The sequence below is a fragment of the Excalfactoria chinensis genome, chromosome 2 (assembly GCF_039878825.1).
Source record: "Excalfactoria chinensis isolate bCotChi1 chromosome 2, bCotChi1.hap2, whole genome shotgun sequence".
Taxonomy (NCBI): Eukaryota; Metazoa; Chordata; class Aves; order Galliformes; family Phasianidae; genus Excalfactoria; species Excalfactoria chinensis.
In genome coordinates, this window is record NC_092826.1 from 893,981 (window position 1) to 962,732 (window position 68,752).

General features: G+C 51.7%; 2 protein-coding genes and 20 pseudogenes across 2 annotated transcripts; 6 read left to right on the forward strand and 16 right to left on the reverse strand.

Moving 5' to 3' along the window:
- Positions 1-830: 830 nt before the first annotated feature.
- On the reverse strand, positions 831-1,127 carry LOC140248395 (feather keratin 1-like). The gene has a single exon (XM_072329086.1). It carries the CDS (start codon positions 1,125-1,127, stop codon positions 831-833), a length of 297 nt encoding a protein of 98 aa, XP_072185187.1.
- Positions 1,128-3,697: 2,570 nt separating this feature from the next.
- Positions 3,698-4,253, reverse strand: LOC140248309 (feather keratin 1-like; annotated as a pseudogene).
- Positions 4,254-6,665: 2,412 nt separating this feature from the next.
- Positions 6,666-7,221, reverse strand: LOC140248356 (feather keratin 1-like; annotated as a pseudogene).
- Positions 7,222-9,456: 2,235 nt separating this feature from the next.
- On the reverse strand, positions 9,457-10,012 carry LOC140248324 (feather keratin 1-like; annotated as a pseudogene).
- Positions 10,013-12,445: 2,433 nt separating this feature from the next.
- On the reverse strand, positions 12,446-13,001 carry LOC140248975 (feather keratin 1-like; annotated as a pseudogene).
- A 2,498-nt stretch (positions 13,002-15,499) lies between these two features.
- LOC140248316 (feather keratin 1-like) lies at positions 15,500-16,055 on the reverse strand (annotated as a pseudogene).
- A 3,992-nt stretch (positions 16,056-20,047) lies between these two features.
- Positions 20,048-20,603, reverse strand: LOC140248703 (feather keratin 1-like; annotated as a pseudogene).
- Positions 20,604-23,115: 2,512 nt separating this feature from the next.
- On the reverse strand, positions 23,116-23,412 carry LOC140248402 (feather keratin 1-like). Its single transcript, XM_072329100.1, has one exon. It carries the CDS (start codon positions 23,410-23,412, stop codon positions 23,116-23,118), a length of 297 nt encoding a protein of 98 aa, XP_072185201.1.
- Positions 23,413-26,897: 3,485 nt separating this feature from the next.
- LOC140248343 (feather keratin 1-like) lies at positions 26,898-27,454 on the reverse strand (annotated as a pseudogene).
- A 2,308-nt stretch (positions 27,455-29,762) lies between these two features.
- Positions 29,763-30,318, reverse strand: LOC140248350 (feather keratin 1-like; annotated as a pseudogene).
- Positions 30,319-32,734: 2,416 nt separating this feature from the next.
- Positions 32,735-33,281, reverse strand: LOC140248376 (feather keratin 1-like; annotated as a pseudogene).
- Positions 33,282-35,833: 2,552 nt separating this feature from the next.
- LOC140248400 (feather keratin 1-like) lies at positions 35,834-36,389 on the reverse strand (annotated as a pseudogene).
- A 2,683-nt stretch (positions 36,390-39,072) lies between these two features.
- Positions 39,073-39,625, reverse strand: LOC140248364 (feather keratin 1-like; annotated as a pseudogene).
- Positions 39,626-42,133: 2,508 nt separating this feature from the next.
- On the reverse strand, positions 42,134-42,689 carry LOC140248375 (feather keratin 1-like; annotated as a pseudogene).
- Positions 42,690-44,925: 2,236 nt separating this feature from the next.
- Positions 44,926-45,481, reverse strand: LOC140248665 (feather keratin 1-like; annotated as a pseudogene).
- A 2,216-nt stretch (positions 45,482-47,697) lies between these two features.
- Positions 47,698-48,336, reverse strand: LOC140248410 (feather keratin 1-like; annotated as a pseudogene).
- A 1,471-nt stretch (positions 48,337-49,807) lies between these two features.
- LOC140248342 (feather keratin 1-like) lies at positions 49,808-50,363 on the forward strand (annotated as a pseudogene).
- Positions 50,364-53,659: 3,296 nt separating this feature from the next.
- On the forward strand, positions 53,660-54,215 carry LOC140248683 (feather keratin 1-like; annotated as a pseudogene).
- A 2,200-nt stretch (positions 54,216-56,415) lies between these two features.
- On the forward strand, positions 56,416-56,971 carry LOC140248379 (feather keratin 1-like; annotated as a pseudogene).
- Positions 56,972-59,407: 2,436 nt separating this feature from the next.
- Positions 59,408-59,963, forward strand: LOC140248371 (feather keratin 1-like; annotated as a pseudogene).
- Positions 59,964-62,211: 2,248 nt separating this feature from the next.
- LOC140248369 (feather keratin 1-like) lies at positions 62,212-62,767 on the forward strand (annotated as a pseudogene).
- A 3,288-nt stretch (positions 62,768-66,055) lies between these two features.
- On the forward strand, positions 66,056-66,611 carry LOC140248529 (feather keratin 1-like; annotated as a pseudogene).
- The last annotated feature ends 2,141 nt before the right edge of the window (positions 66,612-68,752 follow it).

Sequence of the window (68,752 nt, forward strand, 5' to 3'; positions counted from 1 at the left end):
AAGTTGTAGTGAGCTGGGGGTTTGGCCTCTTCTCTCGTGTAACAGGTGATAGCACTAGAGGGAATGGGTTCAAGCTGCACCAGGGGAGGTTCAGGCTGGACATTAGGAAATACTACTTCTCTGAAAGAGTGGTCAGGCATTGGAATGGGCTGCCCAGGGCAGTAATGGAGTCACCGACCACGGACATGTTTTAGTGAGGACTGTTGGTGTTGGGTTGGACTGGGTGATCCTGTGGGTCTTTTCCAACCTTGGTGCTTCTATGATTCTCTGAATGGATCTGGCTGAGGTCAGCCTGCTATTCCAGACTGAACTTTAGCAATGCAACTGCACTTCCGACTTTATTTGTTCAATTGTAGATAATATGTGTTGAGATGAATGCTGTCCGGTAGCCACCAACACTCCTGTTGGTGACGTGCTTGTGACAGGATCTTTTGGGGCCCTTTTGGACCCAGGGCGTTCATTTCTAGAGCTGTATCTTTGTAGTGGGCGAAGGGAAATGTGCATTAGGCGAAGGAAGGAAGAGGAGGAATCTGAGGCTGGCATGCATGAGAACTTTATTGATGAAAATACATGAAAAGGAAGGATCCACTTTGAGATCACAAGTGGAAAAGGCTCAATCTCAAGTGGAAAGAAAGAAGAAAGTTACTAATCTCATGTTTCAAGACATCATGATCTGATGTTGTTCCATGTTTCCCTGCTTTGTGCCATGAGAAGCGGAGCCCTGGCTGCTGATGCCATGTGCTGCCAGCAGTGACACAGAGGAGCGTGGCGAGTGCTTGAGGAGCCTTGCATGGTGCATGTGGTTGCTGTCATTGTGTGGGCGCAGGCCCTTAGCAGGGGTAGCGGGCTCTCCCGCCGTTGAAGCAGCCCAGGCCTCCGAAGCCGAAGCCGCCGGAGGAGATGGACACTCCCTGGGCGCTGAGGGCGCTGCCCACGGCAGCTGATGAGGAGGATCCGACGGCGGTGTTCTGGGGGAAGGAGCTGAGGATGGGTCCCGGCAGGGTGACCAGCACGGTGGAAGGCTGGATGACGACTTGGGAGTCCTGGCACTGCCTGACACAGGGCTCGTTGCAGCTGTTAGCCAGCGGGGTGGGTCCGCAGGGGCGGCAGAGGTCGTAGCAGGACATGGCTGTGGGGTGGAGGGTCCCTGGAAGAGAAGGAATTGGGTGAGCAGAGGGTGTTGGGGGTGTGAGGTGCTGAGCTGAGCAGGGAAACATGGTTTGGGTTGTGGGGAGTGTCGATGTGGGATGGTAGATCAGCTGCTGAGTCTCAGGGCAGAGGAGGTGTTCACAGGTAGGCTTGGCTGACGGGGAGGAAGAAAGGAAGAGGGGTGCAGGCTCACCTGGAGGAGGACAGAGGAGAAGGTGTCAGGAGAAGGGTGTGAGGGAGCGAGGTGCAGGGCCGGCTTTTATGCTGCTGTGTGAGTGCCCGAGGGCTTGGAGAGAGCCTCTGCGCATGGCAGCATTGTGCAGCGTGCAGCTCTTGCATGCCAAAAGTTGACCAGTCATGAGATGATGTGTTTGTGTTCTCCCACAACACTTCCTTTTCCTTTCCTTCTCTTGTGGTTGTGTTCCTTTGACCCTGTCGGCGCTGTTCAAGTGGGAATGGTATTTCAGTCAGTGCATGCTGAAAGTGTGAGTGGTGTTTATCAGGACTGAGCTCACCGCGTGGCTTTTGTGCGTGGTGGTTTGTGGCTCTGTCAGGTGGGTACCGCATCTCCTGGCGTCCTTAGTAAGCTGCTCCCGGCTTCCCGGCTGTGCCTGTTCTGTTTGATCCACTCGAATCCCATTCCTGCCTTTGCTGCTTTCATCCCACCTCACTAGGCAGCCTTCAGCCTTACTCCCTATCCCTGGATATGCTGTACATGCTACACTTTTTTCTCATGTCTTTGTAAGGCCATTTCAGTTGGTCCTGTAAGGTCATGAGGGATGGGAATGTGGTCTGAGAAATGAAAGAGTCTCATCTCACTCTTGCCTTCAAGAAATGAAGAAGTAAGCCATGAGAAACTTCAAGCTTGTCGTCCTGATGTTAGTCACAAGCAAGGAGGTGTAAGGAAATCCTCCTAGAAAGCTGTGGGTCTACAAAGCCTCCTCAGTTCCTTCTACACTGATCCACATGGTGGATGATGGGAAGCCGTGGCAGTTGAATGTCTTGCCTTTGGTCAAGGCATGAAGGCTTCCTCCCATAACATGATCTCAGATGTGGATGCTGAGGTGGACTTGAAAGTGGTTGAAGGCCAGAGTGGAGTGGAGTGTTATGATTGTGTCAAGACTTGGTAGTGAGACCAACACACTTCTACATCTGCATTAAAATGCCGGGTGATGGTAGTGATCCCAGTGAGTTTGTGAATGCTGGAAGATGGGAAGGCGCAGCTGATGCCCCAGGTGAACAATCCACCTTTGTGAGGGATATGGGGAGGCTGGTTTGTGTGTCAGAGAGGGACATCCTAAAGCAGCAGAAGGGGTAAAGTGGCATCCTGAAGATGGGAAGCTGTAATATGGAGTCATGGAAATGAGAGGCTGGCAGCCAGGTTTCCAGAGGAGGGCCTGGTGTTGCTGTTGATGAGCAAAGTGATGGAGAGGCATCAGTGCAGCCTTGTGGCAAAAGAAGTCCCTGTTTGCCAGAAGGCCACTGGGAAGAGCATCATTAGCACAATGGAGGAAGTACTCTTTGAGTTCTGTTCAGCCCTGATAGATGCTACTTGGTATTTGTGTTTCAGTTCAGCCATCTTGGATAGAAGAGAGTCATGGATACAGTGATGGATTTCCAGTGCATGGCTTCCCCAGTGCTGATTGGCCTGGAGCCCCCTTTGAATGTGGACAAGCAGAGAGAGCAGGCAGTTTAGAACGAGGACTCAAGGATGCTCTCAGTAAATGTTGTCCTTGTGAATAAATGTTAGGGAGGGATTAAATGGGAGCCAGCACCTTACCATCACTGTTGGATGCCAGGTCAAAGCACAGTGGGCAGCACTGAATGTGAACCTTCCTTGGCTGAGAAAGGAAGCTCTTTCGATTGTGAGGAGGACAAGCAGTGGAACAGCTCACCCAGCAGAATCATTTGTGCAGTCCTTGGAGGCACTGAAGGTCTGACTGGAGGTGTTCCTTGTCTGACAGCTGTACCTGAGTGTGCTTGAGCAGGGCAGTCGTTCTGCGTGGTCACTGCAAGTTCCCTAAGAGATAAATGATTCTGTGACTGTGCTTTGTTTGTCATGGAGGGAGAATCCTGATGGGGTGTGCAGCCATGGAGAGGTGGTTTCAGAGGGCATGGGCAGAAGTACCTCGGTGTGCCCAGAAACTGATTGGTCAACCACAGGTGTTGTGTGTTGAGCTGGAAGCCCAGTTGATGCCCCAGCTGTCCTTGCAGGTACCATCCTTGTCAGGGGAGGTTATGGGTCCCATTTGGACCCGCCCTAAATGGCTCTTGAGCCGTGTCTTTGTATTGGGAGAAGTGTGAAGGGCATTTGCTGAGTAAAGAAGGAGGAGAAACCTGAGTCTGGCATGCAAGAGATCTTTATTGAGGAAAATACATGAGAAAGAAGGAGCACCAAGAGAAAAAAACAAGCCATGTCAGCAAGTGTGTGTAGCATGACCATCAGCGTCCTTCCAGAGAAAGAAGAGGATTCAGAGAAGCAACTCCTGAGTGCTTGAGGCGCCTTGCAGGGTGCAGGTGGTTGCTGTCATGGTGTGGGCGCAGGCCCTTAGCAGGGGTAGCGGGCTCTCCCGCCGTTGAAGCAGCCCAGGCCTCCGAAGCCGAAGCCGCCGGAGGAGATGGACACTCCCTGGGCGCTGAGGGCGCTGCCCACGGCAGCTGATGAGGAGGATCCGACGGCGGTGTTCTGGGGGAAGGAGCTGAGGATGGGTCCCGGCAGGGTGACCAGCACGGTGGAAGGCTGGATGACGACTTGGGAGTCCTGGCACTGCCTGACACAGGGCTCGTTGCAGCTGTTAGCCAGCGGGGTGGGTCCGCAGGGGCGGCAGAGGTCGTAGCAGGACATGGCTGTGGGGTGGAGGGTCCCTGGGAGAGAAGGAGTTGGGTGAGCGGAGGGTGATGGGGGAGTCTGGGTGCAGAGGAGGGGTGGAGAGCTGGGTAAGATTGGTCAGTGTAAGAAAGGAGCAGGGTGCAGGCTCACCTGGAGGAGGACACAGGAGAAGGTGTCAGGAGAAGGGTGTGAGGGAGCGAGGTGCAGGGCCGGCTTTTATGCTGCTGTGTGAGTGCCCGAGGGCTTGGAGAGAGCCTCTGCGCATGGCAGCATTGTGCAGCGTGCAGCTCTTGCATCACGTAGTGTTGCCAGTCATGGGTTGTGTGTTCTCCTTCCAGGAACTCTGCCATTCCGCGTCTTTGCTTTGAGGACATTCCCCTTTGACAGCAGCGGCACCTTTCAAGTGAGAATATTGGAGGCCAAAGGAGCGATGTTGCATGTTCGTGTCATGGCACGTGGAAGCAGTGGCCAAACACAGAAGGGAGCAGTGCTGACAGTGAGGTCATTGCTCGGCACACGTGTAATATGGTTTGTGTCTTTGTTGTTGGAGGAGCTGCCAGTTCCAAATATCCATGGAAGCTTGATCTTGGCATTCTAGTTATTCTTCCTTTGAAATGATGGCACCTCCTTTTCTGAGATGAACACCCATGTTGTTCACTACGGGAACCTAATAGGCGTATTTTCTATGATCTTCAGCAAAGTTATTCATAGTCTTCTTTACCATTTCCTTCTGGAGAATTTCTCCACTACATATCTGTACAAAAACATGGTATCTGGAATGAACTGGTGGCTTCCAAGCCCAACTCAAAGACTTTTACTTGTTGTAAGGATGCCACTCATGTGTCAGATTCCTCAGTCTTACATTTTTGGATTTGTCCTCTTCCATGTTGTACTAAATGATCTGGATGCAGGATTCAAATGCATACAAAAGTTTGATATGACACTGACTATTGATGAGCGGTTTACTCTCAGTATTAGGGAAGCACTGGAGAGAGCTCTTGAGAGATCGAAGGACTGGGCCATCTCCAATGTCATGAAGTTGAATAAGAGCAAGAGCTTGATTCAGCTCATAGTGTGCGGATACATAGGAGATATCCAGATGTTTGGAGATGAGAGATTTAAGAGCAGCCCCACTGAAAGAGATCTGAAGGTTCTGGTTGATGTCAAGATGAGTCTGTTTCAGCTTTGTGCCCTTGCAGCCAAAAGGGCTGACCGCACCCTAGGGTGCATTGAGATGAGAACTGCCAGTGGGAGAGAGTTGTGTTGTCCCCCTCTGCTCTGTGCTGGTGTGGACTTGCCTCAAGTACTGTGCTCAGCTTTGGCTTCAGCAGTTCAAGACAAGGGGAAGGATGGCCCTACATTGCAGTCTACGCTGGCTGGGTAGCATTGCTGCATCCAATGGGATGAAGTTCAACAAGGCCAAGTGCCTGGTCCGGCATGTTGGCCCCAACACCTTGAGGCAATGCTACAGGATTGAGGCAGAGTGCTTAGAAGACTGCATAGAGGAAGTGGACATGGGGGTATCGGATGATGGTTGGCTGAACATGAGCCAGCAGCAAGGTTGCATAACAAACAGGGGAGTGATCATCCCTCTGTACTCCACCCTGGCGAGGCCTCACCTCGAGAGCTCCGTCCAGTTTTGTGACCCTCAGTGCAAGAAAGACACTGGGGCCATGGAGTGTATTCAGAGAAGGGCAAAAAAGCTGGTGAGGGGTCTGGAGCAGAGGCCTGATGTGGAGCGTCTGAGGGAGCTGAGATGGTTCAGTCTCGATTAGAGGAGGCTCAGGGGAGACCTTATTGCTCTCTAAAACTACCTGAAGGGAGCTTGTAGTGAGCTGGGGGTCGGCCTCTTCTCTCGTGTAACTGGTGATAGGACTGAGAGAAAAGCTTCCAGCTGTGCCAGGGGAGGTTCAGGCTGGACGTTAGGAAATGCTACTTCTCTGAAACAGTGGTCTGACAGTGGAATGGGCTGCCCAGGGCGGTGGAGGAGTCACGGTCCATGGAGTTGTTCAAGGAATATTTGGACGTTGTGTTGAGGGACATGGTTTAGTGAGATCTGTAGGTGTTGGGTTGGACTGGGTGATGCTGTGGGTCTTTTACAACCATGGTGATTCTATGACCCTATGACTCTATGAATGTATGAGACTGTGGACAGCCTGCTATTCCTGACTGGACTTCAGCAGAGCAATTGTACTATTTGACTTTCTTTGTAAAAGAGTATGTAATATGAGATGAGATGAATGCTGTCTTGTAGCCACCAGCGCTTTTGTTGGTGACATGGTTGTGACTGAAGGTTTTGGGGCCATTTGGACACAAGATGTTTATTTGTAGAGCCATAGCTTTGTAGTGTCTGAAGTGGAATGTGCATTAAGCAAAGGAATGAGGACGAGGAATCTCAAGTATCCATGCATGAGAATTTATTGAGAAAACCAGTATAAAGGAAGGATCTACTTTGAGATCACAAGTGGAAAAGGCTCAATTTCAACTGGAAAGAAAGAAGAAAGGTACTGCACTCATGTTCCCAGACAGCATGGACTGATGCTGTTTCATGCTTTCATGTATTGTGCCCTGAGAAGAGCCATGGCTGCTGATGCCATGTGCTGGGAGTGGCACAGAGGAGCATCCTGAGTGCGTGATGCGCCTTGCAGGGTGCAGGTGGTTGCTGTCATGGTGTGGGCGCAGGCCCTTAGCAGGGGTAGCGGGCTCTCCCGCCGTTGAAGCAGCCCAGGCCTCCGAAGCCGAAGCCGCCGGAGGAGATGGACACTCCCTGGGCGCTGAGGGCGCTGCCCACGGCAGCTGATGAGGAGGATCCGACGGCGGTGTTCTGGGGGAAGGAGCTGAGGATGGGTCCCGGCAGGGTGACCAGCACGGTGGAAGGCTGGATGACGACTTGGGAGTCCTGGCACTGCCTGACACAGGGCTCGTTGCAGCTGTTAGCCAGCGGGGTGGGTCCGCAGGGGCGGCAGAGGTCGTAGCAGGACATGGCTGTGGGGTGGAGGGTCCCTGGAAGAGAACGTGTTGAGGGAGCAGAGGGTGATGGGGGGGTCTGGGTGCAGAGGAGGGGTGGAGAGCTGGGTAAGATTGGTCAGTGGAAGAAAGGAGCAGGGTGCAGGCTCACCTGGAGGAGCACAGAGGAGAAGGTGTCAGGAGAAGGGTGTGAGGGAGTGAGGTGCAGGACCGGCTTTTATGCTGCTGTGTGAGTGCCCGAGGGCTTGGAGAGAGCCTCTGCGCATGGCAGCATTGTGCAGCGTGCAGCTCTTGCATGCCAAAAGTTGACCAGTCATGAGATGATGTGTTTGTGTTCTCCCACAACACTTCCTTTTCCTTTCCTTCTCTTGTGGTTGTGTTCCTTTGACCCTGTCGGCGCTGTTCAAGTGGGAATGGTATTTCAGTCAGTGCATGCTGAAAGTGTGAGTGGTGTTTATCAGGACTGAGGTCACCGCGTGGCTTTTGTGCGTGGTGGTTTGTGGCTCTGTCAGGTGGGTACCGCATCTCTTGGTGTCCTTAGTAAGCTGCTTCAGGCTTCCCAGCTGTGCCTGTTCTGCTTGATCCACTCAAATCCCATTCCCTCCTTCCCTGCTTTCATCCCACATATCTAGGCAGCCTTCAGCCTTACTTCCTATCCCTGGATATGCTGTACATGCTACTCTTTTTTCTCATGTCTTCATAAGGCCCTTTCAGTTGATCCTGTAAGGTCATGAGGGATGGGAATGTGTTTTGAGAAATGGAAGAGTCTCATCCCACTCTTGCCTTCAAGAAATGAAGAAGGAAGCCATGAGAAACTTCAAGCTTGTCGTCCTGATGTTAGTCACAAGCAAGGAGGTGTAAGGAAATCCTCCTAGAAAGCTGTGGGTCTACAAAGCCTCTGCAGTTCCTTCTACATTAATCTACTTAGTGGATGATGGGAAGCCGTGGCAGTTGAATGTCTTGCCTTTGGTCAAGGCATGGAGGCTTCCTCCCGTGACATGATCCCAGATGTGGATACTGAGGTGGACTTGAAAGTGGCTGAATGCCACAGTGGAGTGGGGTGTTGTGATTGTGTCAAGAGTTGGAAGTGAGACCAACACACTTCTACATCTGCATTAAAATGCTGGGTGGTGGTAGTGATCCCAGTGAGTTTGCGAATGCTGGAGATGGGAAGGAGCAGCTGATGCCCCAGGTGAACAGTCCCACCTTTTTGAGGGATGTGGGGAGGCTGGTTGGTGTGTCAGAGAGGGACATCCTAAAGCAGCAGAAGGGGTAAAGTGGCATCCTGAAGATGGGAAGCTGTAATATGGAGTCATGGAAATGAGAGGCTGGCAGCCAGGTTTCCAGAGGAGGGCCTGGTGTTGCTGTTGATGAGCAAAGTGATGGAGAGGCATCAGTGCAGCCTTGTGGCAAAAGAAGTCCCTGTTTGCCAGAAGGCCACTGGGAAGAGCATCATTAGCACAATGGAGGAAGTACTCTGAGTTCTGTTCAGCCCTGATAGATGCTGCTTGGCATTTGTGTTTCAGTTCTGCCATCTTGGATAGAAGAGAGTCATGGATACAGTGGAGCAATTCCAGTGCATGGCTTCCCCAGTGCTGATTGGCCTGGAGCCTCCTTAGGATGTGGAGAAGCTGAGAGAGCACGCAGTTTTGAACCAGGAATCAAGGGTGTTCTCGGCAAATCTTATCATTGTGTATAAATCCTGGATGTTAAGGGGAGGATGAAAAGGGAGCCAGCACCTTTGCATCACTGTCGGCTGGCAGGACAAAGGACAGTGGGCAGCACTGAATGTGGACTTTCCTTGGCTGAGAAAGGGAGCTCTTTCCATTGCGAGGAGGACAAGCAGTGGAACAGCTCACCCAGCAGAATCATTTGTGCAGTCCTTTGAGGCACTGAAGGTCTGACTGGATGTGTTCCTTGTCTGACAGCTCTACCTGAGTGTGCTTGAGCAGGGCAGTTGTTCTGCATGGTCACTGCAAGTTCCCTAAGAGGTAAATGATTCTGTGACTGTGCTTTGTTTGTCATGGAGGGAGAATTCTGCCGGGGTGTGCAGCCATGGAGAGGTGGTTTGAGAGGGCATGGGCAGAAGTACCTCGGTGTGCCCAGAATTGATTGTTCAACCACAGGTGTTGTGTGATGAGCTGGAAGCCCAGTTGATGCCCCAGCTGTCCTTGCCGGTACCATCCTTGTCAGGGGAGGTTATGGGTCCCATTTGGACCCGCCCTAAATGGCTCTTGAGCCGTGTCTTTGTAGTGGGAGAAGTGTGAAGGGCATTTGCTGAGTAAAGAAGGAGGAGAAACATGAGGATGCAATAGAAGAGAACTTTATTGAGGAAAATACATGAGAAGGAAGGAGCACCAAGAGAAAAAAGAAGCCATGTCTGCAAGTGCGTGTAGCATGACCATCAGCGTCCTTCCAGAGAAAGAAGAGGATTCAGAGAAGCAACACCTGAGTGCTTGAGGCGCCTTGCAGGGTGCAGGTGGTTGCTGTCATGCTGTGGGCGCAGGCCCTTAGCAGGGGTAGCGGGCTCTCCCGCCGTTGAAGCAGCCCAGGCCTCCGAAGCCGAAGCCGCCGGAGGAGATGGACACTCCCTGGGCGCTGAGGGCGCTGCCCACGGCAGCTGATGAGGAGGATCCGACGGCGGTGTTCTGGGGGAAGGAGCTGAGGATGGGTCCCGGCAGGGTGACCAGCACGGTGGAAGGCTGGATGACGACTTGGGAGTCCTGGCACTGCCTGACACAGGGCTCGTTGCAGCTGTTAGCCAGCGGGGTGGGTCCGCAGGGGCGGCAGAGGTCGTAGCAGGACATGGCTGTGGGGTGGAGGGTCCCTGGAAGAGAAGGAGTTGGGTGAGCGGGGGGTGTTGGGGGAGTCTGGGTGCAGAGGAGGGGTGGAGAGCTGGGTAAGATTGGTCAGTGGAAGAAAGGAGCAGGGTGCAGGCTCACCTGGAGGAGCACAGAGGAGAAGGTGTCAGGAGAAGGGTGTGAGGGAGCGAGGTGCAGGGCCGGCTTTTATGCTGCTGTGTGAGTGCCCGAGGGCTTGGAGAGAGCCTCTGCGCATGGCAGCATTGTGCAGCGTGCAGCTCTTGCATCACGTAGTGTTGCCAGTCATGGGTTGTGTGTTCTCCTTCCAGGAACTCTGCCTTTTCGTGTCCTTCTCTTGAGGTTGTGTCCTGTTGACAGCAGCGGCACCTTTCAAGTGAGAATATTGGAGGCCAAAGGAGCGATGTTGCATGTTCGTGTCATGGCACGTGGAAGCAGTGGCCAAACACAGAAGGGAGCTGTGTTGACAGTGAGGTCATTGCTTGGCACAAGTGCAATATGCTTTGTGTCTTTGTTGTTGGAGGAGTTGCCAGTTCCAAATATCCATGGAAGCCTGTTCTGGGCATTCTAGTTATTCTTGCTTTGAAATGAAGAAACTTCCTTTTCTGAGATGAACACCCATGTTGTTCACTAAGGGAACCTAATAGGTGTATTTTCTATGATCTTCAGCAAAGTTATTCATAGTCTTTTTTACCATATCCTTGGAGATATTCCCCAGCATATATCTAGGCAAATACATGATATGTGGAGTGAACTGGTGGCTTCCAAGCACAACTCAAAGACTTTTACTTGTTGTAAGGATGCCAGTCTGGTGTCAGATGCCCCAGTCTTCCAGTTTTGGAGCTTTTCTTTTCCATGTTTTACTAAGTGATCTGGATGCAGGATTCCGATGCATACAAAAGTTTGATATGACAATGACTATTGATGAGCAGTTGACTCTCAGTATTAGGGAGGCATTGGAGAGAGCTCTTGAGTGACCCAAGGACTGGGCCATCTCCAATGACATGAAGTTGAATGAGAGCAAGAGCTTGATTCAGAGCATGGTGTGCGGATACATAGGAGATATCCAGGTGTTTGGGGATGAGAGATTTAAGAGCAGCCCCACTGAAAGAGATCTGAAGGTTCTGGTTGATGTCAAGATGAGTCTGTTTCAGCTTTGTGCCCTTGCAGTCAGAAGGGCTGACCGCACCCTGGGGTGCATTGAGATGAGAAGTGCCAGTGGGAGAGAGTTGTGTTGTCCCCCTCTGCTCTGTGCTGGTGTGGACTTGCCTCAAGTACTGTGCTCAGCTTTGGCTTCAGCGGTACAAGACAAGGGGAAGGATGGCCCTACATGGCCCTATGCTGGCTGGGTAGCATTGCTGCATCCAATGGGATGAAGTTCAACAAGGCCAAATGCCTGGTCCGGCACATTGGCCCCAACACCTTGAGGCAATGCTACAGGATTGGGGCATTGCTTAGAAGACTGCGTAGAGGAAATGGACATGGGGGTATTGGATGATGCTTGACTGAACATGAGCCAGAAGCAAGGGTGCATAATAAACATGGCATTCTGGCTTCTACCAGAACTGGCGTAGTCAGCAGGGGCAGGGAAGTGATCATCCCTCTGTACTCTATACTGGTTAGGCCACAGCTTGAGTGCTGAGTCCAGTTTTCTGACCCTCAGTGCAAGAAAGACACTGGGGCCATGGAGTGTATTCAGAAAAGGGAAAAAAGCTGGTGAGGGGACTGGAGCAGAGGCCTGATGAGGAGTGTCTGAGGGAGCTGGGATGGTTCAGTGTGGAGGAGGCTCAGAGGAGACCTCATTCCTCTATAACACCCTGAAGGGAGCCTGTAGTGAGCTGGGCGTCGGCCTCTTCCCTCCTGTAACTGGTGATAGGACTAGAGAGAAAAGCTTCCAGCTGTGCCAGGGGAGGTTCAGGCTGGACGTTAGGAAACGAGACTTCTCTGAATACGTGGTCCGGCAGTGGAATGGGCTGCCCAGGGCGGCGGTGGAGTCACTGTCCATGGAGTTGTTCAAGGAATATTTGGATGTTGTGTAGAGGGACATGGTTCAGTGAGATCTGTTGGTGTTGGGTTGGTCTGGGTGATGCTGTGGGTCTTTTCCAGCCTTGGTGGTTCTATGATTCTATGACTGGATCTGACTGTGGACAGCCTGCTATTCCTGACTGGACTTCAGCAGTGCAATTGTACTATTTCACTTTCTTTATAATAGTGCAGATAATATGTGATGAAATATCTTCTATATGCTGCCCACCAGTGCTCTTGTTGGTCTCATGTTTGAGACACGAGATTTTGAGACCCTTTTGGACCCAAGGTGTTCATTTGTAGAGCCATGTCTTCCTAGTGGGTGAAGTGGAAAGAGCATTCAGCGAAGGTATGAAGAGGAGGACTCTGAGTCTGGCATGCATGAGAACTTTATTTTGAGAAACACACTGAAAGTAAGGATCCACTTGGTGGTCACCAGTGGAAGGAGCACGATTTTTAAAGTGTAAAGAAAGTGGAAAGTTATTGCGGTCAAGTTTCCCGACAGCATGGCCTGCATGCTTGTTCTGTGCCACAGAAAGAGGAGCCATGGATGCTGATGCCATGTGCTGCCATCAGTGGCACAGAGGAGCGTGGTGAGTGCACGAGGCACCTTGCAGGGTGCAGGTGGTTGCTGTCATGGTGTGGGCGCAGACCCTTAGCAGGGGTAGCGGGCTCTCCCGCCGTTGAAGCAGCCCAGGCCTCCGAAGCCGAAGCCGCCGGAGGAGATGGACACTCCCTGGGCGCTGAGGGCGCTGCCCACGGCAGCTGATGAGGAGGATCCGACAGCGGTGTTCTGGGGGAAGGAGCTGAGGATGGGTCCCGGCAGGGTGACCTGCACGGTGGAAGGCTGGATGACGACTTGGGAGTCCTGGCACTGCCTGACACAGGGCTCGTTGCAGCTGTTAGCCAGCGGGGTGGGTCCGCAGGGGCGGCAGAGGTCGTAGCAGGACATGGCTGTGGGGTGGAGGGTCCCTGGGAGAGAAGGAGTTGGGTGAGCGGAGGGTGTTGGGGGAGTCTGGGTGCAGAGGAGGGGTGGAGAGCTGGGTAAGATTGGTCAGTGGAAGAAAGGAGCAGGGTGCAGGCTCACCTGGAGGAGCACAGAGGAGAAGGTGTCAGGAGAAGGGTGTGAGGGAGCGAGGTGCAGGGCCGGCTTTTATGCTGCTGTGTGAGTGCCCGAGGGCTTGGAGAGAGCCTCTGCGCATGGCAGCATTGTGCAGCGTGCAGCTTTTGCATCACGTAGTGTTGCCAGTCATGGGTTGTGTGTTCTCCTTCCAGGAACTCTGCCTTTTCGTGTCTTTCCTTTGAGGACATTCCCCTTTGACAGCAGCGGCACCTTTCAAGTGAGAATATTGGAGGCCAAAGGTGACACGTTGCACCTTCATGTCATGGCACGCGGAAGTAGTGGCCCAAGCTCGGTAAAGGAGCAGTGTTGTCTGTGAGGTCATTGCTTGGCACATGTGCATTGTGGTTTGTGTCTTTGTTGTTGGAGGAGTTGCCAGTTCCAAGCATCTCTGGAAGCCTGATTTGGGCATTCTTATTATTGTGGTTCACAGATCTCAATGGCACTTCCTTTGATGAGGAGATTACCCATGTTGTTCACCACGGGAACCTTTTGTGCATCATTTCCATGAACTTCAGCAAAGTTCTTCATACTTCATTTCATGAACTTTGTCTGGAGAAAATGTCGAGAACTTACCTTGAGAAATAAGTGATATGTTATTTGAAGCTTTGGGTCAGAAATCCAGCTCAGTGACTTCTGTTAGATATGGTTATTCATCCAGGCCAGTCATGTAGGGGATTCCTGAGAGCTCCTTTTTTGGGTCTGTTCCTTCCGTGTTTTATAAATACCGGATTCTTTGAAATGCAGGATGCAGTACTCAGATGCATACAAACGAAGTAGACTGGAGATGACTGTAAGCAGAGGTGAGAAGCTGACTCTAAGTATTAGGGCGGCTGTGGAGAGATCTCTTGAGAGATGCGAGAGCTGGGCCATCACCAATGGCATGAAGTTGAATGAGAGCAAGAGCTTGATTTAGTTCCTGGAATGGGGATGCCAGGGAGCTATCTCGGAATTTGGGGTTGAGAGACTTAAGAGCAGCTCCACAAATGGAGATCAGGAGGTTCTGGTTGATGTCAAGATGAATCTGAGTCAGCAGTGAGCCCTGGCACTCAAAATGACGGACCGCAGCCTGTGGTGCATTGAGATGAGAACTGCCAGTGGGAGAGAGTAGGGTTGTCCCCCTCTGCTCTGTGCTGGTGTGGACTTGCCTCAAGTTCTGTGCTCAGCTTTGGCTTCAGCAGTACAAGACAAGGGGAAGGATGGCCCTACATCGCAGTCTACAAAGGCTGGGTAGATTTGCTGCATCCAATGGGATGAAGTTCAACAAGGCCAAGTGCCAGGTCCGGCACATTGGCCCCAACATCTTCAGCCAATGCTACAGGATTGAGGCAGAGTGCTTAGAAGACTGCATAGAGGAAATGGACATGGGGGTATTGGATGATGCTTGGCTGAACATGAGCCAGCAGCAAGGTTGCATAATAAACATGGCATTCTGGCTTCTACCAGAACTGGCGTAGTCAGCGGGGGCAGGGAAGTGATCATCCCTCTGTACTCCACCCTGGTTAGGCTGCAATTCCAGTGCTGAGTCCAGTTTTGTGACCCTGAGTGCAAGAAAGACACTGGAGCCATGGAGTGTATTCAGAAAAGGGAAAAAAGCTGGTGAGGGGTCTGGAGCAGAGGCCTGATGAGGAGCGTCTGAGGGAGCTGGGATGGTTCAGTCTGGAGAAGAGGAGGCTCAGGGGAGACCTCATTGCTCTATAACAACCTGAAGGGAGCTTGTAATGAGCTGGGGGTCGGTCTCTTCTCTCGTGTAACTGGTGATAGGACTGGAGAGAAAAGCTTCCAGCTGTGCCAGGGGAGGTTCAGGCTGGACGTTAGGAAACGAGACTTCTCTGAAACCGTGGTCCAACAGTGGAATGTGCTGCCCAGGGCGGTGGTGGAGTCACTGTCCATGGAGCAGTTCAAGGAATATTTGGATGTTGTGTAGAGGGTCATGGTTTAGTGAGATCTGTTGGTGTTGGGTTGGACTGGTTGATGCTGTGGGTCTTTTCCAGCCTTGGTGGCTCTATGATTCTATGACTGGATCTGATTGTGGACAACCTGCTATTCCTGATTGGACTTCAGCAGTGCAATTGTACTATTTGACTTTCTTTGTACAAGGGTGGATAACATTCTGCATAACAGCATAGATAATATGTGATGAGATAAATGCTATATGCTGGCCACCAGTGCTCTTGTTGGTAACATGTTTGAGACACGAGCTTTTGGGATCCTTTTGGACCCAATGTGTTTATTTGAAGAGCCGTGTCACTCTACTGCTTGAGGTGGAAAGAACATTAAGCATAGGAATGACGAAGAGGACCATGAGGCTGGCATGCATGAGAACTTTATTTTGAGAAACACCCTTAAAGGAAGGATCCACTTGGTGATCACCAGTGGAAGGAGCACAATTTCAAGTGCAAAGAAAGAAGAAAGTTACTGCTGATAAGATCCAGACAGCATGGCCTGCTTGCTTGTTTTCTGCCTTGAGAAGAGGAGCCATGGCTGCTGATGCCATGTGCTGCCATCAGTGGCACAGAGGAGTATCCTGAGTGCTTGAGGCGCCTTGCAGGGTGCAGGTGGTTGCTGTCATGGTGTGGGTGCAGGCCCTTAGCAGGGGTAGCGGGCTCTCCCGCCGTTGAAGCAGCCCAGGCCTCCGAAGCCGAAGCCGCCGGAGGAGATGGACACTCCCTGGGCGCTGAGGGCGCTGCCCACGGCAGCTGATGAGGAGGATCCGACGGCGGTGTTCTGGGGGAAGGAGCTGAGGATGGGTCCCGGCAGGGTGACCAGCACGGTGGAAGGCTGGATGACGACTTGGGAGTCCTGGCACTGCCTGACACAGGGCTCGTTGCAGCTGTTAGCCAGCGGGGTGGGTCCGCAGGGGCGGCAGAGGTCGTAGCAGGACATGGCTGTGGGGTGGAGGGTCACTGGAAGAGAAGGAGTTGGGTGAGCGGGGGGTGATGGGGGAGTCTGGGTGCAGAGGAGGGGTGGAGAGCTGGGTAAGATTGGTCAGTGGAAGAAAGGAGCAGGGTGCAGGCTCACCTGGAGGAGCACAGAGGAGAAGGTGTCAGGAGAAGGGTGTGAGGGAGCGAGGTGCAGGGCCGGCTTTTATGCTGCTGTGTGAGTGCCTGAGGGCTTGGAGAGAGCCTCTGCGCATGGCAGCATTGTGCAGCGTGCAGCTCTTGCATGCCAAAAGGTGACCAGTCATGAGATGATGTGTTTGTGTCTTCCCACAACACTTCCTTTTTCTTTCCTTCTCTTGTGGTTGTGTTCCTTTGACCCGGTCAGCATTTTTGAGTCTGACTGTTGTTATGAGGAAGGTGCACGCCATGGAAGTGTAAGGAAGGATTTCCAAAGCTTTGGAGGAGTGATGGGTTCTCCTTAGTGATGCCATCCTGTGCTACTCATGCTGTCGTGTTTGTGTTTGCTCTGTGAGGTGCAGACCCCGTTCCTGGCATCCTTTGAGGGCTGTTCTGTGATTCTCAGGTGTGTTTGCCTTCAGACGCTGCTGGTTGCACTGCACTGCACTCCCTGTCTGCCTTCCACTGCATTTGCTTTCCTTGAGCTCAGCTGTTGTCTTCTGCCCTGGGTGTGTTGTGTCAACATCTTAGCTCCCCTTTTGCTTCAAAAGCTGTGTTTTGAAGACAGGAGGCAGCCTGCTTTGTGCAGTTCCAGTTTTGGACCTTTCATGGTGGTTTTAGTAGATTCAGACAGAGGAGGGCAATGTGTGGAGTTGAGATTTTGGGGTCCTTTATTGGTTTGGGTGTTAATGGGTTATGGAGCCGTGAGCCACTTCATGACGTGGTCAAACACAGAGCGTTAGAGTGCATGGCATGCCCTGGTTCAGCTGAGGCGAGTGCTTTGTGGTTTGGTGCTGAGGTGAGCAGCCCTTCAATTGCTGAGGAAGATGCAGCAAAGGAGAAAGAGGGGCTGTTCAACTGGATGTGCCTGAGTGTGTGAGGCCTGCTGGGTGTCAGCCAGGAGCGCTGAGGGAGCTGTGTGGCGTGGGTGCAGAGGAGGGACACAGAGAAGAGCACAGGGCTGGAGCAGCTCTGCTGTGATGGAAGGCTGATGGAGTTGGGCTTGTTCAGCCTGGAGAAGAGTTGGCTTCAGAGAGACCTCGCTGTGGCCTTCCAGTACTTGAAGGGAGCTTACAGGCAGGAGTGGATCCAGCTTTTTACATGGTCTGATAGCGATGGGAGATTTTAAAAGGAAGAGGAGAAATTTGGTTTAGATGTATAGAAGAGATTCTTGACTGAGGCGGTGGTGAGGTGTTGTTACAGGCTGCCCATTTACCTTGTGGATCCTTCATCTTCAGAGGCATACAAAGCCTGCTTGGATGGAACCCTGGTCAGCATGATCCTGGGCGGGGGCATCAGCACACAAAAGCGATGATGGTTAAGATCTTTTCCTACCTTAACCCTTGTGTCATACTGTAATTGTGTGTTTTAAGACTGTCTCCTATGCTAGAAGCTTATCTAGAAGTTGAGCCAGTGTGGGTTGGACTAGTGGAAAGCAATGTGGACTGAGAGCAGATGGCTGAAGGACTGGGCCCAGATTCTGGTGATGGAAGCACCAAGAGTAGTTGGAGGCAAGTCCCTCATGCTTACCCCAAAGTGTATTGGTATGGATCCCCTCTGAGTGCTGCAAGCTGCTCTTCCATCAGGCGGTGTTGCTTGTCATGTGGTATGTGTTGTTCTTCCAGCAGCTCTGCCTTTTGGCATCCTTTTGGTTTTGCACCGACGGCACCTTTCAAGTGAGTGCAGTGGAAGCCAAAGGAGCCGTGTTGCACCTTGGTGTCATGGCACGCAGAAGTAGTGGCTGAAGCCCAGAAAGGGAGCAGTGCTGACAGTGAGGTCATCGCTTGGCACTTGTGCAATATGGTTTGTGCCTTTGTTGTTGGGGCAGCTGCCAGATCCAAATATTCATGGAAGCCTGGACTGGTCATCCTAGGTATTCTTGCTTGGAAACGTTGGCAGTTCCTCTTCTGAGATGAACAGCTGTGTTTTTCACTAAGGCAACCAAATAGTCATAATTTCTTTGATCTTCAGCAAAATTATTCAAAGTGTTTTTCATGGTATCCTTCTCGAGAAATTCCCCAGCATATATCTCAGCAAATACATGATATGTGGAGTGAACTGTTGGCTTCCAAGCCCAACTCAAAGACTTTCACTTGTAGTTATATCAGACGGGACAACCAGTCAGGTTCCAGATTCCCCAGTCTTCCAGTTTTGGACCTGCCCTCTTCCATGTTGTACTAAATGATCTGGATACATGACTTAAATGCATACAAAATAAGAAGTCTGTGTATGATACTGACTATTGATGAGCAACAGATTAGGAAGGCCTTGGAGGGAGCTCTTGGGGGACCAGAGGACTGGGCCATTACCAATGTCATGAAGCTGAATGAGAGCAAGAGCTTGATTCTGCACCTGGTATGGGGGTACCTCAGAGATATCTGGATATTTGTGGGGGAGAGACTTCAGTGCAACCCCACTGAAAGAAACTGGGAGGTTCTGGTTGAAGTCATGTTGAGTCTGAGTCAGCAGTGTGCCTGGCAGCCAGAAGGGCTGACCGTACCCTGGGGTGCTTCAAGATGAGAACTGCCAGTGGGAGAGTTGTGTTGTACCACTCTGCTCTGTGCTGGTGCGGCCTCACCCCAAGTACTGTGCTCAGCTTTGGCTTCAGCGGTACAAGGCAAGGAGAAGGATGGCCCTACATAACAGTCTACACAGGCTGGATAGCGGGGCTGCAGCCAATGGTTTGAAGTTCAATAATAGCTAGTGCTGGGTTCTGCACTTTGGCCTCAGCATCCTCAGGCAATGCTGCAGGCGTGGGGCAGATGGGATGGAATACTGCATGGAGGGAATGGACCTGGGTGTATTGGCTGATGCTTGACTGAAGTTGAGCGAGCAACATGCCTGTATATCCAAGAAGGCATCCTGGCTTGTATCAGAACTAGCATTGTCAGTGGGAGCAGGGAAGACATCATCCTTCTGTTTGCTACCCCGAGGTTGCTGCAACTCGAGTGCTGTGTCCAGTCCTGGGCCCATTAAAGAAAGAAAGACATTGAGGTCCTGGAGTGTGTTCAGAGAAGGACAGCAAAGCTGGTGAGGGGTCTGGAGCACAGGCCGTATGAAGAGCAGCTAAAGGAGCTGGGATGGTTCAGTGTGGAGAAGTGGAGGCTCAGGGAAGACCTGATTGCGCTCCATAACTACCTGAAGGGAGGTTGTAGTGAGCTGGGGGTCAGCATCTTCTCTCCTGTAACTGGTGATAGGACTAGAAGGAATTGTTTCAAGCTGAGCCAAGGGAGGTTCAGGCTGGATGTTAGGATGCTTGGACTAGATGATCTTGTAGGTCCTTTCCAACTTTGTGATTCTATGACTCTATGAAATACTGCTTCTCTGAAAGAATGGTCAGGCAGTAGAATGACCTGCTGAGGGAGGTGGTGGAGTCACCAACCCTCGAGGTATTCAAGGAACATTTGGATGCTGTGTTGAGGGACATGGTTTAGTCAGATCTATTGGTGTTGGGTTGGACTGGTTGATGCTGTGGGTCTTTTCCAACCCTGGTGATTCCATCATTCTATGACTCTATGAATGGATCTAGTTCAGGACAGCCTGCTATTCCAGACTGGGTTTTAGCAATGCAATTGTACTCTTTGACTTGATTTGTTCAAGTGTAGAAAATATGTGTTGAGATGAATGCTGTCTGGTAGCCACCAGCGCTCTTGTTGGTGATGTAGTTGTGAGAGGATCTTTTGGGGCCCTTCTGGACCTAAGCGTTCATTTCTAGAGCTGTATCTTTGTAGTGGGTGAAGGGGAATGTGCATTAGGCAAAGGAATGAAGAGGAGGAATCTGAGTCTGGCATGCACGAGAACTTTATTGAGGAAAATACATGAAAAGGAAGGATCCACTTTGAGATCACAAGTGGAAAAGACACAATTTCAAGTGGAAAGAAAGAGGAAAGGTACTGCACTCGTTTTCCCAGGCAGCATGGGCTGATGTTGTTCCATGTTTCCCTGCTTTGTGCCATGAGAAGCGGAGCCCTGGCTGCTGATGCCATGTGCTGCCATCACTGACTCAGAGGAGCATCCAGAGTGCTTGAGGTGCCTTGCAGGGTGCAGGTGGTTGCTGTCATGGTGTGGGCGCAGGCCCTTAGCAGGGGTAGCGGGCTCTCCCGCCGTTGAAGCAGCCCAGGCCTCCGAAGCCGAAGCCGCCGGAGGAGATGGACACTCCCTGGGCGCTGAGGGCGCTGCCCACGGCAGCTGATGAGGAGGATCCGACCGCGGTGTTCTGGGGGAAGGAGCTGAGGATGGGTCCCGGCAGGGTGACCAGCACGGCGGGAGGCTGGATGACGACTTGGGAGTCCTGGCACTGCCTGACACAGGGCTCGTTGCAGCTGTTAGCCAGCGGGGTGGGTCCGCAGGGGCGGCAGAGGTCGTAGCAGGACATGGCTGTGGGGTGGAGGGTCCCTGGAAGAGAAGGAGTTGGGTGAGCAGAGGGTGATGGGGGAGTCTGGGTGCAGAGGAGGGGTGGAGAGCTGGGTAAGATTGGTCAGTGGAAGAAAGGAGCAGGGTGCAGGCTCACCTGGAGGAGCACAGAGAAGAAGGTGTCAGGAGAAGGGTGTGAGGGAGCGAGGTGCAGGGCCGGCTTTTATGCTGCTGTGTGAGTGCCCGAGGGCTTGGAGAGAGCCTCTGCGCATGGCAGCATTGTGCAGCGTGCAGCTCTTGCATCACGTAGTGTTGCCAGTCATGGGTTGTGTGTTCTGCTTCCAGGAACTCTGCCTTTTTGCTTTTCCTTTGTGGACATTCCCCTTTGACAGCAGCGGCACCTTTCAAGTGAGAATAGTGGAGGGCAAAGGTGCCACGTTGCACCTTCATGTCATGGCACGCGGAAGTAGTGGCCCAAGCTCAGTAAAGGTGCAGTGTTGTCCGTGAGGTCATTGCTTGGCACACGTGCAGTATCGTTTGTGTCGTTGTTGTTGGAGGAGTTGCCAGTTCCAAGCATCTCTGGAAGCCTGATTTGGGCATTCTTATTATTGTGGTTCACAGATCTCAATGGCACTTCCTTTGATGAGATGATTACCCATGTTGTTCACCACGGGAACCTTTTGTGCATCATTTCCATGAACTTCAGCAAAGTTCTTCCTACTGTATTTCATGAAATTCTTCTGGAGAAAATGTCAAGAACTTACCTTGAGAAATATGTGATATGTTGGGTGAAGCCTTGGGTCAGAAATCCAGCTCAGTGACTTCTGTTAGATATGGTCAGTCATCCAGGCTAGTCAGGTAGGGTATTCCTGAGAGCTCCTTTTTTGGGCCTGTTCCTTCCGTGTTTTAGAAAATGCCGGATTCTTTGAAATGCAGGATGCAGGACTCGGATGCATACAAACGAAGTAGATTGGAGATGAGTGTAAGCAGAGGTGAGAAGCTGACTCTCAGTATTAGGGCGGCTGTGGAGAGATCTCTTGAGAGATGCGAGAGCTGGGCCATCACCAATGGCATGAAGCTGAATGAGAGCAAGAGCCTGATTTAGTTCCTGGAATGGGGATGCCAGGGAGCTCTCTCAGTATTTGGGGTTGAGAGACTTAAGAGCAGCTCCACAGATGGAGATCAGGAGGTTCTGGTTGATGACAAGATGAATCTGAGTCAGCAGTGAGCCCTGGCACTCAAAATGACGGACCGCAGCCTGTGGTGCATTGAGATGAGAACTGCCAGTGGGAGAGAGTAGGGTTGTCCCACTCTGCTCTGTGCTGGTGTGCCCTCACCCCAAGTACCGTGCTCAGCTTTGGCTTCAGAAGTACAAGATAGCTGGGCAGAGGCCAATGAGATGAAGTGCAACAAGTCCAAGTGCCAGGTCTGGCACATTGACCACAGCACCTCCAGGCAATGCTACAGGATTGGGGCAGAGTGGCTGGAAGTCTGCATAGAGGAAATGGAGCTGGGGGTATTGTTTGATGCTCGACCGAACATGAGCTAGCACTGTGCCCGTATAACCATGATGGAATCCTGGCTTTTATCAGAACTAGTGTTGCCAGCAGGAGAAGTGAAGTCATAATCCCTCTGTACACCACCCTGGTGAGGCCGCACGTTGAGTGCTGTGTCCCGTTTTGGGCCCCTCAATGCAGGAAAGACATTGAGGCCCTGCGGCATGTTCAGAGAAGGGCAACAAAGCTGGTGAAGGGTCTGGAGCAGAGTCCTGATGAGGAGTGTCTGAGGGAGCTGGGATGGTTCAGTCTGGAGAAGAGGAGGCTCAGGGGAGACCTGATTGCTCTCTATAACTACCTGAAGGGAGGTTGTAGTGAGCTAAGCATTGGCCTCTTCTCTCATGTAACTGGTGATGGGACTTGAGGGAATGGCTTCAAGCTGCACCAGGGGAGGTTCAGGCTGGACATTAGGACGGTTGGACTAGATGACCTTGTAGGTCCTTTCCAACTTTGTGATTCTATGACTATGAAATACTACTTCACTGAAAGAATGGTCAGGCAGTGGAATGGGCTGCCCAGGAATGTGGTGGAGTCACCAATACTGGAGGTATTCAAGGAACATTTGGATGTTGTGTTGAGGGACATGGTTTACTGAGTTCTGTTGGTGTTGGGTTGGACTGGGTGATGCTGTGGGTGTTTTCCAACCTTGGTGATTCTATGATTCTATGAATCTATGAATGGATCTGGTTCAGGATAGCCAGCTACTCCAGACTGGACTTTAGCAATGCAATTATACTCTTTGACTTGATTTGTTCTAGAGTAGATAATATGTGTTGAGATGAATGCTGTCTGGTAGCCACAAACACTCCTGTTGGTGACGTGGTTGTGCCGGGATCTTTTGGGGCCATTTTGGACCCAGGGTATTCATTTCTAGAGCTGTATCTTTGTAGTGGGTGAAGGGGAATGTGCATAAGGCAAAGGAATGAAGAGGAGGAATCTGAGGCTGGCATGCATGAGAACTTTATTGAGGAAAATACATGAAAAGGAAGGATCCACTTTGAGATCACAAGTGGAAAAGGCTCAATTTCAAGTGGAAAGAGAGAGGAAAGGCACTGCACTCCTGATCCCAGGCAGCATGGACTGATGTTGTATCATAGTTCTCTGTTTTGTGCCATGAGAAGCGGAGCCATGGCTGCTGATGCCATGTGCTGCCATTAGTGGCACAGAGGAGCATCCTGAGTGCTTGAGGCGCCTTGCAGGGTGCAGGTGGTTGCTGTCATGGTGTGGGCGCAGGCCCTTAGCAGGGGTAGCGGGCTCTCCCGCCGTTGAAGCAGCCCAGGCCTCCGAAGCCGAAGCCGCCGGAGGAGATGGACACTCCCTGGGCGCTGAGGGCGCTGCCCACGGCAGCTGATGAGGAGGATCCGACGGCGGTGTTCTGGGGGAAGGAGCTGAGGATGGGTCCCGGCAGGGTGACCAGCACGGTGGAAGGCTGGATGACGACTTGGGAGTCCTGGCACTGCCTGACACAGGGCTCGTTGCAGCTGTTAGCCAGCGGGGTGGGTCCGCAGGGGCGGCAGAGGTCGTAGCAGGACATGGCTGTGGGGTGGAGGGTCCCTGGGAGAGAAGGAGTTGGGTGAGCGGAGGGTGATGGGGGAGTCTGGGGGCCTAGGATGGGTGCAGAGCTGGGTAAGATTGGTCAGTGGAAGAAAGGAGCAGGGTGCAGGCTCACCTGGAGGAGGACAGTGGAGAAGGTGTCAAGAGAAGGGTGTGAGGGAGTGAGGTGCAGGGCCGGCTTTTATGCTGCTGTGTGAGTGCCCGAGGGCTTGGAGAGAGCCTCTGCGCATGGCAGCATTGTGCAGAGAGCTGCTGTTGCGTGCCAGAGCCCGGTCAGTCATGAGGTGGGGTGTGTTTGCCTTCCCTAAATGCTCCCTTCTCATTTCTCTGTGTGGTGTTTGTGTTCCTTTGACCCTGTCGGCAGTTTTTAAGTGAGAGTGGCTGCTTTGGTGGCCTTCCAGAGAAGTCGTGTCTCATGGGGGGGGTTGGAAGGTGCATCTAAAGCATGGGAGAGGTTTGGATCAAGGGATGAGGTCACGGCACAGCACTTATGTTGTGTGGTTTGTGACTGCATTGTGTGGTGGGGACCCCATTTCCAGGCACCCTTGGAAGGCAGCTCTGGTCTTCCTGGCTGTGTTTGGCATCAGACCCTGTCACATGCATCGTATTTCTTGACTGACTGCCTTCATCCCAGTTCCATTTCCATGCACTTCACCCCTCACTTTCCCATTGGGTGTGCTACATTGATATCTTTGTTCCCTTTGTGCTTTTAAGGTTTTAATTGGGAATGGAGTTACTGCGTGTTTGGTGTAGTTACAGCTGAGGTCCATCTATGGGGATTGTAGCTCACGGAGGCTGAGGAGCGCTGTCTGTGTGAGCAGGCCGCAGTCCTCTCTGGCCTGGGTGAAAGGCAACAGTCCCTGAGCTGGAGGGGAGTGTGTTGGTCTGGAAGGCTGAAGCAGAGCTTCATTGAAGATCAGTGTTGAGTTGAGTGTGAATGGAATAAGCTATTATTTCTCTGCATAGGCTTTGGTAGTTACAAGAAGGAACTGGAGATTCCATAGAGAAAGGAGAAGCATGCATGCTGCATGGGCATGCAGTGATGAGCCTCTCCATGCCATGTGGTCAAGGGCACAGCTGAGGAGTGCAGCCTGTTCAGCCTGGAGAAGAGTTGGCTCCAGGGAGACCCCGCTGTGGCCTTCCAGTACTTGAAGGGAGCTTACAGACAAGAGTGGATCCAGCTTTTTACATGGTCTGATTGAGATGGGATATTTTAACAGGAAGAGGAGAAATTTGGTTTAGATGTAAGGAAGGAATTCTTGACTCAGGCAGTGTTAAGGCTCTGTCACAGGCTGTCCTGTCAACTCGTGGGTTCTTCATCCTTGGTGGAGTTCAAGGACGGGCCCTGGTCAGCATGACTCAGTGGTGGGCCATCCGCCCAGAGAAGGGATAATGGTTACGAGTCCTTCCAACCTTCACAGTTCCATACTACTCTATTTGTATTATTTGATATGCCATACTCATCCAGAAGCTGAGCCAGTATGGCGTCGACAAGTAGAGATCATGGTGAACTGAAAGCAGCTGGCTGAAAGGCCGGGGTCCAGAGCCTCATGATGAGGGTACCAGGTGTACTTGGAGGCAAGTTCCTCACGCTTACCCCATGGTGGACTCTTATGGATCCTGTCTCAGTGCTGCGAGCTACTCTTGTGTCACGTAATGTCACACGTCATGTGGTATGTGTTGTTCTTCCAGCAGCTCTGCCTTTTTGCATCCTATTCTTGATGACGTGTCCATTTGGCACTGGTGACACGTTCCAAGTCCTGGATGCAGAAGGAGCCAATATGAGCATTCATGTCAGGACACGTGCAAGGAATGGCCAAAGACTCCCAAAGGAGCAGTGTTGACAGTGAGGTTGTGTCTTGGCACTTGTGCAATAGGCTTTGTGTTTTTGGTGCTAGACAAAGCCTGGTGTGGGCATTCTAGGTATTCTGGTTTTGAAATGATGGCACTTCCTTTTCTGAGGCCAATACCCATATTGTTCATTAAGGGAAATGAACAGGCGTAATTTCTATGGTCTTCAGCAAAGTTATTCATGGTGTTTTTCACCATTTCCTTCTAGTGAAATTATCTAGCATGTATGTAGGCAGAGACATAATGCGTTGAGTGAACTGGTGCACTGGAAGTCTGTATCAACAGCTTTAGTTAGAAGTGGTTCTGTCAGGCTGGTGGCCAGTCAGGTGTTGGATTGCTCTGAGCTGGATTTTTGGGCTGTTCTCTCCCATGTTTTGCTGCATGATCTGAATGCAGGACTTGAATTTACAGAGATTAACAGGTTTGTAGTTGACAGTATATGACAGTAACTATGAAGAAGCAATTGCCCCTCTCAGTATTAGGGAGGCCTTGGAGAGAGCTCTTGAGAGACCATTGGGCTGGGCTATCGCCAACGACATGAAGTTGACCAAGAGGATGTGGATTCTGTACCTGGTTCCAGAATGCCCTGGACATCTGGGGATCTGAAGAGAATAGACTTCAAAGCAGCTCCTCCAAAAGAGCTCTGGAGTTTCTGGCTGATGTCAGGTTGGATCTGAGTCATTGCTGAGTCAGTCCCAGAAGTGCTGACCATTCCCTGTTGTATATCGGGCCCAGCGCTGCTAGCAGAAGAGGGAAGGGATTGTCCCACTCTTCTCTGTGCTGCTCCAGCTTCACCTCAATTCTTGTTTTGACTTGAACGTTGTAAGACAGATGTGAAACTCTTGTCTAGAGTCCTAAGGAGGGATACAAAGAGTTTTTAAGGTCTGACGGAACCAGAGTTCCTTGGTTTGTTGAGGAAAGCGGAGACTGATGGCATCCCTAATAGTGGCCTGCAGCTCGTCACAGGGGAGAGGTAGGGCAGCTCTGCTGTCTGTGGACTGGAACAGGTCCTGTGGGAATAGCATGGAGCTGCATCAGGGGAGGTCAGGTGGGAAGTTAGGGAAAGGTTATGCAACCGAGCCAGACATGAAGATGAAACTGATAAAAGATTCTGTGACCATGTTTGTTCTAAAGATGAGAGAATCTTGCCTGTGATGAAAAGGAATCTTCTTCCCATCAAAGCTTATGTTGGTGACATGGTTGCAAGAGGAGGTCTTAGGGCCCTTTTGTGGCACACATGATGGTTTCTAGAGCCATGTCTCTATAGTGGGTGAAGTGGGAATGGAATTGTGCGAAGGAATGAAGAGGAGGAATCTGAGTCTGGCATGCATGAGAACTTTATTGAGAGAAACACTCTGAAAGGAAGGATCCACTTGGTGATCACCAGTGGAAGGAGCACAATTTCAAGTGCAAAGAAAGAAGAAAGTTAAAGTGGTCCTGTTCCCAGAGAACATGGGCTGGTGTTGTTTCATGGTTCTCTGCTTTGTGCCATGAAAGGAGGAGCCATGGCTGCTGATGCCATGTGCTGCCATCATTGACTCAGAGGAGCATGGTGAGTGCTTGAGGTGCCTTGCAGGGTGCAGGTGGTTGCTGTCATGGTGTGGGCACAGGCCCTTAGCAGGGGTAGCGGGCTCTCCCGCCGTTGAAGCAGCCCAGGCCTCCGAAGCCGAAGCCGCCGGAGGAGATGGACACTCCCTGGGCGCTGAGGGCGCTGCCCACGGCAGCTGATGAGGAGGATCCGACGGCGGTGTTCTGGGGGAAGGAGCTGAGGATGGGTCCCGGCAGGGTGACCAGCACGGTGGAAGGCTGGATGACGACTTGGGAGTCCTGGCACTGCCTGACACAGGGCTCGTTGCAGCTGTTAGCCAGCGGGGTGGGTCCGCAGGGGCGGCAGAGGTCGTAGCAGGACATGGCTGTGGGGTGGAGGGTGCCTGGAGGAGAAGGTGTTGGGTGAGCGGAGGGTGTTGAGGGAGTCTGGGGGCAGAGGAGGGGTGGAGAGCTGGGTAATATTGGTCAGTGGAAGAAAGGAAGAGGGTTGCAGGCTCACCTGGAGGAGCACAGAGGAGAAGGTGTCAGGAGAAGGGTGTGAGGGAGCGAGGTGCAGGGCCGGCTTTTATGCTGCTGTGTGAGTGCCCGAGGGCTTGGAGAGAGCCTCTGCGCATGGCAGCATTGTGCAGAGAGCTGCTCTTGCATCACGTAGTGTTGCCAGTCATGGGTTGTGTGTTCTCCTTCCAGGAACTCTGCCTTTTCGCGTCCTTCTCTTGAGGTTGTGTCCTGTTGACAGCAGCGGCACCTTTCATGTGAGAACATTGGAGGTCAAAGCAGCGATGTTGCATGTTTCTGTCAGGGAATGCGGATGAAGTGGCCAACAGAGAAGGGAGCAGTGTTGTCAGTGAGGTCATCACTCGGCACTTGTGCTATGTGCTTTGTGCCTTTGTTGTTGGAAGAGTTGCCAATTCCAAATATCCATGGAAGCCTGGTCTGGGCGTTCTGGGTATCCTGCTTTGGTGATGATGGAACTTCCTTTCATGAGAACATCAACCATTTTGTTCAAGAAGCAAAACTAATAGATATAATTTGTATGAGCTTGAGCAAAGGTTTTGGTGCAGTTTTTCTCCATATCCTTCTGCAGAAAATGTTCAGCACATATCTAGAGAAATACATGATTTGTTGAGTGAATGTTGGCTTCACAGGTGAACTCAAAGGCTTTTTTCCACGGTGGTTACATCAGGGAGGTGGACAATCAGGCGTGGGATTCCCCAGAGCTCCATGTTTGGGTCTGTTCCTTTTCATGTTGTACTGAGTGTTCTTGATAAAGGACTTGAATATGTACAGAGTAAGAAGTTTGTGGATGACATTAACTTAGGAAAAGCTGTTGACCCTCTCAGGATGAGGGAGACCTTGAAGAGAGCTTTTGAGAGACCAGAGGGCTGGGCCATCACCAATGGCATGAAGTTGAACAAGAAGATGTTCAGGATTTTGTACCTGATTTTGGAATACCTTGGAAATTTGAGGATTTTGGGATGAGAGACTTAAAAGCAGCTCAAGAAAAAGAGATCCTGTTGTTCTGTTTGATGGCAAGATGAACCTGAGTCAGAGGTGTGCCCTGGCAGCCAAAAGGTCTTCCATATGCATGAAGTGTATTGAGTCCCACACTGCCAGTGGGAGATAGAAAGAGATTGTCCCACTTTGCTTTGAGCTGCTCTGGCCTTATCTCAAGTACAGTATTGTGTTTTGACTTCAATAGTACAAAAAAGACATGAATCTGTTGAGTAGTGTCCAAGGGCGGCATTCCAAGATGGTATAAGGTCTGTAGGAACTGAATTTCTGTGTTTTGTTCAGCAAAGAGGAGACTGATGGGAAACTTCATGGCATCCTACAGTACGTCAAATGGGTGAGGAAGGGCAGCTCTGCTGTCTGGAAGGAACAGGTCCTGTAGGAAGAGCATGGAGCTGCATCAGGGGAGGGTCAAGTTGGAAGTAAGGGAGAGGTTCTGCACCTGAGGGTGTAGTGCATGCAACAGCTTCACCAGGGCAGCGCTCAAGCACAAAGGCTGCAGGAGATCCAGAAACACAGGACAATGCCTTCAGGGCTACCATTTAATTGTAAAGGACTGCACTGTGGAGGCATGAGTTGGATTCAGTTACCCTTGTGGATCACTTTCAACACTGCTGGGTTGTCTCTGACTGCTCTGAATTTGTTCCCTCCCTGAGCTCATCAAATCTCATTAGCAGCCTTTAGCTCTCATCCTCTGGGTGTGCTACATGGCTGGCTGGTGCCCACTGATGTTGGAAGGCTGTAGCTGGGAGAAAGGAAGCTGCCTGTTTTGTGCCATGCCAGCTTGGGGCCCTCCTTGTAGCTGTCCAAGTGGGCAGGGAGGGCTGTTAGTGAGAGCAGGACGCTGTCCTCTCATGTCTCTCATACAGGGCTAGTAAGCTCTGTGATGTTGTATGAGAGAGGATGGGCAGAAGAGCCTTAGTGTGCCCAAATCTTTGAGTTGGTGTGTATACATTATAATATGATGAAGGCTGACTCCTAGCCACGAAAGCACTTGTTGGTGATGTGGTTGCAAGAGGAGGTCCTGGGGCTCTTTGTAGCCATCATATTCATTTGTAGAGCCATGGCTTTGGAGTAGGTGAAGTGGGAAGTGCCTCATGCTAATGAATGAAGAGAAGGAATCTGAAGCTGGCATGCATGAGAACTTTATTGAGAAAAACTGACTGAGAGGAAGGATCTACTTGGTGATTAGCAGTGGAAGGAGCACAATTTCAAGTGCAAAGAAAGAAGAACGTTGAAGTAGTCCTGTTCCCAGACAACAGGGTCATTCAAAGTTTCCTGCTTGTTTGTTCAGTGCCAAGGAAAGAGGAGCCATGACTGCTGATGCCATGTGCTGCCATCAGTGGCACAGCGAAGAATCCTGAGTGCTCGAGGAGCCTTACAGGGTGCAGGTGGTTGCTGTCGTGGTGTGGGCGCAGGCCCTTAGCAGGGGTAGCGGGCTCTCCCGCCGTTGAAGCAGCCCAGGCCTCCGAAGCCGAAGCCGCCGGAGGAGATGGACACTCCCTGGGCGCTGAGGGCGCTGCCCACGGCAGCTGATGAGGAGGATCCGACGGCGGTGTTCTGGGGGAAGGAGCTGAGGATGGGTCCCGGCAGGGTGACCAGCACGGTGGAAGGCTGGATGACGACTTGGGAGTCCTGGCACTGCCTGACACAGGGCTCGTTGCAGCTGTTAGCCAGCGGGGTGGGTCCGCAGGGGCGGCAGAGGTCGTAGCAGGACATGGCTGTGGGGTGGAGGGTCCCTGGGAGAGAAGGAGTTGGGTGAGCGGAGGGTGTTGGGGGAGTCTGGGGGCAGAGGAGGGGTGGAGAGCTGGGTAAGATTGGTCAGTGGAAGAAAGGAGCAGGGTGCAGGCTCACCTGGAGGAGCACAGAGGAGAAGGTGTCAGGAGAAGGGTGTGAGGGAGCGAGGTGCAGGGCCGGCTTTTATGCTGCTGTGTGAGTGCCCGAGGGCTTGGAGAGAGCCTCTGCGCATGGCAGCATTGTGCAGCGTGCAGCTGTTGCATCACGTAGTGTTGCCAGTCATGGGTTGTGTGTTCTCCTTCCAGGAACTCTGCCTTTTCGCGTCCTTCTCTTGACGTTGTGTCCTGTTGACAGCAGCGGCACCTTTCAAGTGAGAATATTGGAGGCCAAAGGAGCGATGTTGCATGTTCGTGTCATGGCACGCGGAAGCAGTGGCCAAACACAGAAGGGAGCTGTGCTGACAGTGAGGTCATTGCTTGGCACAAGTGCAATATGTTTTGTGCCCTTCTTGTTGGAAGAGTTGCAAGTTCCAAATATCCATGGAAGCTTGATCTTGGCATTCTAGTTATTCTTCCTTTGAAATGATGGCACTTCCTTTTCTGAGATGAACACCCATGTTGCTCACTAAGGGAACCTAATAGGTGTATTTTCTGTGATCTTCAGCAAAGTTATTCATAGTCTTTTTTACCATATCCTTCTGGAGAAATTCCCCAGCATATATCTCGGCAAATACATGATATGTGGAGTGAACTGGTGGCTTCCAAGTACAACTCAAAGACTTTTACTTGTTGTAAGGATGTCACTCATGTGTCAGATTCCTCAGTGTTACATTTTTGGATTAGTCTTCTTCAGTGGTGTATTAAATGATTTGGATGCAGGATTCAAATGCATACAAGAGTTTGATATGACACTGAGTATTGATGAGCGGTTGACTTTCAGTATTAGGGAGGAACTGGAGAGAGCCCTTGAGTGACCGAAGGACTGGGCCATCTCCAATGTCCTGAAGTTGAATAAGAGCAAGAGCTTGATTCAGAGCATGGTGTGCGGATACGTAGGAGATATCCAGATGTTTGGAGATGAGAGATTTAAGAGCAGCCCCACTGAAAGAGATCTGAAGGTTCTGGTTGATGTCAAGATGAGTCTGTTTCAGCTTTGTGCCCTTGCAGCCAAAGGGGCTGACCGCAGCCTGGGGTGCATTGAGATGAGAACTGCCGGTGGGAGATAGTCTGGTTGTCCCACTCTGCTCTGTGCTGGTGTGGACTTGCCTCAAGTACTGTGCTCAGCTTTGGCTTCAGCGGTACAAGACAAGGGGAAGGATGGCCCTACATTGCAGTCTACGCTGGCTGTGTAGCGTTGCTGCATCCAATGGGATGAAGTTCAACAAGACCAAGTGCCTGGTACGGCACGTTGGCCCCAACACCTTGAGGCAATGCTACAGGACTGAGGCAGAGTGCTTAGAAGACTGCATAGAGGAAATGGACCTGGGGGTATCGGATGATGGTTGGCTGAACATAAGCCAGCAGCAAGGTTGCATAACAAACAGGGGAGTGATCATCCCTCTGTACTCCACCCTGGTGATGCCTCACCTCGAGAGCTGCGTCCAGTTTTGTGATTCTCGGTGCATGAAAGATATTGGAGCCATGGAGTGTATTCAGAGAAGAGCAAAAAAGCTGGTGAGGGGTCTGGAGCAGAGGCCTGATGAGGAGCGTCTGAGGGAGCTGGGATGGTTCAGTCTCAATTAGAGGAGGCTCAGGGGAGATCTTATTGCTCTCTAAAACTACCTGAAGGGAGCTTGTAGTGATCTGGGGGTCGGCCTCTTCTCTCCTGTAACTTGTGATAGGACTAGAGAGAAAAGCTTCCAGCTGTGCCAGGGGAGGTTCAGGCTGGACGTTAGGAAACGAGACTTCTCAGAAACCGTGGTCCGGCAGTGGAATGGGCTGCCCAGGGCGGTGGTGGAGTCACTGTCCATGGAGCCGTTCAAGGAATATTTGGATGTTGTGTAGCAGGTCATGGTTTAGTGAGAGCTGTTGGTGTTGGGTTGGACTGGGTGATGCTGTGGGTCTTTTCCAGCCTTGGTGGTTCTATGACCCTGTGATTCTATGAATGTATGAGACTGTGGACAGGCTGCTATTCCTGACTGGACTTCAGCAGTGCAATTGTACTATTTGACTTTCTTTGTAAAAGAGTATGTAATATGAGATGAGATGAATGCTGTCTTGTAGCCACCAGTGCTTTTGTTGGTGACATGGTTGTGACAGAAGGTTTTGGGGCCCTTTGGACACAAGATGTTTATTTGTAGAGCCATAGCTTTGTAGTGTCTGAAGTGGAATGTGCATTAAACAAACAAATGAAGACGAGGAATCTCAAGTTGCCATGCATGAGAATTTATTGTGAAAAACAGTATAACGGAAGGAACTACTTTGAGATCACAAGAAGAAAAAACACAATTTCAAGTGCAAAGAAAATAGAAAGATACTGCACTCATGTTCCCAGACAGCATGGGCAGATGTTGTTTCAGTATTTCATGTATTGTGCCCTGAGAAGAGCCATGTCTGCTGATGCCATGTGCTGACATCATTGACTCAGAGGAGCCTCCTGAGTGCTTGAGGTGCCTTGCAGGGTGCAGGTGGTTGCTGTCATGGTGTGGGCGCAGGCCCTTAGCAGGGGTAGCGGGCTCTCCCGCCGTTGAAGCAGCCCAGGCCTCCGAAGCCGAAGCCGCCGGAGGAGATGGACACTCCCTGGGCGCTGAGGGCGCTGCCCACGGCAGCTGATGAGGAGGATCCGACGGCGGTGTTCTGGGGGAAGGAGCTGAGGATGGGTCCCGGCAGGGTGACCAGCACGGTGGAAGGCTGGATGACGACTTGGGAGTCCTGGCACTGCCTGACACAGGGCTCGTTGCAGCTGTTAGCCAGCGGGGTGGGTCCGCAGGGGCGGCAGAGGTCGTAGCAGGACATGGCTGTGGGGTGGAGGGTCCCTGGGAGAGAAGGAGTTGGGTGAGCAGAGGGTGTTGGGGGAGTCTGGGGGCAGAGGAGGGGTGGAGAGCTGGGTAAGATTGGTCAGTGGAAGAAAGGAGCAGGGTGCAGGCTCACCTGGAGGAGCACAGAGGAGAAGGTGTCAGGAGAAGGGTGTGAGGGAGCGAGGTGCAGGGCCGGCTTTTATGCTGCTGTGTGAGTGCCCGAGGGCTTGGAGAGAGCCTCTGCACATGGCAGCATTGTGCAGCGTGCAGCTCTTGCATCACGTAGTGTTGCCAGTCATGGGTTGTGTGTTCTCCTTCCAGGAACTCTGCCTTTTCGCATCTTTGTTTTGAGGACATTCACCTTTGACAGCAGCGGCACCTTTCAAGTGAGAATAGTGGAGGCCAAAGGTGCCACGTTGCACCTTCATGTCATGGCACGCGGAAGTAGTGGCCCAAGCTCAGTAAAGAAGCAGTGTTGTCTGTGAGGTCATTGCTTGGCACACATGCAATACGCTTTGTGTCTTTTGTTGTTGGAGGAGTTGCCAGTTCCAAGCATCTCTGGAAGCCTGATTTGGGCATTCTCAATATCCTGGTTCACAGATCGCAATGGCACTTCCTTTGATGAGAAGATTACCCATGTTGTTCACCACGGGAACCTTTTGTGCATCATTTCCATGAACTTCAGCAAAGTTCTTCCTACTGTATTTCATGAAATTCTTCTGGAGACAATGTTGAGAACTTACCTTGAGAAATACATAATATGTTGGGTGAAGCTTTGGGTCAGAAATCCATCTCAGTGACTGCTATTACATGTGGTTGCCTCAGGCCAGTCAGGGATGGGATTGCCAAGAGCTCCTTTTTTTGTCTGTTCTCTTCCATGTTTTAGAAAATGCTGGATTCTTTCAAATGCAAATGCAGGACTCAGATGCATACAAAAGAAGAAGATTGTGGATGACAGTAAGTAGAGATGAGCAGCTGACTCTCAGTATTAGGGTGGCTTTGGAGAGATCGCTTGAGACCCATGGGCTGGGTCATTACCAATGACATGATGTTTATTGAGAGAAAGAGGTTGATTCTGTGCCTGGAATGGGGATACCCAGGAGATATCTGGGTATTTCAGGATGAGAGATGTAAGAGCAGCTCCATTGAAAGAGATTGGGAGGCTTTGGTTTATGTCAAGATTATCCTGAGTCAGCCGTGTGCCCTGGCAGCCAAAAGGGCTGGCTGTGCTGTGGGGTGTCTCTGGCTCTGCTCTGCTGAGGCTTCATCTCATGGCTGTTTAGTTTTGGTCCTCAAGCTACAAGAAGGGCAGAAAACTACTGAGGATCTTCTATAGCAGGGCTGCAAAGGTGCTCTAAGATCTGTATGAACTGAACTTGGTTTGTTCAGCCAAGAGCAGTGGAGGCTGTTCAGACAGGAATGGAATTTGGATATTTCTTAATGAAAGTCAATGGGAACAGTCTGTCTCAGGCTGCAGAGCTGAGGCGACTGTGGCAATATTTGCATCCCAAAGCTTCAGTTAATGGGACAGATTGTCCCTTCTCAAGGAAGCAACTGCTTTACCTCCTGTGGAAGAAGGGAAGCGCAACTCCAGGAGAGTAGAGGGCAGTTGTTAGGATGTGCAGGGAGAGAATTTGAAAGGCAAAAGCACAGCTTGAGCTGTACTTGGTGGTTGGCGTAAAACAGAACGGGGTTGGTCACTGCCCCCTGGTGACAGGTGACAGGCCGAGGGGAAATGGCCTCATGATGCTCCAGGGGAGTTTCAGGTCAGATCTCAGGAAAAGCATCTTTCCAGAAAGGTGGTTAAGCATTGGAACAGGGTCCTCAGGGAGGCGGGTGAGTCACCATCCCTGGATGTGTTTAAAATCCCCTTAGATGTGGTGCTTGGGGTCAGCATTTAGCAGAGGGTTGTCATAGTTGGGGTGGTACGGATGGGTTGGACTCGATGATGGTTAAGGTCTTTTCCAACCTGATCAATCCAATTGCTCTATGATTCTATGACTAAATAAGTAGACAGTAAGTGGAAAGCTAAGGAGAATCTCCATCCTTTACTGGATGCAGCAGGGAACGTGACCTGAGACAGGCTGTACACAGTAGAGGGATCAGCGTCAGGCAATGCTACAGGTTTGGTGCAGTGTGGCTGGAAGACTGTGTAGATGAAACAGACCTGGGGGCATTTGTTGATTCTTGGCTGCCATATAGCCAGGAAGGCCAACGGCATCCTGGTTTGTATCAGAAATAATAATGCCAAGAGGAGCAGGGATATGAACATCTCCCTGTACTCAGCCCTGATAAGGCTACACCTCGGGTACTGCATTCAGCTCTGGGCTCCATACCAGAATAAAGTCATCTGCTCACCACTGATGCTGTTGCTGGTGACATGAGTAAGAGAGGAGGGAATGGGGCCCTTTTGGAGCCAGCATGATGGTTTGTAGAGCCAAGTCTCTATAGTGGGTGAAGTGGGAAGAGCATTAAGCATAGGAATGAAGAGGTGGACTCTAGGTCTGGCATGCATGAGAACTTTATTCAGAGAAACACTGATAGAAGGAAAGATCCACTTGGTGATCAACAAGCGGAAAGAGTATATTTTCAGGTGCAAAGAAAGAAGAAAGATAAAATGGTGCTGTTCCAAGATGGCATGGAGCGATGTTGTATCACGGTTCTCTGTTTCGTTCCATGAAAGGAGGAGCCATGGCTGCTGATGCCATGTGCTGCCATCATTGACACAGAGGAGCATCCAGAGTGCTTGAGGCGCCTTGCAGGGTGCAGGTGGTTGCTGTCATGGTGTGGGCGCAGGCCCTTAGCAGGGGTAGCGGGCTCTCCCGCCGTTGAAGCAGCCCAGGCCTCCGAAGCCGAAGCCGCCGGAGGAGATGGACACTCCCTGGGCGCTGAGGGCGCTGCCCACGGCAGCTGATGAGGAGGATCCGACGGCGGTGTTCTGGGGGAAGGAGCTGAGGATGGGTCCCGGCAGGGTGACCAGCACGGTGGAAGGCTGGATGACGACTTGGGAGTCCTGGCACTGCCTGACACAGGGCTCGTTGCAGCTGTTAGCCAGCGGGGTGGGTCCGCAGGGGCGGCAGAGGTCGTAGCAGGACATGGCTGTGGGGTGGAGGGTCCCTGGGAGAGAAGGAGTTGGGTGAGCAGAGGGAGATGGGGGAGTCTGGGTGCAGAGGAGGGGTGGAGAGCTGGGTAAGATTGGTCAGTGGAAGAAAGGAGCAGGGTGCAGGCTCACCTGGAGGAGCACAGAGGAGAAGGTGTCAGGAGAAGGGTGTGAGGGAGCGAGGTGCAGGGCCGGCTTTTATGCTGCTGTGTGAGTGCCCGAGGGCTTGGAGAGAGCCTCTGCGCATGGCAGCATTATGCAGAGCTTCTGCCGCATGCCAGAGCCTGGTCAGTCATGAGGTGGGGTATGTTTGCCTTCCCAAAATTCTCCCTTCTCATTTCCTTGTGTGGTGGATTTGATCCTTTGACCCTGTCGGCAGTTTTTAAGTGAGAGTGACTGCTTTGGTGGCCTTCCAGAGAAGTCGTGTCTCATGAGGGTGGTTGGAAGGTGCATCTGAAATATGGGAGAGGTGTGGAACAAGTGATGAGGTCACGGCACAGCACTTATGTTGTGTGGTATGTGACTGCGTTGTGTGGTGGGGACCCCATTTCCTGGCACCCTTGGGAGGCAGCTCTGGTCTTCCTGGTTGTGTTTGGCATCAGACCCTGTCACACACATCGTGTTTTCTGACTGAGTGCCTTCATCCCAGATCCCTTTCCATGCACTTCACCCCTCTCATCCCAGTTCAGTTGTAAGGAAGAAATTCTTGACTCAGGCAGTGGTGTGGCCCTGGCACCATGCCTGGACAAGCAATGGATTCTTGACCCCTTGAGGCATTCAGTCAAGGTCCCCTGGTGGTCAGCACAATCTTATGGTGGGCCATCAGCCCAGGGATGTGATGATGGTAAAGATCACTTCCTGCCTTCACACTTCTGTCATTCTGTAATGGTATGATTTGAGACTAGCTCCCATGCTGTGCTCATCTAGTAGCTGAGCCAGTTTGGACAAGTGGAGAGCAATGTGGATGGACAGCAGCTGGGTGAACGACTGGGAGCAGAGTCTCGTGATGGGAAGCACCAAGTGTAGTTGGAGGCAAGTCCCTCATGCTTACCCCAGTGCATGATCTCCTTACTTTGATCTTACCCCAAAGTAAGCATCTCCTCTGAGAGCTGCAAGCTGCTCTTCCATCAGGCGGTGTTGCTTGTCATGTGGTATGTGTTGTTCTTCCAGCAGCTCTGCCTTTTGGCATCTGCTAGAGAGGACTTGCCCGTTTTGCACCGGCGGCACCTTTCAAGTGAGTGCAGTGGAAGCCAAAGGAGCCGTGTTGAACCTTGGTGTCATGGCACACGGAAGTAGTGGCTGAAGCCCAGAAAGGGAGCAGTGCTGAGAGTGAGGTCATTGCTTGGCACTTGTGCAATATGGTTTGTGTCTTTGTGGTTGGAAGAGCTGCCAGTTGCAACCAGACATGGAAGCCTGGTCTGGGCATTTCGGGTATCCTGCTTTGGAGATGATGGCACTTCCTTTCATGAGAACATCAACCATTTTGTTCAAGAAGCAAAACTAAGAGACATAATTTTTATATACTTGAGCAGAAGTTTTCATGCTGTTTTTCTCCATATCCTTCTGCAGGAAATCTCTGTCACATATCTAGAGAAATACATGATGTGTTGAGTGAATGTTGGCTCTGCAGCCCAACTCAAAGGCTTTTGTGGCTACTCAGGCGTGGGATTCCGCAGAGCTCCATGTTTGCGTCTGTCCTCTTCCATTTTGTACTGAATTGAATGGTCTGGTTGCAGGGCTCACATCCACACAAAGTATGATGTTTGTGGATGACAGTAATTATGGAGGAGCTGTTGACCCTCTCAGGATGAGGGAGGCCTTGAAGAGAGCATGAAGAGACCAGAGGGCTGCGCCATCACCAATGGCATGAAGCTGAATGAGAGACAGACTTTAATTCTGCACCTGATTCAACTCCCACCGTGTTCTCCTGGCAAAGCTGGCAGCCTATGGCTTGGACAGATACACCCTTTGCTGGGTAAGGATTTGGCTGGATGTCTGTTCTCACGGAGTGGTGGTGAATGGATTTAATTCCAGTTGCAGTGTGGTTACAAGTGGTGCTCCCCAGGGATCGATACCGGGGCCATTCCTGCTGAGTATCATTATTGATGACCTGGATGAGGGCTCAGAATACACCCTCAGTAAGTTTGCAGATGACACCAAGTTGGTGTGAAGAGTTGATGTGCCGGGAGGTAGGAAGATCGTTAGGAGGGATGTGGATAGCCTGGACAGCTGTGCTGAGGCCCATGGGATGGAGTTCAACAAGACCAAGTGCCATGCCCTGCACTGCAGAGGAGGCAACGTCAGGCAATTCTACAGGTTTGGGGCAGTGTGGCTGGAAGATTGTGTAGATGTAAGAGACATGGGGACATTTGTTGAAGCTTGGCTGCCAAATAGCCAGGAAGGCCAATGTCATCCTGGTTTGAATCAGAAACAATGAGGCCAACAAGAGCATGGATGTGAACATTACTGAGTTCAGCTCTGGGCCCCATACCAGAATGAAGTCATCTGCTTGACAATGATGCACTTGCTGGTGACATGAGTAAAAGAGAAGGGAATGGTGCCCTTTTGGAGCCGGCATGATGGTTTGTAGAGTGAAGACTCTGTAGTGGGTGAAGTGGGAAGAGCATTAAGCAAAGGAATGAAGAGGAGGAATCTGAGGCTGGCATGCATGAGAACTTTATTTTGAGAAACACACTTAAAGGAAGGATCCACTTGGTGATCACCAGTGGAAGGAGCACAATTTCAAGTGCAAAGAAAGAAGAAAGTTACTGCTGATAAGATCCAGACAGCATGGCCTGCTTGCTTGCTTTCTGCCTTGAGAAGAGGAGCCATGGCTGCTGATGCCATGTGCTGCCATTAGTGGCACAGAGGAGCGTTGTGAGTGCTTGAGGTGCCTTGCAGTGTGCAGGTGGTTGCTGTCATTGTTTGGGCGCAGGCCCTTAGCAGGGGTAGCGGGCTCTCCCGCCGTTGAAGCAGCCCAGGCCTCCGAAGCCGAAGCCGCCGGAGGAGATGGACACTCCCTGGGCGCTGAGGGCGCTGCCCACGGCAGCTGATGAGGAGGATCCGACGGCGGTGTTCTGGGGGAAGGAGCTGAGGATGGGTCCCGGCAGGGTGACCAGCACGGTGGAAGGCTGGATGACGACTTGGGAGTCCTGGCACTGCCTGACACAGGGCTCGTTGCAGCTGTTAGCCAGCGGGGTGGGTCCGCAGGGGCGGCAGAGGTCGTAGCAGGACATGGCTGTGGGGTGGAGGGTCCCTGGAAGAGAAGGAGTTGGGTGAGTGGGCGGTGATGGGGGAGTCTGGGGGCAGAGGAGGGGTGGAGAGCTGGGTAAGATTGGTCAGTGGAAGAAAGGAGCAGGGTGCAGGCTCACCTGGAGGACAGAGGAGAAGGTGTCAGGAGAAGGGTGTGAGGGAGCGAGGTGCAGTGCCGGCTTTTATGCTGCTGTGTGAGTGCCCGAGGGCTTGGAGAGAGCCTCTGCGCATGGCAGCACTGTGCAGCGTGCAGCTCTTGCATCACGTAGTGTTGCCAGTCATGGGTTGTGTGTTCTCCTTCCAGGAACTCTACCATTCCGCGTCCTTCTCTTGAGGTTGTGTCCTGTTGACAGCAGCGGCACCTTTCAAGTGAGAATATTGGAGGCCAAAGGAGCGATGTTGCATGTTCGTGTCATGGCACACGGAAGCAGTGGCCAAACACAGAAGGGAGCTGTGCTGACAGTGAGGTCATCGCTCAGCACTTGTGCTATGTGCTTTGTGCCTTTGTTGTTGGAGGAGTTGCCAGTTCCAAATATCCGTGGAAGCCTGGTCTGGGCATTCCGGGTATCCTGCTTTGGAGATGATGGCACTTCCTTTGAGGAGAACATTAACCATTTTGTTCAAGAAGGAAAACTAATAGACATAATTTGTGTGCCTCCGGTGGCGCAGCGGTAGAATTCCCGTTTGCAACACCAGGGGGCCCGGGTTCGAATCCCCCCCTGTGGAGCAGGGGGTAGAAGTGCCGCTCTGCTACACAGAGGGCTCGAATCCCGGGAGTTGGACTCGATGATCTCTAAGGTCCCTTCCAACTCGCACAATACTATGATACTATGATACTATGATAATTTATATCAGCTTGAGCAAAGGTTTTGGTGCAGTTTTTCTCCATATCCTTCTGCAGAAAATGTCCAGAGCATATCTAGAGAAATACATGATGTGTTGAGTGAATGTTGGCTTCCCAGGCCATCTCAAAGGCTTTTTTCCACGGTGGTTACATCAGGCAGGTGGACAATCAGGCGTGGGATTCCCCAGAGCTCCATGTTCTGGTCTGTTCTATTTATGTTTTACTGAGTGTTCTTGATAAAGGACTTGAATATGTACAGAGTAAGAAGTTTGTGGATGACAGGAACTTGGGCAGAGCTGTTGACCGTCTCAGGATTAGGAAGACCTTGAAGAGAGCTTTTGAGAGACCAAAGGGCTGAGCCATCACCAATGGCATGAAGTTGAACAGGAGAATGTTCTGGATTTTGCACCTGATTTTGGAATACCCTGGAATTTTGAGGATTTTGGTAGGAGAAACTTAAAAGCAGCTCAAGAAAAAGAGATCCTGAGGTTCTGTTTGATGGCAAGATGAACCTGAGTCAGAGGTGTGCCCTGGCAGCCAAAAGGTCTTTCCATATGCATGAAGTGTATTGAGCACCACACTGCCAGTGGGAGATAGAAAGAGATTATCCCGCTCTGCTTTGTGCTGCTCTGGCCTTATCTCAAGTGCAGTATTGCGTTATGACTTCAATAGTACAAAAAGGACATGAATCTGTTGAGTAGTGTCCAAGATGGTATAAGGTCTGTTGGATCTGAATTTTTGTGTTTTGTTCAGCAAAGAGGAGACTAATGGGAAACTTCATGGCATCCTACAGCACGTCAAAGGGGTGAGGAAGGGCAGCTCTGCTGTCTGGAAGGAACAGGTCCTGTAGGAAGAGCATGGAGCTGCATCAGGGGAGGGTCAAGTTGGAAGTAAGGGAGAGGTTCTGCACCTGAGGGTGTAGTGCATGCAACAGGTTCACCAGGGCAGCGCTCAAGCACAAAGGCTGCAAGAGATCCAGAAACACAGAACAATGCCTTCAGGTCCACCATTTAATTTTAAAGGACTGCACTGTGGAGGCATGAGTTGGATTCAGTTACCCTTGTGGATCACTTTCAACATCGTTGGGTTGTCTCTGACTGCTCTGAATTTGTTCCCTCCCTGAGCTCATCAAATCTCATTAGCAGCCTTTAGCTCTCATCCTCTGGGTGTGCTACATGGCAGGCTGGTGACAACTGATGTTGGAAGGCTGTAGCTGGGAGAAAGGAGGCTGCCTGTTCTGTGCCATGCCAGCTTGGGGCCCTCCTTGTAGCTGTCCAAGTGGGCAGATAGGGCTGTTAGTGAGAGCAGGACGCTGTCCTCTCATGCGTGGTGCAGGGCTAGGAAGCTCTGTCATGTTGTATGAGAGAGGATGGGCAGGAGAGTCTCAATTGCCACAAATCTTTGGGTAGGTGTAGATGCTTTATTATATGACAAAGGCCATCCGCTAGTCACCAACGCACTTGTTGATGATGGGGTTGCAAGAGGAGGTCCTGGGGTTCCCTTGGACCCTAAATATTCATTTGTTGACACATGGTGTTGTAGTGGGTGAAGTGGGAAGTGCCTCGTGCAAAGAAATGAAGAGGAGGAATCTGAGGCTGGCATGCATGAGAACTTTATTGAGAAAAACTGAATGAAAGGAAGAATCCACTGAAAAGAAGGATCCACTTGGTGATTAGCAGTGGAAAGAACACAATTTCAAGTGTAAAGAAAGAAGAAAGTTAAAGTGGTCATGTTCCCAGACAGCATGGGCTGATGTTGTTCCACGGTTCTGTTTCATGCCATGAGAAGAGGAGCCATGGCTGCTGATGCCATGTGCTGCCATCAGTGGCACAGAGGAGTGTTATGAGTGCATGAGGCGCCTTGCAGGGTGCAGGTGGTTGCTGTCATGGTGTGGGCGCAGGCCCTTAGCAGGGGTAGCGGGCTCTCCCGCCGTTGAAGCAGCCCAGGCCTCCGAAGCCGAAGCCGCCGGAGGAGATGGACACTCCCTGGGCGCTGAGGGCGCTGCCCACGGCAGCTGATGAGGAGGATCCGACGGCGGTGTTCTGGGGGAAGGAGCTGAGGATGGGTCCCGGCAGGGTGACCAGCACGGTGGAAGGCTGGATGACGACTTGGGAGTCCTGGCACTGCCTGACACAGGGCTCGTTGCAGCTGTTAGCCAGCGGGGTGGGTCCGCAGGGGCGGCAGAGGTCGTAGCAGGACATGGCTGTGGGGTGGAGGGTCCCTGGAAGAGAACGTGTTGAGGGAGCAGAGGGTGATGGGGGGGTCTGGGTGCAGAGGAGGGGTGGAGAGCTGGGTAAGATTGGTCAGTGGAAGAAAGGAGCAGGGTGCAGGCTCACCTGGAGGAGCACAGAGGAGAAGGTGTCAGGAGAAGGGTGTGAGGGAGTGAGGTGCAGGGCCGGCTTTTATGCTGCTGTGTGAGTGCCCGAGGGCTTGGAGAGAGCCTCTGCGCATGGCAGCATTGTGCAGCGTGCAGCTCTTGCATGCCAAAAGTTGACCAGTCATGAGATGATGCGTTTGTGTTCTCCCACAACACTTCCTTTTCCTTTCCTTCTCTTGTGGTTGTGTTCCTTTGACCCTGTCGGCGCTGTTCAAGTGGGAATGGTATTTCAGTCAGTGCATGCTGAAAGTGTGAGTGGTGTTTATCAGGACTGAGGTCACCGCGTGGCTTTTGTGCGTGGTGGTTTGTGGCTCTGTCAGGTGGGTACCGCATCTCTTGGTGTCCTTAGTAAGCTGCTTCAGGCTTCCCAGCTGTGCCTGTTCTGCTTGATCCACTCAAATCCCATTCCCTCCTTCCCTGCTTTCATCCCACATATCTAGGCAGCCTTCAGCCTTACTTCCTATCCCTGGATATGCTGTACTTGCTACCCTTTTTTCTCATGTCTTCATAAGGTCCTTTCAGTTGATCCTGTAAGGTCATGAGGGATGGGAATGTGTTTTGAGAAATGAAAGAGTCTCATCCCACTCTTGCCTTCAAGAAATGAAGAAGGAAGCCATAAGAAACTTCAGGCTTGTCAACCTTATGTTAGTCACAAGCAAGGTGGTGTAAGGAAATCCTCCTAGAAAGCTGTGGGTCTACAAAGCCTCTGCAGTTCCTTCTACATTAATCTACTTAGTGGATGATGGGAAGCCGTGGCAGTTGAATGTCTTGCCTTTGGTCAAGGCATGGAGGCTTCCTCCCGTGACATGATCCCAGATGTGGATACTGAGGTGGACTTGAAAGTGGCTGAATGCCACAGTGGAGTGGGGTGTTGTGATTGTGTCAAGAGTTGGAAGTGAGACCAACACACTTCTACATCTGCATTAAAATGCCGGGTGGTGGTAGTGATCCCAGTGAGTTTGCGAATGCTGGAGATGGGAAGGAGCAGCTGATGCCCCAGGTGAACAGTCCCACCTTTTTGAGGGATGTGGGGAGGCTGGTTGGTGTGTCAGAGAGGGACATCCTGAAATCGCAGAAGTGGTAAAGTGGCATCCTGAAGATGGGAAGCTGTAATATGGAGTCATGGAAATGAGAGGCTGGCAGCCAGGTTTCCAGAGGAGGGCCTGGTGTTGCTGTTGATGAGCAAAGTGATGGAGAGGCATCAGTGCAGCCTTGTGGCAAAAGAAGTCCCTGTTTGCCAGAAGGCCACTGGGAAGAGCATCATTAGCACAATGGAGGAAGTACTCTGAGTTCTGTTCAGCCCTGATAGATGCTGCTTGGCATTTGTGTTTCAGTTCTGCCATCTTGGATAGAAGAGAGTCATGGATACAGTGGAGCAATTCCAGTGCATGGCTTCCCCAGTGCTGATTGGCCTGGAGCCTCCTTAGGATGTGGAGAAGCTGAGAGAGCACGCAGTTTTGAACCAGGAATCAAGGGTGTTCTCGGCAAATCTTATCATTGTGTATAAATCCTGGATGTTAAGGGGAGGATGAAAAGTGAGCCAGCACCTTTGCATCACTGTCGGCTGGCAGGACAAAGGACAGTGGGCAGCACTGAATGTGGACTTTCCTTGGCTGAGAAAATGAGCTCTTTCCATTGCGAGGAGGACAAGCAGTGGAACAGCTCACCCAGCAGAATCATTTGTGCAGTACTTTCGGGCACTGAAGGTCTGACTGGATGTGTTCCTTGTCTGACAGCTGTACCTGAGAGTGCTTGAGCAGGGCAGTCGTTCTGCGTGGTCACTGCAAGTTCCCTAAGAGGTAAATGATTCTGTGACTGTGCTTTGTTTGTCATGGAGGAAGAATCCTGATGGGGTGTGCAGCCATGGAGAGGTGGTTTCAGAGGGCATGGGCAGAAGTACCTCGGTGTGCCCAGAAACTGATTGTTCAACCACAGGTGTTGTGTGATGATCTGGAAGCCCAGTTGATGCCCCAGCTGTCCTTGCAGGTACCATCCTTGTCAGGGGTGGTTATGGGTCCCATTTGGACCCACCCTAAATGGATCTTGAGCTGTGTCTTTGTAGTGGGAGAAGTGTGAAGGGCATTTGCTGAGTAAAGAAGGAGGAGAAACCTGAGTCTGGCATGCAAGAGATCTTTATTGAGGAAAATACATGAGAAGGAAGGAGCACCAAGAGAAAAAAGAAGCCATGTCTGCAAGTGCGTGTAGCATGACCATCAGCGTCCTTCCAGAGCAAGAAGAGGATTCAGAGAAGCAACACCTGAGTGCTTGAGGTGCCTTGCAGGGTGCAGGTGGTTGCTGTCATGGTGTGGGCGCAGGCCCTTAGCAGGGGTAGCGGGCTCTCCCGCCGTTGAAGCAGCCCAGGCCTCCGAAGCCGAAGCCGCCGGAGGAGATGGACACTCCCTGGGCGCTGAGGGCGCTGCCCACGGCAGCTGATGAGGAGGATCCGACGGCGGTGTTCTGGGGGAAGGAGCTGAGGATGGGTCCCGGCAGGGTGACCAGCACGGCGGGAGGCTGGATGACGACTTGGGAGTCCTGGCACTGCCTGACACAGGGCTCGTTGCAGCTGTTAGCCAGCGGGGTGGGTCCGCAGGGGCGGCAGAGGTCGTAGCAGGACATGGCTGTGGGGTGGAGGGTCCCTGGGAGAGAAGGAGTTGGGTGAGCGGAGGGTGTTGGGAGAGTCTGGGTTCAGAGGAGGGGTGGAGAGCTGGGTAAGATTGGTCAGTGGAAGAAAGGAGCAGGGTGCAGGCTCACCTGGAGGAGCACAGAGGAGAAGGTGTCAGGAGAAGGGTGTGAGGGAGCGAGGTGCAGGGCCGGCTTTTATGCTGCTGTGTGAGTGCCCGAGGGCTTGGAGAGAGCCTCTGCGCATGGCAGCATTGTGCAGCGTGCAGCTCTTGCATGCCAAAAGTTGACCAGTCATGAGATGATGCGTTTGTGTCTTCCCGCAGTGCTTCCTATTTCTTTCCTTCTCTTGTGGTTGTGTTCCTTTGACCCTGTCGGCGCTGTTCAAGTGGGAATGGTATTTCAGTCAGTGCATGCTGAAAGTGTGAGTGGTGTTTATCAGGACTGAGGTCACCGCGTGGCTTTTGTGCGTGGTGGTTTGTGGCTCTGTCAGGTGGATACCGCATCTCCTGGTGTCCTTAGTAAGCTGCTCCAGGCTTCCCAGCTGTGCCTGTTCTGCTTGATCCACTTGAATCCCATTTCTCCTTCCTTGCTTTCATCCCACCTCACGAGGTGATCTTTAGCCTTTCTCCATATCCCTTGATTGATGCATATGCTACCCATTTTTCTCATAGAATCATGTCTTTGTAAGGCCATTTCAGTTGGTCCTGTAAGGTCATGATGCATGGGAATGTGATCTGATAAATGGAAGAGCCTCATCCCACTCTTGCCTTCAAGAAATGAAGAAGGAAGCTGTGAGAAACTGCAGGCTGGTCGACCTGATGTTAGTCACAGGCAAGGAGGTGAAGGAAATCCTCCAAGAAAGCTGTGGGTCTACAAAGACTCCTCAGTTCCTTCTACACTGATCGACATGGTGGATGCTGGGAAGCCGTGGCAGTTGACTGTCTTGACCTTGCTCAAGGCAAGGAGGCTTCCTCCCATGACATGATCCCAGAGAAACTATCAACGTGGATGCTGAGGTGGGCTTGAAAGTGGCTGAATGCCGCAGTGGAGTGGGGTGTTGTGATTGTGTCAAGACTTGGTAGTGAGGCCAACACACTTCTACATCTGCATTAAAATGCCGGGTGGTGGTAGTTATCCCAGTGAGTTTGTGAATGCTGGAAGATGGGAAGGTGCAGCTGATGCCCCAGGTGAACAGTCCACCTTTATGAGGGATGTGGGGAGGCTGGGTTATGTGTCAGAGAGGGACATCCTGAGTCAGGAGAAGGGGCAAAGGGAAGTCCTGCAGTTGGAAACGGTAACACAGAAGAATACAAATCAGAGCGTGGGAGCCAGCTTTGCTGAGGAAGACCTGGTGTTGCTGTGGGTGAACAAGGTGACAGTGAGGCAGCAAAAGAGGCTCCCGTTCTCTAGAAGGCCATTGGGAAGAGCATCGCTAGCACACTGGAGGATGTATTCCTTGAGTTCTGTTCCACATTGATGGTTCAGGATTATGTTTCTTAGATGGAAGACATGCATGGATACAGTGGAGCAATTCCAGTGCACGGCTATCCCAGTGCTGATGGGCCTAGAGCCTCCTTAGGATGTGGAGAAGCTGAGAGAGCATGCAGTTTTGAACCAGGACTCAAGGATGTTCTCGGCAAATCTTATCATTGTGTATAAATCCTGGAGGCTAAGGGAGGATGAAAAGTGAGCCAGCACCTTTCCATCACTGTTGGCTGGCAGGACAAAGGACATTGAGCAGCACTGAATGTGAACCTAACTTGGTTGAGAACGGGAGCTCTTTCCATTGCGAGGGGGGTAAGCAGTGGAACAGCTCACCCAACAGAATCATTTGTGCAGTCCTTGGTGGCACTGAAAGTCTGACTGGAAGGGTTCCTTTTCTGACAGCTGTACCTGAGTGTGCTTGAGCAGGGCAGTCGATCTGCGTGGTCACTGCAAGTTCCCTAAGAGATAAATGATTTTGTGACTGTGCTTTGTTTGTCATGGAGGGAGAATCCTGATGGGGTCTGTAGCCATGGAGAGGTGGTTTCAGAGGGCATAGGCAGAGGGGCCTTGGTGTGCCCAGAAACTGATTGTTCAACCACAGGTGTTGTGTGATGAGCTGGAAGCCCAGTTGATGCCCCAGCTGTCCTTGGCGGTACCATCCTTGTCAGGGGAGGTTATGGGTCCCATTTGGACCCACCCTAAATGGATCTTGAGCCATGTCTTTGTAGTGGGAGAAGTTTGAAGGGCATTTGCAGAGGAAAGAAGGAGGAGAAACCTGAGTCTGGCATGCAAGAGATCTTTATTGTGGAAAATACATGAGAAGGAAGGAGCACCAGGAGAAAAAAAAGCCATGTCTGCAAGTGCGTGTAGCATGACCATCAGCGTCCTTCCAGAGAAAGAAGAGGATTCAGAGAAGCAACTCCTGAGTGCTTGAGTCGCCTTGCAGGGTGCAGGTGGTTGCTGTCATGGTGTGGGCGCAGGCCCTTAGCAGGGGTAGCGGGCTCTCCCGCCGTTGAAGCAGCCCAGGCCTCCGAAGCCGAAGCCGCCGGAGGAGATGGACACTCCCTGGGCGCTGAGGGCGCTGCCCACGGCAGCTGATGAGGAGGATCCGACGGCGGTGTTCTGGGGGAAGGAGCTGAGGATGGGTCCCGGCAGGGTGACCAGCACGGTGGAAGGCTGGATGACGACTTGGGAGTCCTGGCACTGCCTGACACAGGGCTCGTTGCAGCTGTTAGCCAGCGGGGTGGGTCCGCAGGGGCGGCAGAGGTCGTAGCAGGACATGGCTGTGGGGTGGAGGGTCCCTGGGAGAGAAGGAGTTGGGTGAGTGGAGGGTGATGGGGAGTGAGGAGCTGTGCTGAGGTGACCCAGGGAGTGGACAAGTGGCCTATGGGGAGTGTGGTGGTGGGAAGTAAGAAGTGCCGCTGAGTCTGGGGGTAGAGGAGTAGTGAAGAGCTGGGTAAGGTTGGCCGGGAAAGAAAGGAAGTGGAGTGCAGGCTCACCTGGAGGAGCACAGAGGAGAAGGTGTCAGGAGAAGGGGGTGAGGGAGTGAGGTGCAGGGCCGGCTTTTATGCTGCTGTGTGAGTGCCCGAGGGCTTGGAGAGAGCCTCTGCGCATGGCAGCATTGTGCAGAGAGCTGCTGTTGCATACCAAAGTCTGGCCAGTCATGAGGTGGGGTGTGTTTCTCTTCCCACCATGCTTCCTTTCAGTTTTCTCTGTGGAACACGTGGCCATTTAACCACATCATTAGTTTCAAGTGAAAGTACTGGAGGCCAAGACTTGTTCTGGAATGTGCATGTCATGACGGGCAGATGATTTGACCCACATGTAGCAGAGTTGTGGTGCTGGTGAGATCATTGCTCGGCATTCCTGCCACGTGGTTTGCATCTTCATTGGAATGAGTGGTTCTACATTTAGTCTTTACCTTTCTTACTGGCTATTCCACATTGGTTTCGTGTCCTCATACATTAAGAGACTGTGCATGAGAAAGGAGGCTGGCTGTAATTACCTGATGGCTGGCAGTTCTTCTTATATTGGTGAAGTCAAAACAGAACACAGTATTCCAATTGAGAGTGCAACAATGCAGAGCAGCCCTTCCCACTCCCACTGGCAGTGCTAGTCCCGATGCACACCAGGGCACAGTCAGCCCTTTTGGCTGCCAGGGCACACTGCTGACTCTGATTCAACTTAACATAAACCAGAACCTCCCGACCCGACCTCTTTCCATGGGGCTGCTCTTAAGTCTCTCATCCCCAAAATCTCATTTCCAGAGTATTTTGGAATCAGGCTTAGAATCCAGCACATCCTCCAGTTCAGCTTCATGCCATTGGTGATGGAACAGCCATCGGGTCTCTCAGGAGCTCTCTCCAAGTCCTCCCTATTCCTGAGAGGGTCAACTGCTTCTCCCTAATTACTGTCATCCACAAACTTCTTACTCTGTACAAATTTCAGTCATGCATCCATATCATTTACTTATACATGGAGGAGAACAGACAAAAAAAGAAGCACAGGAGAATCCCCTACCTGACTGGCCTGACGTAACCACATCTAATAGAAGTCACTGAGCTGGATTTCTGACCCAAAGCTTCACCCAACATATCACGTATTTCTCAAGGTAAATTCTTGACATTTTCTCCAGAAGAATTTCATGAAATACAGTAGGAAGAACTTTGCTGAAGTTCATGGAAATGATGCACAAAAGGTTCCTGTGGTGAACAACATGGGTAATCTTCACATCAAAGGAAGTGCCATTGAATTCTGTGAACAAGGATATTGAGAATGCCCAAATCAGGCTTCCAGAGATGCTTGGAACTGGCAACTCCTCCAACAACAAAGACACAAACCATATTGCACGTGTGCCAAGCAATGACCTCACTGTCAACACAGCTCCCTTCTTTGTTTGGCCACTGCTTCCACGTGCCATGACACAAACATGCAACATCTCTCCTTTGGCCTCCAATATTCTCACTTGAAAGGTGCCGCTGCTGTCAACAGGACACAACCTCAAGAGAAGGACGCGAAAAGGCAGAGTTCCTGGAAGGAGAACACACAACCCATGACTGGCAACACTACGTGATGCAAGAGCTGCACGCTGCACAATGCTGCCATGCGCAGAGGCTCTCTCCAAGCCCTCGGGCACTCACACAGCAGCATAAAAGCCGGCCCTGCACCTCGCTCCCTCACACCCTTCTCCTGACACCTTCTCCTCTGTCCTCCTCCAGGTGAGCCTGCACCCTGCTCCTTTCTTCCACTGACCAATCTTACCCAGCTCTCCACCCCTCCTCTGCACCCAGACTCCCCCAACACCCTCCGCTCACCCAACTCCTTCTCTCCCAGGGACCCTCCACCCCACAGCCATGTCCTGCTACGACCTCTGCCGCCCCTGCGGACCCACCCCGCTGGCTAACAGCTGCAACGAGCCCTGTGTCAGGCAGTGCCAGGACTCCCAAGTCGTCATCCAGCCTTCCACCGTGCTGGTCACCCTGCCGGGACCCATCCTCAGCTCCTTCCCCCAGAACACCGCCGTCGGATCCTCCTCATCAGCTGCCGTGGGCAGCGCCCTCAGCGCCCAGGGAGTGTCCATCTCCTCCGGCGGCTTCGGCTTCGGAGGCCTGGGCTGCTTCAACGGCGGGAGAGCCCGCTACCCCTGCTAAGGGCCTGCGCCCACACCATGACAGCAACCACCTGCACTCTGAAAGGCGCCTCAAGCACTCTGGATGCTCCTCTGTGCCACTAATGGCAGCGCATGGCATCAGCAGCCATGGCTCCTCTTCTCATAGTACAAAACAGAGAAACATGGAACAACGACAGGTCATGCTTTCTGGAAACATGACTACTTTTCCCTTCTTCTTTCTTTGCACCTGAAAATTTACTCTTTCCACTTGGTGATCTCCAAGTGGATCCTTCCCTTTAATGTGTTTCTATCAATAAAAGTCGAATGCATGACAGCCTCTGATTCCATGTCTTCATTCCTTCGCACCATTCCATTCCCATTTCACCCACTACAGAGACATGGCTCTAGAAACCATCATGTGTGCCACAAAAGGGCCCTAAGACCTCCTTTTTCAACCATATCACCAACATAAGCTTTGATGGGCAGCAGATTCCTTTCATCACAGGCAAGATTCTCTCATCTTTAGAAAAAATATGGTCACAGAATCATTTCTCTTCTCAGTTTCGTCTTCGTGTCTGCCTCTGGTGCAGAACCTTTCCCTAACTTCCCACCTGGCCTCCTCTGACGCAGCTACATGCTATTCCCACAGGACCTGTTCCAGTCTACAGACAGCAGAGCTGCCCTTCCTCTCCCCTGTGAGAAGCTGCAGGCTGATAGGAGGGATGCCATCAGTCTCCACTTTCCTCAACAAACCAAGAAACTCTGATTCCTTCAGACCTCTTTGTTCCCCTCCTTAGGACCCTAGACAAGAGTTTCATGTCCTTGCGTCATTGAAGTCAAAAGTCAAAACAAGTCTTGAGGTGAAGCTGGAGCAGCACAGAGAAAAGTGGGACAATCCCTTCTCTCTTCTCCTAGCAGCTCTGGGCCTGATATACAATAGGGAATGGTCAGCACTTCTGGGGCCAGCACACACTGATCCAACCTGACTCAGATCCAACCTGACATCAACCAGAAACTCCAGAGCTCTTTTGGAGGAGCTGCTTTGAAATCTCTTCTCTCCAGATCCTCAAATGTCCAGGACATTCTGCAATCAGGTGCAGAATCTACATCCTCTTGTTCACCTTCATGCCGTTGGCGATGGCCCAGCCTTATGGTCTCACAAGAGCTCTCTCCAAGGCCTCCCTAATACTGAGAGAGGCAATTTCTTCTTCATAGTTACTGTCTTATACTGTCAACTACAAACCTGTTAATCTCTGTGAATTCAAGTCCTGCATTCAGATCATTCAGCAAAATATGGGAGAAAACAGCCCAAAAATCCAGCTCAGAGCAATCCAACACCTGACTGGCCACCAGCCTGACAAAACCACTTCTAATTAAACCTGTTGATACAGACTTCCAGTGCACCAGTTCACTCAAATATTATGTCTCTGCCTACATACTTGCTAGATACTTTCACTAGAAGGATATGGTGAAAAACACCATGAATAACTTTGCTGAAGACCAAAGAAATGACGCCTGTTCATTTCCTCCTTAATGAACAATATGGGTATTGGCCTCAGAAAAGGAAGTGCCATCATTTCAAAACCAGAATACCTAGAATGCCCACACCAGGCTTTGTCTAGCACCAAGAACACAAAGCCTATTGCACAAGTGCCAAGACACAACCTCACTGTCAACACTGCTCCTTTGGGAGTCTTTGGCCATTTCTTGCACGTGTCCTGACACGAATGCTCACATTGGCTCATTTTCCATCCAGGACTTGGAACGTGCCACCAGTGCCAAATGGACACGTCATCAAGAATAGGATGCAAAAAGGCAGAGCTGCTGGAAGAACAACACATACCACATGACGTGTGACATTACGTGACACAAGAGTAGCTCGCAGCACTGAGACAGGATCCATAAGAGTCCACCATGGGGTAAGCGTGAGGAACTTGCCTCCAAGTACACCTGGTACCCTCATCACGAGGCTCTGGGCCCTGGCCTTTCAGCCAGCAAGTTCAGTTCACCATGATCTCTACTTGTCTACGCCATACTGGCTCAGCTTCTGGATGAGTATGGCATGTCAAATAATACAAATAGAGTAGTATGGAACTGTGAAGGTTGGAAGGACTCGTAACCATTATCCCTTCTCTGGGTGGATGGCCCACCACTGAGTCATGCTGACCAGGGCCCGTCCTTGAACTCCACCAAGGATAAATTACCAACAGGTTGACAGAACAGCCTGTGCCAGGGCCTTAACACTGCCTGAGTCAAGAATCTCTTCCATACACCTAAACCAAATTTCTCCTCTTCCTGTTAAAATATCCCATCTCAATCAGACCATGTAAAAAGCTGGTTCTCCTCCTGCCTGTACTGAAAGGCCACAGCGAGGTCTCCCTGGAGCCAACTCTTCTCCATGCTGAACAAGCCCAACTCCAGAAGCCTTCCTTCACAGCAGAGCTGTTTCAGCCCTGTGCTCTTCTCTGTGTCCCTCCTCTGCACCCACTCCACACAGCTCCCTCAGCGCTCCTGGCTGACACCCAGCAGGCCTCACGCACTCAGGCACATCCAGTTGAACAGCCCCTCTTTCTCCTTTGCTGCATCTTCCTCAGCAATTCAAGGGCTGCTCACCTCAGCACCAAACCACAAAGCAATCACCTCAGCTGAACCAGGGCATGCCCTGCACTCAAAAGCCCTGTGTTTGACCACGTCATGAAGTGGCTCACGGCTCCATAACCCATTAACACCCAAACCAATAAAGGACCCCAAAATCTCAACTCCACACATTGCCCTCCTCTGTCTAAATCTACTAAAACCACCATGAAAGGTCCAAAGCTGAAACTGCACAAAGCAGGATGCCTTCTGTCTTCAAAACGCAGCTTTTGAAGCAAAAGGGGAGCCAAGATGTTGACACAACACACCCAGTGCAGAAGACAACAGCTAAGCTCAAGGAAAGCAAATTCAGTGGAAGGCAGGCAGGGAGCGCAGTGCAGTGCAACCAGCAGAGTCTGAAGGCAAACACACCTGAGAATCACAGAACAGCCCTCAAAGGATGCCAGGAACGGGGTCTGCACCTCACAGAGCAAACACAAACACGACAGCATGAGTAGCACAGGATGGCATCACTAAGGAGATCACATCACTCCTCCAAAGCCTCCAAAGCTTTGGAAAGCCTCCCTTTACACTTCCATGGCGTGCACCTTCCTCATAACAACAGTCAGACTCAAAAATGCTGACCGGGTCAAAGGATCAAATCCACAACACAAGGAAATGAAAAGGAAATGCTGTGGGAAGACACAAACACATCATCTCATGACTGGTCAACTTTTGGCATGCAAGAGCTGCACGCTGCACAATGCTGCCATGCGCAGAGGCTCTCTCCAAGCCCTCGGGCACTCACACAGCAGCATAAAAGCCGGCCCTGCACCTCGCTCCCTCACACCCTTCTCCTGACACCTTCTCCTCTGTCCTCCTCCAGGTGAGCCTGCACCCTGCTCCTTTCTTCCACTGACCAATCTTACCCAGCTCTCCACTCCTCCTCTGCACCCAGACTCCCCCAACACCCCCCGCTCACCCAACTCCTTCTCTTCCAGGGACCCTCCAACCCACAGCCATGTCCTGCTACGACCTCTGCCGCCCCTGCGGACCCACCCCGCTGGCTAACAGCTGCAACGAGCCCTGTGTCAGGCAGTGCCAGGACTCCCAAGTCGTCATCCAGCCTCCCGCCGTGCTGGTCACCCTGCCGGGACCCATCCTCAGCTCCTTCCCCCAGAACACCGCCGTCGGATCCTCCTCATCAGCTGCCGTGGGCAGCGCCCTCAGCGCCCAGGGAGTGTCCATCTCCTCCGGCGGCTTCGGCTTCGGAGGCCTGGGCTGCTTCAACGGCGGGAGAGCCCGCTACCCCTGCTAAGGGCCTGCGCCCACACCATGACAGCAACCACCTGCACCCTGCAAGGCGCCTCAAGCACTCAGGTGGTTCTTCTCTGAATCCTCTTCTTTCTCTGGAAGGACGCTGATGGTCATGCTACACGCACTTGCAGACATTGATTTTTCTCTTGGTGTTCCTTCCTTCTCATGTATTTTCCTCAATAAAGATCTCTTGCATGCCAGACTCAGATTTCTCCTCCTTCTTTACTCAGCAAATGCCCTTCACACTTCTCCCACTACAAAGACATGGTTCAAAGGGACATTTAGGGTGGGTCCAAATGGGACCCATAACCTCCCCTGACAAGGATGGTACCGGCAAGGACAGCTGGGGCATCAACTGGGCTTCCAGCTCATCACACAACACCTGTGGTTGACCAATCAGTTTCTGGGAACACCGAGGTACTTCTGCCCATGGCCTCTCAAACCACCTCTCCATGGCTGCACACCCCATCAGGATTCTCCCTCCATGACAAACAAAGCACAGTCACAGAATCATTTACCTCTTAGGGAACTTGCAGTGACCACGCAGATCAACTGCCCTGCTCAAGCACTCTCAGGTACAGCTGTCAGACAAGGAACACGTCCAGTCAGACTTTCAGTGCCTCCAAGGCCTGCACAAATGATTCTGCTGGGTGAGCTGTTCCACTGCTTGTCCCCCTCACAATGGAAAGAGCTCCCTTTCTCAGCCAAGGAAAGTTCACATTCAGTGCTGCCCACTGTCCTTTGTTCTGGCAGCCGACAGTGATGCAAAGGTGCTGGCTCACTTTTCATCCTCCTCTAACATCCAGGATTTATACACAATGATAAGATTTGCCGAGAACATCCTTGAGTCCTGGTTCAAAACTGCATGCTCTCTCAGCTTCTTCACATCCTAGGGGGATTCCAGGCCCATCCGCACTGGGATAGCCTTGCACTGGAATTGCTCCACTGTATCCATGCATGTCTTCCATCTAAGAAACGTAATCCTGAACCATCATTGTGGAACAGAACTCAAAGAGTACATCCTCCAGTGTGCTAGCGATGCTCTTCCCAATGGCCTTCTAGAGAACGGGAGCCTCTTTTGCTGCCTCACCGTCACCTTGCTCACCAACAGCAACACCAGGTCGTCCTCAGCAAAGCTGGCTCCCACGCTCTGATTTGTATTCTTCTGTGTTACCGTTTCCAACTGCAGGACTTCCCTTTGCCCCATCTGCTGCTTTAGGATGTCCCTCTCTGACACACCACCCAGCCTCCCCACATCCCTCACAAAGGTTGATTGTTCACCTGGGGTATCAGCTGCTCCTTCCCATCTCCTAGCATTCACAAACTCTCTGGGATCACTACCATCACCCAGGTTTTCTTAGCCAGTGTTGAACTGTGCTGGCTGCACTACCAAGTCTACACAATCACAACACCCTACTGGACCATTGCATCCAGCCACTTTCAAGCCCAACTCATCCACTTTGACAGTTTCTCTGGGATCACGACAAGGGAGGAAGCCTCCTTGCCTTGACCAAAGTCAAGACAGTCAACTGCCACTGCTTCCCATCGTCCATCATTGGACCAACGTAGAAGAAACTGAGGTGGATTTGTAAATGTATGAGTTTAAGGGAGATTTCCTTCACCTCCATGCTAGTGACTAACATTAAGTTGACCAGCCTGCAGATTCTTATGGCTTCCTTCTTCATTTCTTGAGTGCGGGACTGGGATGAGACTCTTCCATTTATCAGGAAGTAGTCACATACAAAATGACCTTACAGGACCAACTGAAAGGGCCTTACAAGACATGAGGAAGATGGGTAGCATATGCAGCATATCCAGGGATAGGGAGAAAGGCTGAAGAACACCTAGTGAGGTGGGATGAAAGCAGCAAAGGAGGGAATGGGATTCGAGTGGATCAAGCAGAACAGGCACAGCTGGGAAGCCGGGAGCAGCTTACTAAGGACGCCAGGAGATGCGGTACCCACCTGACAGAGCCACAAACCACCACGCACAAGAGCCACGCGGTGACCTCAGTCCTGATAAACACCACTCACACTTTCAGCATGCACTGACTGAAATACCATTCCCACTTGAACAGCGCCGACAGGGTCAAAGGAACACAACCGCAAGAGAAGGAAAGGAAAAGGAAGCACTGCGGGAAGACACAAACACATCATCTCATGACTGGTCAACTTTTGGCATGCAAGAGCTGCACGCTGCACAATGCTGCCATGCGCAGAGGCTCTCTCCAAGCCCTCGGGCACTCACACAGCAGCATAAAAGCCGGCCCTGCACCTCGCTCCCTCACACCCTTCTCCTGACACCTTCTCCTCTGTCCTCCTCCAGGTGAGCCTGCACCCTGCTCCTTTCTTCCACTGACCAATCTTACCCAGCTCTCCACTCCTCCTCTGCACCCAGACTCCCCCAACACCCCCCGCTCACCCAACTCCTTCTCTTCCAGGGACCCTCCAACCCACAGCCATGTCCTGCTACGACCTCTGCCGCCCCTGCGGACCCACCCCGCTGGCTAACAGCTGCAACGAGCCCTGTGTCAGGCAGTGCCAGGACTCCCAAGTCGTCATCCAGCCTTCCACCGTGCTGGTCACCCTGCCGGGACCCATCCTCAGCTCCTTCCCCCAGAACACCGCCGTCGGATCCTCCTCATCAGCTGCCGTGGGCAGCGCCCTCAGCGCCCAGGGAGTGTCCATCTCCTCCGGCGGCTTCGGCTTCGGAGGCCTGGGCTGCTTCAACGGCGGGAGAGCCCGCTACCCCTGCTAAGGGCCTGCGCCCACACCATGACAGCAACCACCTGCACCCTGCAAGGCGCCTCAAGCACTCACAACGCTCCTCTGTGCCACTGATGGCAGCACATGGCATCAGCAGCCATGGCTCCTCTTCTCATGGCACAAAGCAGAGAACCATGAAACAACACCAGCCCATGTTCTCTGGGAACAGGACCACTTTAACTTTCTTCTTTCTTTACACTTGAAATTGTGCTCCTTCCACTGGTGATCACCAAGTGGATCCTTCCTTTAAGGGTATTTCTCTCAATAAAGTTCTCATGCATGCCAGCCTCAGACTCCTCTTTGTCATTCCTATGCTTAATGTTCTTTCCACCTCAACCAATAGAGTGACACGGCTCCACAAATAAACACATTGGGTCCAAAAGGGTCCCAAAAACCCGTGTCTCAAACACGTCACCAACAAGAGCACTGGTGGCCAGCATATAGCATTTATCTCATCACATATTATTTATGCTGTTATGCAGAATGTTATCCACCCTTGTACAAAGAAAGTCAAATAGTACAATTGCACTGCTGAAGTCCAGTCAGGAATTGCAGGTTGTCCACAATCAGATCCAGTCATAGAATCATAGAGCCACCAAGGCTGGAAAAGACCCACAGCATCAACCAGTCCAACCCAACACCAACAGATCTCACTAAACCATGACCCTCTACACAACATCCAAATATTCCTTGAACAACTCCATGGACAGTGACTCCACCATCGCCCTGGGCAGCCCATTCCACTGCCGGACCATGGTTTCAGAGAAGTAGCGTTTCCTAACGTCCAGCCTGAACCTCCCCTGGCACTGCTGGAAGCTTTTCTCTCCAGTCCTATCACCAGTTACGGGAGGGAAGAGGCGGACACCCAACTCACTACAACCTCCCTTGAGGTTGTTAGAGAAAGCAATACGGTCTCCCCTGAGCTTCCTCTAATCGAGACTGAACCATCCCAGCTCCCTCAGACGCTCCTTATAAGGCCTCTGCTCCAGACCCCTCACCAGCTTTTTTGCCCTTCTCTGAATACACTCCACGGCCCCAGTGTCTTTCTTGCACTGAGGGTCACAAAACTTGACACAGCACTCAAGGTGAGGCCTCGCCAAGGTGGAGTACAGAGGGATGGTCACTCCCCTGTTTGTTATGCAACCTTGTTGCTGGCTCATGTTCAGCCAACCATCATCCAATACCCACAGGTCCACTTTCTCTACGCAGTCTTCTAAGCACTCTGCCTCAATCCTGTAGCATTGCCTCAAGGTGTTGGGGCCAACGTGGCAGACCTGGCACTTGGCCTTGTTGAACTTCATCCCATTGGATGCAGCAACTCTACCCAGCCTTTGTAGACTGCAATGTAGGGCCATCCTTCCCCTTGTCTTGTACCGCTGAAGCCAAAGCTGAGCACAGTACTTGAGGCAAGTCCACACCAGCACAGAGCAGAGGGGAATAACCCGATTCTCTCCCACTGACAGTTCTCATCTCAATGCACCCCAGGCTGCGGTCAGCCCTTTTGGCTGCAAGGGCACAAAGCTGAAACAGACTCATCTTGACATCAACCAGAACCTTCTGATCTCTTTCAGTGGGGCTGCTCTTAAATCTCTCATCTCCAAACACCTGGATATCTCCTACGTATCCGCACACCATGAGCTGAATCAAGCTCTTGCTCTTATTCAACTTCATAACATTGGAGATGGCCCAGTCCTTGGGTCACTCAAGAGCTCTCTCCAGTGCCTTCCTAATACTGAAAGTCAACTGCTCATCAATAGTCATTGTCATATCAAACTCTTGTATGCATTTGAATCCTGCATCCAGATCATTTAGTACAACATGGAAGAGGACAAATCCAAAAATGTAAGACTGAGGAATCTGACATGACTGGCATCCTTACAACAAGAAAAAGTCTTCGAGTTGTACTTGGAAGCCACCAGTTCACTCCACATATCATGTATTTGCCTTGATATATGCTGGGGAATTTCTCCAGAAGGATATGGTAAAAAAGACTATGAATAACTTTGCTGAAGATCATAGAAATTACGCCCATTAGGTTCCCTTAGTGAACAACATGGGTGTTCATCTCAGAAAAGGAAGTTTCTTCATTTCAAAGGAAGAATAACTAGAATGCCAAGATCAAGCTTCCATGGATATTTGGAACAGGCAAGTCCTCCAACAACAAGGGCACAAAACATATTGCACGTGTGCCAAGCAATGACCTCACTGTCAGCACTGCTCCCTTCTGTGTTTGGCCACTGCTTCCGCGTGCCATGACACGAACATGCAACATCGCTCCTTTGGTCTCCAATATTCTCACTTGAAAGGTGCCGCTGCTGTCAACAGGACACAACCTCAAGAGAAGGACGCGAAAAGGCAGAGTTCCTGGAAGGAGAACACACAACCCATGACAGGCAACACTACGTGATGCAAGAGCTGCACGCTGCACAATGCTGCCATGCGCAGAGGCTCTCTCCAAGCCCTCGGGCACTCACACAGCAGCATAAAAGCCGGCCCTGCACCTCGCTCCCTCACACCTTTCTCCTGACACCTTCTCCTCTGTCCTCCTCCAGGTGAGCCTGCACCCTGCTCCTTTCTTCCACTGACCAATCTTACCCAGCTCTCCACCCCTCCTCTGCCCCCAGATTCCCCCAACACCCCCCGCTCACCCAACTCCTTCTCTTCCAGGGACCCTCCACCCCACAGCCATGTCCTGCTACGACCTCTGCCGCCCCTGCGGACCCACCCCGCTGGCTAACAGCTGCAACGAGCCCTGTGTCAGGCAGTGCCAGGACTCCCAAGTCGTCATCCAGCCTTCCACCGTGCTGGTCACCCTGCCGGGACCCATCCTCAGCTCCTTCCCCCAGAACACCGCCGTCGGATCCTCCTCATCAGCTGCCGTGGGCAGCGCCCTCAGCGCCCAGGGAGTGTCCATCTCCTCCGGCGGCTTCGGCTTCGGAGGCCTGGGCTGCTTCAACGGCGGGAGAGCCCGCTACCCCTGCTAAGGGCCTGCGCCCACACCATGACAGCAACCACCTGCACCCTGCAAGGCGCCTCAAGCACTCAGGAGGTTCTTCTCTGAATCCTCTTCTTTCTCTGGAAGGACGCTGATGGTCATGCTACACACACTTGCAGACATGGCTTTTTTTTTCACTTGGTGCTCCTTCCTTCTCATGTATTTTCCACAATAAAGTTCTCTTCCATTGCAGACTCAGATTTCTCCTCCTTCTTTACTCAGCAAATGCCCTTCACACTTCTCCCACTACAAAGACATGGTTCAAAGGGACATTTAGGGTGGGTCCAAATGGGACCCATAACCTCTCCTGACAAGGATGGTACCTGCAAGGACAGCTGGGGCATCAACTGGGCTTCCAGCTCATCACACAACACCTGTGGTTGAACAATCAGTTTCTGGGCACACCGAGGTACTTCTGCCCATGGCCTCTCAAACCACCTCTCCATGGCTGCACACCCCATCAGGATTCTCCCTCCATGACAAACAAAGCACAGTCACAGAATCATTTACCTCTTAGGGAACTTGCAGTGACCACGCAGATCAACTGCCCTGCTCAAGCACTCTCAGGTAGAGCTGTCAGACAAGGAACACGTCCAGTCAGACCTTCAGTGCCTCCAAGGACTGCACAAATGATTCTGCTGGGTGAGCTGTTCCACTGCTTGTCCTCCTCACAATGGAAAGAGCTCCCTTTCTCAGCCAAGGAAGGTTCACATTCAGTGCTGCCCACTGTGCTTTGACCTGGCATCCAACAGTGATGGTAAGGTGCTGGCTCCCATTTAATCCTTCCCTAACATTTATTCACAAGGACAACATTTACTGAGAGCATCCTTGGGTCCTCGTTCTAAACTGCCTGCTCTCTCTGCTTGTCCACATTCGAAGGGGGCTCCAGGCCCATCAGCACTGGGGAAGCCATGCACTGGAAATCCATCACTGTATCCATGACTCTCTTCTATCCAAGATGGCTGAACTGAAACATAAATGCCAAGCAGCATCTATCAGGGCTGAACAGAACTCAAAGAGTACTTCCTCCATTGTGCTAATGATGCTCTTCCCAGTGGCCTTGTGGCAAACAGGGACTTCTTTTGCCACAAGGCTGCACTGATGCCTCTCCATCACTTTGCTCATCAACAGCAACACCAGGCCCTCCTCTGGAAACCTGGCTGCCAGCCTCTCATTTCCATGACTCCATATTACAGCTTCCCATCTTCAGGATGCCACTTTACCCCTTCTGCTGCTTTAGGATGTCCCTCTCTGACACACAAACCAGCCTCCCCACATCCCTCAAAAAGGTAGGACTGTTCACCTGGGGCATCAGCTGCTCCTTCCCATCTTCCAGCATTCGCAAACTCACTGGGATCACTACCACCACCCGGCATTTTAATGCAGATGTAGAAGTGTGTTGGCCTCACTACCAAGTCTTGACACAATCACAACACCCCACTCCACTGCGGCATTCAGCCACTTTCAAGCCCACCTCAGCATCCACGTTGACAGTTTCTCTGGGATCATGTCATGGGAGGAAGCCTCCTTGCCTTGACCAAAGTCAAGACAGTCAACTGCCACGGCTTCCCAGCATCCACCATGTTGATCAGTGTAGAAGGAACTGAGGAGTCTTTGTAGACCCACAGCTTTCTTGGAGGATTTCCTTCACCTCCTTGCCTGTGACTAACATCAGGTCGACCAGCCTGCAGTTTCTCACAGCTTCCTTCTTCATTTCTTGAAGGCAAGAGTGGCATGAGGCTCTTCCATTTATCAGATCACATTCCCATGCATCATGACCTTACAGGACCAACTGAAATGGCCTTACAAAGACATGATTCTATGAGAAAAATGGGTAGCATATGCATCAATCAAGGGATATGGAGAAAGGCTAAAGATCACCTCGTGAGGTGGGATGAAAGCAAGGAAGGAGAAATGGGATTCAAGTGGATCAAGCAGAACAGGCACAGCTGGGAAGCCTGGAGCAGCTTACTAAGGACGCCAGGAGATGCGGTACCCACCTGACAGAGCCACAAACCACCACGCACAAGAGCCACGCGGTGACCTCAGTCCTGATAAACACCACTCACACTTTCAGCATGCACTGACTGAAATACCATTCCCACTTGAACAGCGCCGACAGGGTCAAAGGAACACAACCACAAGAGAAGGAAAGGAAAAGGAAGTGTTGTGGGAGAGCACAAACACATCATCTCATGACTGGTCAACTTTTGGCACGCAAGAGCTGCACGCTGCACAATGCTGCCATGCGCAGAGGCTCTCTCCAAGCCCTCGGGCACTCACACAGCAGCATAAAAGCCGGCCCTGCACCTCGCTCCCTCACACCCTTCTCCTGACACCTTCTCCTCTGTGCTCCTCCAGGTGAGCCTGCACCCTGCTCCTTTCTTCCACTGACCAATCTTACCCAGCTCTCCACCCCTCCTCTGCACCCAGACTCCCCCAACACCCTCCGCTCACCCAACTCCTTCTCTCCCAGGGACCCTCCACCCCACAGCCATGTCCTGCTACGACCTCTGCCGCCCCTGCGGACCCACCCCGCTGGCTAACAGCTGCAACGAGCCCTGTGTCAGGCAGTGCCAGGACTCCCAAGTCGTCATCCAGCCTTCCACCGTGCTGGTCACCCTGCCGGGACCCATCCTCAGCTCCTTCCCCCAGAACACCGCCGTCGGATCCTCCTCATCAGCTGCCGTGGGCAGCGCCCTCAGCGCCCAGGGAGTGTCCATCTCCTCCGGCGGCTTCGGCTTCGGAGGCCTGGGCTGCTTCAACGGCGGGAGAGCCCGCTACCCCTGCTAAGGGCCTGCGCCCACACCATGACAGCAACCACCTGCACCCTGCAAGGCGCCTCAAGCACTCAGGAGGCTCCTCTGAGTCAATGATGGCAGCACATGGCATCAGCAGCCAGGGCTCCTCTTCTCGTAGTACAAAACAGAGAAACATGGAACAACTACAGGTCATGCTTTCTGGAAGCATGACTACTTTTCCCTTCTTCTTTCTTTGCACCTGAAAATTTACTCTTTCCACTTGGTGATCTCCAAGTGGATCCTTCCCTTTAATGTGTTTCTATCAATAAAAGTCTAATGCATGACAGCCTGTGATTCCACGTCTTCATTCCTTCGCACCATTCCATTCCCATTTCACCCACTACAGAGACATGGCTCTAGAAACCATCATGTGTGCCACAAAAGGGCCCTAAGACCTCCTTTTTCAACCATGTCACCAACATAAGCTTTGATGGGCAGCAGATTCCTTTCATCACAGGCATGATTCTCTAATCTTTAGAAAAAATATGGTCACAGAATCATTTCTCTTCTCAGTTTCGTCTTCATGTCTGCCTCTGGTGCAGAACCTTTCCCTAACTTCCCACCTGACCTCCTCTGACGCAGCTACATGCTATTCCCACAGGACCTGTTCCAGTCCCCAGACAGCAGAGCTGCCCTTCCTCTCCCCTGTGAGAAGCTGCAGGCTGATAGGAGGGATGCCATCAGTCTCCACTTTCCTCAACAAACCAAGGAACTCTGATTCCTTCAGACCTCTTTGTTCCCCTCCTTAGGACCCTAGACAAGAGTTTCATGTCCTTGCGTCATTGAAGTCAAAAGTCAAAACAAGTCTTGAGGTGAAGCTGGAGCAGCACAGAGAAAAGTGGGACAATCCCTTCTCTCTTCTGCTAGCAGCGCTGGGCCTGACATACAATAGGGAATGGTCAGCACTTCTGGGGGTCAGCACACACTGATCCAACCTGACTCAGATCCAACCTGACATCAGCCAGAAACTCCAGAGCTCTTTTGGAGGAGCTGCTTTGAAATCTCTTCTCTCCAGATCCTCAAATGTCCAGCACATTCTGCAATCAGGTGCAGAATCCACATCCTCTTGTTCACCTTCATGCCGTTGGCGATGGCCCAGCCCTATGGTCTCTCAAGAGCTCTCTCCAAGGCCTCCCTAATCCTGAGAGAGTCTACTGCTTCTCTGTAGTTTACATCTACAGACTTGTTAATCTGTATGAATTCAAGTCCTGCATTCATATCATTCAGCAAAACATGGGAGAAAACAGCCCAAAAATCCAGCTCAGATCAGTCCAACACCTGACTGGCCACCAACCTGACAGAACCACTTCTAATTAAACCTGTTGATACAGACTTCCAGTGCACCAGTTCACTCAACGCATTATGTCTCTGCCTACATACTTGCTAGATAATTTCACTAGAAGGATATGGTGAAAAACACCATGAATAACTTTGCTGAAGACCATAGAAATTACGCCTGTTAATTTCCTCCTTAATGAACAATATGGGTATTGGCCTCAGAAAAGGAAGTGCCATCATTTCAAAACCAGAATACCTAGAATGCCCACACCAGGCTTTGTCTAGCACCAAGAACACAAAGCCTATTGCACAAGTGCCAAGACACAACCTCACTGTCAACACTGCTCCTCTGGGAGTCTTCGCCCATTCCTTGCACGTGTCCTGACATGAATCCTCATATTGGCTCCCTTTGCACCCAGGACTTGGAACATGCCACCAATGCCAAATGGACACGTCATCAAGAATAGGATGCAAAAAGGCAGAGCTGCTGGAAGAACAACACATACCACATGACGTGTGACATTACGTGACACAAGAGTAGCTCGCAGCACTGAGACAGGATCCATAAGAGTCCACCATGGGGTAAGCGTGAGGAACTTACCTCCAAGTGCACCTGGTACCCTCATCATGAGGCTCTGGGCCCTGGCCTTTCAGCCAGCAGCTCATTCACTTCACCATGATCTCTTCTTGTCTACGCCATACTGGCTCAGCTTCTGGATGAGTATGGCATATCAAATCATACAAATAGAGTAGTATGGAACTGTGAAGGTTGGAAGGACTCGTAACCATTATCCCTTCTCTGGGAGGATGGCCCACCACTGAGTCATGCTGACCAGGGCCCGTCCTTGAACTCCACCAAGGATAAATTACCAACAGGTTGACAGAACAGCCTGTGCCAGGGCCTTAACACTGCCTGAGTCAAGAATCTCTTCCATACACCTAAACCAAATTTCTCCTCTTCCTGTTAAAATATCCCATCTCAATCAGACCATGTAAAAAGCTGGTTCTCCTCCTGCCTGTACTGAAAGGCCACAGCGAGGTCTCTCTGGAGCCAACTCTTCTCCATGCTGAACAAGCCCAACTCCATCAGCCTTCCTTCACAGCAGAGCTGCTCCAGCCCTGTGCTCTTCTCTGTGTCCCTCCTCTGCACCCACTCCACACAGCTCCCTCAGCGCTCCTGGCTGACACCCAGCAGGCCTCACACACTCAGGCACATCCAGTTGAACAGCCCCTCTTTCTCCTTTGCTGCATCTTCCTCAGAAATTCAAGGGCTGCTCACCTCAGCACCAAACCACAAAGCGCTCACCTCAGCTGAACCAGGGCATGCCCTGCACTCAAAAGCCCTGTGTTTGACCACGTCATGAAGTGGCTCACGGCTCCATAACCCATTAACACCCAAACCAATAAAGGACCCCAAAATCTCAACTCCACACATTGCCCTCCTCTGTCTAAATCTACTAAAACCACCATGAAAGGTCCAAAGCTGAAACTGCACAAAGCAGGCTGCCTCCTGTCTTCAAAACGCAGCTTTTGAAGCAAAAGGGGAGCCAAGATGTTGACACAACACACCCAATGCAGAAGACAACAGCTAAGCTCAAGGAAAGCAAATTCAGTGGAAGGCAGGCAGGGAGTGCAGTGCAGTGCAACCAGCAGCGTCTGAAGGCAAACACACCTGAGAATCACAGAACAGCCCTCAAAGGATGCCAGGAACGGGGTCTGCACCTCACAGAGCAAACACAAACACGAGAGCATGAGTAGCACAGGATGGCATCACTAAGGAGATCCCATCACTCCTCCAAAGCCTCCAAAGCTTTGGAAAGCCTCCCTTTACACTTCCATGGCGTGCACCTTCCTCATAACAACAGTCAGACTCAAAAATGCTGACCGGGTCAAAGGATCAAATCCACAACACAAGGAAATGAAAAGGAAATGCTGTGGGAAGACACAAACACATCATCTCATGACTGGTCAACTTTTGGCATGCAAGAGCTGCACGCTGCACAATGCTGCCATGCGCAGAGGCTCTCTCCAAGCCCTCGGGCACTCACACAGCAGCATAAAAGCCGGCCCTGCACCTCGCTCCCTCACACCCTTCGCCTGACACCTTCTCCTCTGTCCTCCTCCAGGTGAGCCTGCACCCTGCTCCTTTCTTCCACTGACCAATCTTACCCAGCTCTCCAACCTTCCTCTGCACCCAGACTCCCCCAACACCCCCCACTCACCCAACTCCTTCTCTTCCAGGGACCCTCCACCCCACAGCCATGTCCTGCTACGACCTCTGCCGCCCCTGCGGACCCACCCCGCTGGCTAACAGCTGCAACGAGCCCTGTGTCAGGCAGTGCCAGGACTCCCAAGTCGTCATCCAGCCTTCCACCGTGCTGGTCACCCTGCCGGGACCCATCCTCAGCTCCTTCCCCCAGAACACCGCCGTCGGATCCTCCTCATCAGCTGCCGTGGGCAGCGCCCTCAGCGCCCAGGGAGTGTCCATCTCCTCCGGCGGCTTCGGCTTCGGAGGCCTGGGCTGCTTCAACGGCGGGAGAGCCCGCTACCCCTGCTAAGGGCCTGCGCCCACACCATGACAGCAACCACCTGCACCCTGCAAGGCGCCTCAAGCACTCAGGAGGTTCTTCTCTGAATCCTCTTCTTTCTCTGGAAGGACGCTGATGGTCATGCTACACGCACTTGCAGACATGGCTTGTTTTTTCTCTTCGTACTCCTTCCTTCTCATGTATTTTCCTCAATAAAGATCTCTTGCATGCCAGACTCAGATTTATCCTCCTTCTTTACTCAGCAAATGCCCTTCACACTACAAAGACATGGCTCAAGAGCCATTTAGGGTGGGTCCAAATGGGACCCATAACCTCCCCTGACAAGGATGGTACCGCCAAGGACAGCTGGGGCATCAACTGGGCTTCCAGATCATCACACAACACCTGTGGTTGAACAATCAATTCTGGGCACACCGAGGTACTTCTGCCCATGCCCTCTGAAACCACCTCTCCATGGCTGCACACCCCATCAGGATTCTTCCTCCATGACAAACAAAGCACAGTCACAGAATCATTTACCTCTTAGGGAACCTGCAGTAACCACGCAGAACGACTGCCCTGCTCAAGCACACTCAGGTAGAGCTGTCAGACAAGGAACACATCCAGTCAGACCTTCAGTGCCTCCAAGGACTGCACAAATGATTCTGCTGGGTGAGCTGTTCCACTGCTTGTCCTCCTCACAATGGAAAGAGCTCCCTTTCTCAGCCAAGGAAGGTTCACATTCAGTGCTGCCCACTGTCCTTTGTCCTGGCAGCCAACAGTGATGGAAAGGTGCTGGCTCACTTTTCATCCTCCCTTAACATCCAGGATTTATACACAATGATAAGATTTGCCGAGAACATCCTTGAGTCCTGGTTCAAAACTGCATGCTCTCTCAGCTTCTCCACATCCTATGTGAATTCCAGGCCCATCCGCACTGGGATAGCCTTGCACTGGAATTGCTCCACTGTATCCATGCATGTCTTCCATCTAAGAAACTTTAACCTGAACCATCAGTGTGGAACAGAACTCAAGGAATACATCCTCCAGTGTGCTAGCGATGCTCTTCCCAATGGCCTTCTAGAGAACGGGAGCCTCTTTTGCTGCCTCACCGTCACCTTGTTCACCAACAGCAACACCAGGTCGTCCTCAGCAAAGCTGGCTCCCACGCTCTGATTTGTATTCTTCTGTGTTACCGTTTCCAACTGCAGGACTTCCCTTTGCCCCATCTGCTGCTTTAGGATGTCCCTCTCTGACACACCAACCAGCCTCCCCACATCCCTCACAAAGGTTGATTGTTCACCTGGGGTATCAGCTGCTCCTTCCCATCTCCTAGCATTCACAAACTCTCTGGGATCACTACCATCACCCAGGTTTTCTTAGCCAGTGTTGAACTGTGCTGGCTGCACTACCAAGTCTACACAATCACAACACCCTACTGGACCACTTTCAAGCCCAACTCATCCACTTTGACAGTTTCTCTGGGATCACGACAAGGGAGGAAGCCTCCTTGCCTTGACCAAAGTCAAGACAGTCAACTGCCACTGCTTCCCATCGTCCATCATTGGACCAACGTAGAAGAAACTGAGGTGGATTTGTAAATGTATGAGTTTAAGGGAGATTTCCTTCACCTCCATGCTAGTGACTAACATTTAGTTGACCAGCCTGCAGATTCTTATGGCTTCCTTCTTCATTTCTTGAGTGCGGGACTGGGATGAGACTCTTCCATTTATCAGGAAGTAGTCACATACAAAATGACCTTACAGGACCAACTGAAAGGGCCTTACAAGACATGAGGAAGATGGGTAGCATATGCAGCATATCCAGGGATAGGGAGAAAGGCTGAAGAACACCTAGTGAGGTGGGATGAAAGCAGCAAAGGAGGGAATGGGATTCGAGTGGATCAAGCAGAACAGGCACAGCTGGGAAGCCTGGAGCAGCTTACTAAGGACGCCAGGAGATGCGGTACCCACCTGACAGAGCCACAAACCACCACGCACAAAAGCCACGCGGTGACCTCAGTCCTGATAAACACCACTCACACTTTCAGCATGCACTGACTGAAATACCATTCCCACTTGAACAGCGCCGACAGGGTCAAAGGAACACAACCGCAAGAGAAGGAAAGGAAAAGGAAGCACTGCGGGAAGACACAAACACATCATCTCATG

Excerpts from the sequence above, each read along its gene's own strand:
- LOC140248395 (XM_072329086.1), bottom strand. The coding sequence starts at position 1,127 with ATGTCCTGCTACGACCTCTGCCGCCCCTGCGGACCCACCCCGCTGGCT.
- LOC140248402 (XM_072329100.1), bottom strand. The coding sequence starts at position 23,412 with ATGTCCTGCTACGACCTCTGCCGCCCCTGCGGACCCACCCCGCTGGCT.